Source organism: Plecotus auritus (genome assembly GCF_963455305.1).
Source record: "Plecotus auritus genome assembly, chromosome: 10".
NCBI classification, from domain to species: Eukaryota; Metazoa; Chordata; class Mammalia; order Chiroptera; family Vespertilionidae; genus Plecotus; species Plecotus auritus.
This window is the reverse complement of record NC_137785.1, coordinates 60,884,706-60,954,204: the sequence shown is the minus strand read 5'-3', so window position 1 is coordinate 60,954,204 and position 69,499 is coordinate 60,884,706. Positions and strand designations below refer to the sequence as shown.

The following is a 69,499-nucleotide window of genomic DNA, read 5'->3' as shown; positions in this document are numbered from 1 at the left end:
GAGGCAGGCAGGGAGGCAGGGAGGCAGGGAGGCAGGGAGGCAGGCAGGGAGGCAGGGAGGCAGGGAGGGAGGGAGGGAGGCAGGGAGGCAGGGAGGCAGGCAGGGAGGCAGGCAGGGAGGCAGGGAGGCAGGCAGGCAGGGAGGCAGGCAGGCAGGCAGGCAGGCAGGCAGGGAGGCAGGGAGGCAGGCAGGGAGGGAGGCAGGCAGGCAGGCAGGCAGGGAGGCAGGGAGGCAGGGAGGCAGGCAGGCAGGCAGGGAGGCAGGGAGGCAGGCAGGCAGGGAGGCAGGGAGGCAGGCAGGCAGGGAGGCAGGCAGGCAGGCAGGGAGGCAGGGAGGCAGGGAGGCAGGGAGGCAGGCAGGCAGGCAGGGAGGCAGGGAGGCAGGCAGGCAGGGAGGCAGGGAGGCAGGGAGGCAGGGAGGCAGGCAGGCAGGCAGGGAGGCAGGGAGGCAGGCAGGCAGGGAGGCAGGGAGGCAGGCAGGCAGGGAGGCAGGCAGGCAGGCAGGGAGGCAGGGAGGCAGGGAGGCAGGCAGGCAGGCAGGCAGGGAGGCAGGGAGGCAGGGAGGCAGGGAGGCAGGCAGGGAGGCAGGCAGGGAGGCAGGCAGGGAGGCAGGGAGGCAGGCAGGCAGGGAGGCAAGCAGGCAGGCAGGCAGGCAGGCAGGGAGGCAGGCAGGCAGGCAGGCAGGGAGGCAGGGAGGCAGGCAGGCAGGGAGGCAGGCAGGCAGGCAGGGAGGCAGGGAGGCAGGGAGGCAGGGAGGCAGGGAGGCAGGGAGGCAGGCAGGCAGGGAGGCAGGGAGGCAGGGAGGCAGGGAGGCAGGCAGGGAGGCAGGCAGGGAGGCAGGGAGGCAGGCAGGCAGGGAGGCAGGGAGGCAGGGAGGCAGGCAGGCAGGGAGGCAGGCAGGCAGGCAGGCAGGCAGGCAGGCAGGGAGGCAGGGAGGCAGGGAGGCAGGGAGGCAGGGAGGCAGGGAGGCAGGGAGGCAGGCAGGGAGGGAGGCAGGCAGGCAGGCAGGCAGGCAGGGAGGCAGGGAGGCAGGGAGGCAGGCAGGCAGGGAGGCAGGCAGGCAGGCAGGCAGGCAGGCAGGCAGGGAGGCAGGCAGGGAGGCAGGCAGGCAGGGAGGCAGGCAGGGAGGCAGGCAGGCAGGCAGGGAGGGAGGCAGGGAGGGAGGCAGGCAGGCAGGCAGGCAGGCAGGCAGGCAGGGAGGCAGGCAGGCAGGCAGGCAGGCAGGCAGGGAGGCAGGGAGGCAGGGAGGCAGGGAGGCAGGCAGGCCTGGTTCCACGTGGGTAAGGTCTCCACCCATTTCCCTTGTGCTATCGGCTGGCACCAGTCCACAGGGGCATCAGGTGGGCGTCCCCTTGTGAATACGAGCCACATCCCAAGTGGCCTGGACTAGAAGCCTGGAGGAAGGGGCAATGTGCCTCAGTCGCTGGAACTGCTTCCCTCCCCTCCCAACTGTCTCCCTGTATTGCGACTTGGGGTTCCTCCCGCAATGGCTGCGGGTGAAACAGCGGAGGACTGCTCCACGCACAGCTCCCCAGGGCTTGCTCCCGCGAGCCTGCCACCGGGCCACCTCCCACCACTCTGGCTTTCAGAGCCACCGAGTCAGAGGAAAGGACCTGGTGGCTAAGCTGGCTGAGACTGGGCACGCACCGCTACCCGACAGCTCCGCAGCGGCTGGACGTTTGTGAAGGACGTTCTGTGGGTTAATTGAGTGGGTGGACAAATGCCATCACCACAGCACCTAAGAAGGGCGCTTCACCCCATCAGTAACACACTGCCGGTCTGTCAGGGAGACTTCTTTGTAAAGAGGGAGGAACTGGCCACAGGTTCCCAACAGAAAAAAAATTCAATAAGCAGCACGAAACGGCAATGAACTGGGGCTTCTGTATAGAGCTTTTAAACAACTTCGCTTTCTAAATATCCTAAAAGGCAGAAACACCAAAGCTGCTACCAAACGTTCACTCCAATCATGCAGAGCCACTTGCTAAAGCACGTGGAGGTTCTTATTCAAAAACACAGCCAGGAAGCAATCAAAGCAATCCTCTCACCTCCCCTGGCCGCTCAGCCAGTCCCCCGCAGGCTTCCCGCACATTTCCCCCTTTCACACCCGGTCCCTCACACAAGGCTGGGCCACGTCGAACATGCCTGTGACTCCCTAAGAAAGGAACATCCATTGCACAGTTACCCTGATGAAAACCAAAGAAAAGAGACAAGTTCTGAGCAGCCGGGGCGGGAGCAGGGAGGACACACACTGCCTTCCAAGGAGCAACCCGAGTGAACTGGAGCTCCCGGCAACAAAAATAACGGAAAATGAAGAGAGTGACACCTCAGTGTCAGGAAGGGACCGGACATCCACGCGGATGCTCACAGCAAATGGAAGCCCGCGCACACAGCAGCACAACCCCCCGTAGGTGTTCCCTTCGCTCGGTGTAACCCCTGGCACTCACAGTGGCGCAGGTCAGCCACGTCTCAATAGCCCTGGGGGAGAATGAAGAGAAATGCTACCTGGACTGTTCGGAGCAATATAAATGCAGGAGGAACTAAAGAGCAACTGTACAGGCATTCTTTAAAAAGGAAATGATAAGTCAGTGGGTCCCCTAAAGTAATAAAATATCAGAGAGCTTAAAACACACAGAATTCAAACGCACAGAGCGGTAATGCAGGCGCTGGGACGGGTAAATGAGTACATGCTGCGATCTCTGGGGAAAACCTCTCGTGAGAAAAAAGAATAGTAAGTAAAGTGTAAATACATAGTATATTTAGTGCTAACAAATACATATATGAAGTATAGTACTAACGTACCACAGTAAAAGAGAATGTATCATGAACAAGTCGTCAGAGTGGAGAAAATACATCAGCAAAGTGTGTCTGCTTAAATCAAAGGAAGCCCCGAAAAAGGCAGAGGAAAAAGAACGTCCACGGAGGTGAAACAGAGCCACGGGGAGGTGTCGCGTCGCAGCCACGGAACAGCGATAAGAGTAATAACCACGCAAGTGCAACGTGGCAGAGCCGCTGTGGAAACAGATCGGTGGTTCCTACAAATCAGACACGGGGTACATGTGACCCAGCATACCACTTCTGGGTACATTCCCAAAGAAGTCCAAGCAGGGACAGCGAGATCTGCAGGTCAAGTTCACGGCAGCATTATTCATAACAGTCAAAAAACGGAAGCCACCCTGTCCATCGATGGATGGATGAATAACCACATGTGGCATCTCCAAACAACGGCATATTATTCAGCCTACAAAAGGGAACCCTGATATACGTAGTCTGTGCTATGAATAAACGCTGAGGATGTTTTAAGTGAAATAAGCCAGTCACAAAAGGACAAATTCTGTATGACGCCACTTATGTAAGACAGCTAGACCAGTGGTCGGCAAACTGCGGCTCGCGAGCCACATGCGGCTCTTTAGCCCCTTGAGTGTGTGGCTCTTCCACAAAATATCATGTGCGGGCACGCACATACAGTGCAATTGACACTTCGTGGCCCATGCACAGAAGTCGGTTTTCGGCTCTCCAAAGAAATTTCAATCGCTGTACTGTTGATATTTGGCTCTGCTGACTAATGAGTTTGCCCACCACTGGGCTAGACAGTGAGACTCAGAGAGACAGAGACAGAGTAAAATGGCAGCTGCCGGGGGGGGGGGGGGGGGGGGGGAGTGGGGATTGATTCACGGGTAGTTTCAGTTTCCCAAGATGAAAAAAAGTTCAGGAGATGGATAGTGGTAAAATCAATAAATGCATGTCCTTGGGTGAGGATTTTTTTTAATGTTTTTTAAAAAACCTATAAAAAAAAAAAAGATAGCTATATTTTGGGTCTCCTGTCCTGAGCAGACCCTTTCAAATACAGTCTAGCCCAAGCATGTCAAACTCACAGCCCACAATGAATATTTTTGCGGCCCAGCCAATGTAACTGTCTGCAAGAAACGTTTTAATAAAAATTTCGTAACTTAATTTTTACAATATCCTGTTATATATCATTAGTAGCGAACTACAACGTTCGCTAGTGACTGATGACTATCATCGGGTTGCATTCATTTCCCTTAGGCGCCTTACGCACAGGCGCACCATTTCTCCCCACTAATACCAGCAGCGAGTATTTTAGCAGCCACGTTGTTGGTCTTGGACTGACTTGTTTGGTGTGCTCAAGAGGAAATATTTTGCTTTCGGAGAACAAGAAAAATAGGTTTAACTTTGCAAAAAGTATCAGCTATTGGTCTTTTGGCTAGAGTAACCAAGGAAGGGGTGGCATTTTTAAGCTGGTACTTCAAGGGCGGCTAAGATTTCAAAGTCCCGAGTCTGGCTGAAGTGGGGGTTGAATGAAGAACTCCATACAGAGGGAATGAAATGAACAATGGCCCACACACTAACTAAAAACCTAGAATGTGCTAGCAGATTGAGATCCAAAGATGATTAAGACCTATCCTCGCCCTGGCTGGTTTGGCTCAGTGGATAGAGCGTCGGCCTGCGGACTGAAAGGTCCCAGGTTCGATTCCGGTCAAGGGCATGTACTTTGGTTGCGGGCACATCCCCAGTAGGGAGTGTGCAAGAGGCAGCGGATCGATGTTTCTCTCCCATCAGTGTTTCTGACTCTCTATCCCTCTCCCTTCCTCTCTGAAAGAAATCAATGAAACATATATATATTAAAAAAAAAAAAAGACCTATCCTCAAAGAGGACAATTGAGAACATTCCCATTTTAATGTGTCATGAGTTTATATAATAGGAAAGCAGTGAAATCTTGTATGGTAAGTTGACTCATTTGTGCCCCAAACATTTCTTGGGGATCCAACATGTGCCAGGTACCTGTGCCAGCAAACAGGTAAGAGGTTAAAAAATGGCAGCCCTAGCTGGTTTGGCTCAGTGGATAGATACAGCTTCGGCCTGCGGACTGAAGGGTCTCGGGTTCGATTCCCATCAACATGCCCAGGTTGCGGGCTCGATCCCCAGTGGGGGGTGTGCAGGAGGCAGCCGATCAATGATTCTCTCTCATCACTGATGTTTCTCTCTCCCTCTCCCTTCCTCTCTGAAGCCAATAAAAATATATTTTAAAAAATTAAAACTGAAAAATAGGTTTATTTGCATTATACTTATTAATTTTGTAGTTATTCAGTGGTAAGTTAATATTCAAGAAAAAATATTTTTATTAAAATGTCCTATTATTTTATGTTAACGATGACTCATTTATTTCAGCCCTTTGTATTCAGCATGCCTCTATTGAAATAAACCTACGTTCCTATGAAAATTGAAGCTTTTGTGTTTTTGCGGCCCACATACACTTAAAGCTTGTTGACTTGGCCCGTGTTAGCCTTTGAGTTTGACATGTGTGGGCTGGCCTATTTACATTTACAGAGACCTTAGCATGGCCTGGGAGTTACGGAACCTACAATGACAGACACGCACATGCTTACTGTATGTGCTTATTTATCAACAAAACACAGGGAGGAACTTGGGAGCGCAGAGTGGATGTCCACTGAAGGCAGTTACTGGGGTCCCAGGACTGGGCCTGAAAGGCAGTTTCCAAAGGTAACTGGACACCACACCCGAGGGCTGTTCTGAGCACCCCAATGCATCCCCCGCATTTCAGCCGCACTGGCATCGGAGTAAGACCAACATGCCCAAGGGGGGGAAACATGTCGGGGAGCACTGGGCACATCTCTGTGGCGGGGGCCAAGTGATTCTGGGAGGCCTGCCTCACATTTTCCAAAAGGACGAAAATGTAAACAGTTTTGTCAAAAATGAACAAACTGGTTTCAGAAAGCGCTGTCTCTTCGTTCTTCTTTTTCTCTTCAAAAAAAATTAAGATCCATGGACCTATAACTTAAACAATGCCCACCTTGTTGAATGTTTAAGCCCTCATCTCGAAAAAAGCCCCGTTTAAACCCTAACAGTTGTGTACAGCAGCGATTTTCAGCCTTTTTCATCTCACGGCACATAAATTACTGAAATTCTGCGTGCGGCACACCAAAAAGTATAGTACACTGTGTGCCGGCCTGCCCCCCAAAAAAGATATAATCTTGATTCATTCATTCCAGACAGCTACTGCTGTGCTGGCTGTTGTCATTTTCTTACTTGGCAATCTAAGTGCCCTGGCTAAATAGTCAGGAATGGCACGTTCTAAAACTTCTCGCAGCACACCCTTTCAAAATCGCTGGTATGAAGTATTAAAGGAAGGTGGCTCTCCGCAGCACGAATACCCGAGGCAGCCAGCACAGGGCAGGAAAGATTCCCAGGGCAGGTGGTGGCCAAGCACACCAGGGCTGTTCTCGGTCCTATGAGAACCTCCTGTTCATCTTTGTCCGCCTGTGACGGAGCGGTTTCCATGCAGGAATGCTCAACAGAAAAGGTGAGCGGCTCTCGTTGCTTTTGCAACGACTTCCCGACCCTTGGAACCATGGTGCTCTCTCCCAACATGACCCGGGACGCTGTCAGTAAAGTAAATGCTGCTTTTCCAAGTCAGGATTCCAAGTTTGCAGGAGAAGAGGGCGCGGTGCAGAGTTCAAAGGAAAAAACCCCGAGATGAAACACAGTAACGCTGGCCCCGCCGGTGGGGCTCCGTGGTTGAGATGCGACCTGTGACCCAGGTCCCGGTTCGATTCCCCATCAGGGCACTTGCTCCATCCCTAGCGTGGGGCGTGCAGGAGGCAGCCGGTGGATGAGTCTGCCTCATCATTGATGTTTCTCTCTGGCTCCCTTCCTCTCTCTAAAATTCAATTTTTAAAAAAACACATATAATTTAAAAAAAAAAAAACAGTCCCGCTTGTATGCCTTCCGTCGGGTGCACGTCTTCCCATCAATCCCATTAGGAGATGCAGCGCTTCCTTCCCTCTTCGCCGCGGCTCGGCTCCTTGGCGTGGCGGCTGCGGGGAGAACTGAGCCAGAGCGGCTCCTCGGACCCAGGCCACACCCCCGCGTGCACGCGGCGCCGTCACCAACCCGGTCGATGTGAGAGCCGGGACCCACTTTAACAACCACTTCCGCTGCCCGCGCCCCGCGCTCAGGCACCAGGGACACCGGAGCGGGGCAGCTGGGGACGACCTGTTCCCTTTCGCGGCCCCCGCCCCTCGGAGGTCAAAGGGCGGCGGACGAAAGACAACAAGGGCACGTGACAAAAGTTTCTCCCGGCACTTTCCGTCTCCCTCGGGGCCCGGAGGCCGCGCGCGGCCCGGGCGCGGGGGTGGCGGCGAGCCGGGCCCGGACGGTGGGGCTGGGCCGGGCCGGGGGTCGGGGTTCGGAGGTCAGGAGTCAGGGACGGAGGGAGGGGAGCGGGCGCCCCCACAGCCCGGCGGACGCGCGGGCCGGGCCGCGGCCTGTTACCTTTTCGTGCTCCTGGCGGAGCCGCGCTACCTCCGGGGCCCGCAGCGGGGCCGAGGCCGGGGCTGAGGCGGCGGCGAGGAGCGCGGGGTCCGGCGGGGCCTCCATGGCGGCGCCCGGGGCCTCAGCGAGGCGAACGAGTCCTAAACAAGTGTTTATGGAGGCGGCGTGGCCGGCGGCTGCCCGGCGCCCGCGTGCTCGGCCGCATGCACCGCGCGCCCCGCGCTGAGGAGGCCGCGCCCGCCCGCTGCTCCGCCGCCCGCGTCCCGGCTGCCCGCCGCCGCATCTCACACGCGCATGCCGCCGCCGCCGCCGCCGCCCGGAGCTGCAGGCCGACCGGGGGGAGGGACGCGCGGTGCTGTCCGGGGCCGCGCCGAGCGAACGGGCGTCCAGAGGCGGCGACTCCCGCTGGCCCCGCCCCCGACCCGCGCGGCACGCCGGGAAGTGCGCCGGCCCTCGCCCCGCCCCCAGGTCACGTGGTGCGCGGCGGGCTGGGCCGGGGCTGCGCGGATCCCTCGGAAAGCTTTCCGTTCTCATCGGTGTCCGCGCCCGGCGAGGGTTCCTGGAGCCGCGGCGCAGACCTAGCCTCGTGCCCACGTCCCGCCCCGGACCCAGGGCGTTGGGTGCTGCCTCTGGCGGTGGGAACTTAGCTCACGCGCTCGAGCAGCCAGCCATTCCATGGTAGCAAGTTCCAATCTTCCCTGTGCCTGTTCCATGCATTCAAAGGCGCAATTATATTTGCATGTGCATTGATGACTGCAGCACTTCTTCCAGGTCGTCCCCGTGGCCAACTCCTCTGCATCACTCAGGACTCAGTGGAAATAACCAGGCTTCTGCCGCACCAGCGTGGCTCAGGGGTGGAGAATCAACCTATGAACCAGGAGGTCACGGTTGGATTCCTGGTCAGGGTACACGCCCGGGTTGCAAGGCTCGATCCCCAGTGTGGAGCGTGCAACCCATGATTCTCTCTCATCATTGATGTTGCTATCTCTCCCTCTCCCTCCCTCTCTCTGAAATCAATAAAAATATGTTAATAACCAGGCTTCCCTGCTAGTCTACCCATAGAAGCCCCTCCCCTCTCCTCCAGCACCCACCAGCACCTCACTTTTCACATGTTCTTCACAGTAGAACCGCACAGTAACGAACACTACATTTCCATGGCTCAGCTTCAACAAGGATCCGCTCATGACCAATTTCTTCCATACAGCCTCCCCATCTCGTTAATTTGAAGCAAATGCTCTACTTTGTATCACTCCACTTGTAACTACTTCAGCATATGTCGCTAAAAGTAAATACTTTTCGTAAAAACGTAACCAGAATAGCATTAGCAAACCTAAGAAAAGTCGCTACAATTGTTCCTTTGGGATACTGCGGTAAGAATGTTTTAACACGAGACCTAAGGGCACCATGTTGTTAACTATGTTACATAACCCATCTCTAGAACTTAACTAGCGTAATTGAAACTTTGTACCTGCTGAGTAGCAGCTCCCCCCTCCCCACCCCTATCCCCACCCTCGCCCCTGGCATGTGTGACCACTAGGTGAACCTTGAGGACTTTACGCGATGTCACAGGAGGGCAAATACTGCATGAGTCTACTTACATGAGGAATCGGAAGTAGTAGACTCATAGGAGCAGAGATTAACAATAATAATTTTTTAAAAAGAAAAAAACAACAATAATAAATAATAAATCTTTAATATCATCCAATATCCAGTGACGTTTCAAATTTTGTGGAATTTTTTTTTTTTAAGTCCTGGGCCCGCCTCCAGACCTGCTGAACCATGATGTCTGTATTTCGACAGCTCGCGGGCGGTGATTCCGGGCTGGCCTGGAGAACCTGCCCTGTCCAGCAACCTCAGCTGGACCCATCGCCAGTGATGGGACTGCCAGGAGGACACAGCTGTCATTGTAGGAAATGCCTTCCTTGGTGACTGTTTTGCTCTCAGTGGAGGTAAAACTTGAATGTGTTTTCCACGGAAATTATTAAAACATTCACATAAGGCCCAGCCGGCGTGGCTCAGTGGTTGAGTGTCGACCTATGAAGCAGGAGGTCATGGTTCCATTCCCGGTCAGGGCACATGCCGGGGTTGCAGACTCGATCCCCAGGGTGGGGCGTGCAGGAGGCAGCCGATCAACGGTTCTCTCTCATCATTGATGTTTCTCTCTCTCCCTCTTCCTTCCTCTCTGAAACCAATAAAAAATATTTATTAAAAAATATATACACTGAGTGGCCAGATGATGATGATCTGTGAATGCATAATCATCTGGCCACTCGGTGTATATCCTACCTAATAAAACGCTAATATGCAAATTGTCCCCTCGACCACGAGTTCCACCAACAGGCAGGCCAGCCATCCACCCATGGCTGCTCCTCCTTGGCCAGGCTGGCCGGACCCCACCCATGCACGAATTCATGCACTGGGCCTCTAATATAAATATATATATATATATATATATATACCAAGTGGCCAGATTATTATGATCTCTGAACACATAATCATCTGGCCCCTCAGTGTATATCCTACCTAATAAAAGGCTAATATGCAAATTGTCCCCTCGACCAGGAGTTCCACCAACAGGCAGGCCGGCCACCCACCCATGGCTGCTCCCCCTTGGCCAGGCTGGCCGGACCCCACCCATGCACGAATTCATGCACCGGGCCTCTAATGTATATATACACACTGAGTGGCCAGATTATGCATTCAGAGATCTTAATAATCTGGCCACTCAGTGTATATATATAGCTGTGAACCTAAACCTGCTCTAAAAAATTATCTCAATAAAAAAGATGTGCAGGGGGAGGGGGAGAATCAATGGAGGGCGTGGTACGGGTCCAGCCCCAAGCGCAGCATGGGAGACAGGGCCCCAAGGAAGCGGTGTAAGAAGCAAGCAGGAGCTTTCCTGTTGCAGAGAGAGCAGCCTGCCTCCCAGCACCACCCTGGCCTCCTCCTGGTCCGTATCTGTGTGGCCAGGTCGCCTGGGGCGAGTGCCCAGCCCTGGGCCAGGTCTGACGGGCTCCGTAGCTGACCGAGTCTCCCTTCCCCTTGAGAACCGCAGTGTTCTTTTTCCATCGCCTGATCATAGTCACACACCCAAGATGTCTCTCTTTTCTAACATAGAAACGTGCCTGCCCCGGGCCCCTCTCCGGGGCAAGCGGCATGACCCTGACGGATTACAAGTCCCCGCGCGCATCGCCCAGCCGTGCCCTCACATTTTTCTAATTTGTCTTTCTTTTTTGTTGTTGTTGTTGTTGTTTTAAATATATTTTATTGATTTTTTACAAAGAGGAAGGGAGAGGGATAGAGAGTCAGAAACATCGATGAGAGAGAAACATCGATCAGCTGCCTCCTGCACACCCCCCACTGGGGATGTGCCCGCAACCAAGGTACATGCCCTTGACCGGAATCGAACCCGGGACCCTTCAGTCCGCAGGCCAACGCTCTATCCACTGAGCAACACCGGTCAGGGCTCTAATTTGTCTTTCTCGCTCCTGCTTCGCTCTCCTCAACAACACGCGTGGCCAGGCGGTACCGGGGCGCATCGCTTACATGCGAACCGGGGCTCCGAGGTCACAGCCGTCTGCTTCTCTGGAGGAAACCAGGCCGATGTCCGCCTGCCTGGCCAGCTGCGTGTCTTACAGACCTGGCGGCCCTCCCAGCCCTGAGGCTCTCCTGTCGCCCTCCCTGGGGGTGTCCTGGCCATCACGGCCGCCTGTACCGGAGATCATCATGATGTGGCCGCTCTCCCACTCCTCCCGCCTGGGCGGGGCCTGTGCTGAGGCCTGGGGCTCACAGGAGGCAAACGCAGGCGGGAAGAGTCCCATTTCACAGGGGGCACAACCAAGCCGCCCACGTTGGGATACCCAGGCACCCGGAGAGGTGAGTCACCGCCCGCCCTGGCCATTTCTTAGGGACCACCCATTTTTCCCTTTTTTATATATTGTTCCTCCTTTATTTAAAAAAAAAAATACGTTTTATTGATTTTAGAGAGAGGAAGGGAGAGGGATAGAGAAATAGAAACATCAATGAGAAAGAGACATCTATCGGCTGCCTCCTGCACGCCCCCTACTGGGGATGAAGCCCACAACCCAGGCATGAGCCCTGACTGGGAATTGAACCCTGACCTCCTGGCTCAACCACTGAGTCACACCAGCCGGGCCATTTCCCCTGCTTTTTTAATTGACCCATAATATATGAGCCACACCTTAAGGTACTCTTTCTTTCATTACGGCTTTCTCCTTTTTCCAAGTGAAAATCATCTTTTCTCTCTTCTTTTTTAAAGTACAAGATCATACATTTTCACAAAAATAAAAAAATAAAACACATATAGCAAAGCAGAAAGAGTGTAAGGGGGGTGGGTGCTGACTCACTGTTTCTAAGCCTCAGCCTTTCATTCTGTGAAATGTAAGAGTCATGCCTAACTTTGCAGTATGTGGGGGTGCATTAAAAAAAAAGAGTGGAAGGGAATCCATACTCCACTCACTCGGGAGGAGAGGGTTGTCCTCTCTGTGTAGGCCCTTCGATGTCACTTTATTTCATTCATTCATTCATTCATTCATTCATTCACTCACTCATTTTGCAAAGGCGTTGTGAGCTGTTCCCTATGAGCCCGATGTTAGACACAAAGTCATCAGACCAGGGCTCCGGCCCTAAAAGACAACAACCCGTGGAGACAGAGAACTAGACGGGCAATCATACTCAGAGATTTACGGCGTGCAGGGTACCACGCACGCAGATACGTTCTTTACAACCAATGCAGTCACATCACGAATGCTGCACACCTGGGTTTTGGCCTACTACCTCAAGGGGAGGGGGGATCATGTCAATAGATTCATTTCAGAACGACAAAACCAGAGTCTAGAACAGGGGTCCTCACACTTTTTATTTATTTTTTTAATATATTTTATTGATTTTTTACAAAGAGGAAGGGAGGGAGGGTTAGAGAGTTAGAAACATCGATGAGAGAGAAACATCGATTCAGCTGCCTCCTGCACACCCCCTACTGGGGATGTGCCTGCAACCAAGGTACATGCCCTTGACCAGAATCCAACCTGGGACCCTTCAGTCAGCAGGCCGACACTCTATCCACTGAGCCAAACCGATTTGGGCCTCAAACTTTTTAAACAGGGGGCCAGTTCACTGTCCCTCAGACCGCTGGAGGGCCGGACTATAGTTTAAAAAAAAAAAACTATGAACAAATTCCTATGCGCACTGCGGGCCCGGGACGCGTCGGCTGCTAAGCAGGACAGGCAGCGGCACCTGGCAGGCCGGATCGATGTCCTCAGCGGGCCGCATGTGGCCCGCGGGCCGCAGTTTGAGGACGCCTGGTCTAGAACGCAGCCACAAGAGCCTACGTGGGGAAGCCAAACGGTTCTCGCTGACGGCCCAGCAAGGATTTCTGAAAACCAAGACACAAACCACCTGTCATGACTCGGGGTGGCCAGACCGTGATTCTCTACAAACGAATCCCCGTCCTTGATGCAACCCCAAACAACGTCCACGCAGACCCGGTTATGAACTTGTTAATGTTCTCAAGTCCATCTGAAGTGTAAATGCCAAGAATAAAGCACGTGTATACAGAGCAGTCGGGAGCTCTCTGCCTGCAAACCCCTGGCTATGGCCGAGGACGCCGCTGGCAAACAGCACGGTGTTGACATAAGGCCGAGGGACCCGCGAGGTGGGACAGAAACCGCCTGAAATAAAATAAAGTGAAATGACGCAGCATTTGACAGGAAAGAGGGGGTGGTAATGGAGTGGTGGGTAAACGCCGTTGGAATAATTGCCCATTGTTTTGAAAAAGAATCGTATACCCAGCCGAAACCGGTGTGGCTCAGTGGATAGAGCGTCGGCCTGTGGACTGAAGGGTCCTGGGTTCGATTCCGGTCAAGGGCATGTACCTTGGTTGCGGGCACATCCTCAGTGGGAGGTGTACAGGAGGCAGCTGATCGATGTTTCTCTCTCATCGATGTTTCTAGCTCTCTATCCCTCTCTCTTCCTCTCTGTGAAATATCAATAAAATATATTTAAAAAAAAAAAAAAAGAAAAAGAATCGTATACCCAACTCCTAATAATCACCCAAACTAATGTCTGCCAGCGGGGCTCAGGGGTTGAGCATCGACCTATGAACCAGGAGGTCACTGTTTGACTCCGGGTCAGGGCACGTGCCCCGGCTGCAGCTCCATCCCTGGGTATGGGGTGTGCGGGGGGGGGGGGGGGGGGGGGGGGGAGGGAGGCCGTCCTCTCCCTTCCTCTCTCTGTAATCAATAAAAACATATTTTTTAAAAAGGCTCAAAACAATACAAAGTATTCTAAACACACCAGAAGAGCAAATTCTAGAGTTCTTACGTGCTTTGGGGATGGGAAAAGCATTCTTAGGCAAATCCTATATAATAAAGAGCTAATATGCAAATGGTCGTCACGCCCTCGCGCCCTCGTGGGGGACCTGAGGCCGGGTCGGGGGACCTGAGACCGCACCCCCTGCCCCGCGCTGGGCCTGGGGACCTGAGGCTGTGCCCCCCGCCCTGAAGGGCTTGACAGGGGATGAGGCCGGCCGGGTATGGGTCTCACGCGATTTTTGAGGTACACGCGGGTGGGCGGGGACTTGACTCTGGGTCCCACAGCGCTCTGACAGGAGGGAGATTTTCATATACATTTCTCTAATTTTCTTTCATCTCTGACACTTCTATTCTAGAGAAAGGGCAAATAGCAATATTAAAATCTTTCCTTGCATTAATTCCCTTTTAATGTGCACGAATTTTGTGCACCGGGCCACTAGTCTGGCCATACAGAAACAAGTGAGCAGATCCCACTGCACTCCGCTTCCCTCGGACCCTACCACGTTGTTTCTTAAGCCTCCGAATAAAACTACCTGCAATATGTTTAACGGGTAAACGCTGAACAGGTAGAATGTATGAGCATCGTCTGCAGACCATCAGGAAATGACAAAGGACTTATTCCCAAAGGGCACAGAGACCAGGCCAGCGCAATGCAGAGGAGCGGAGAGCTGAAGAAGCAGTGCACGTAGGGGAAATTACCCAACCTCTAAGGCTGGGAGACGCACCTTGAATCGGCCGTATATTTTACTCATCAGGTCGACGGAAATTAAATAGGCTGACGTCTCGCGTTGGAAACTGGGAAGAAAAACAGGTGCTTTTAGCCCAGCCTGAACTGTGGTGACTCGGTACAGCATCGGGGAGCGTGAACCAGGAATAGCATCCACAAAAAATTTTAAGGGCAACTCCTTTTGTTTGTTTGCTTGTTTATATAGCTAGTTCCTTCCTTCCTTCCTTCCTTCCTTCCTTCCTTCCTTCCTTCCTTTCTTCCTTCCTTCCTTCCTTCCTTTCCTTCCTTTCTTTTCCTTCCTTCCTTCCTTCCTTTCCTTTCCTTCCTTCCTTCCCTTCCTTCCTTCCCTTCCTTCCTTCCTTCCTTTCCTTCCTTCCTTCCTTTCCTTCCTTCCTTCCTTTCCTTCCTTCCTTCCTTTCCTTTCCTTCCTTCCCTTCCTTCCTTCCTTCCCTTCCTTCCTTCCTTCCCTTCCTTCCTTCCTTCCCTTCCTTTTTTTCCTTCCTTCCTTCCTTTCCTTCCTTCCTTCCTTCCCTTCCTTCCTTCCTTTCCTTCCTTCCTTCCTTTCCTTCCTTCCTTTCCTTCCTTCCTTCCTTCCCTTCCTTCCTTCCTTCCTTCCTTCCTTCTTTCCTTTCCTTCCTCCCTTCCTTCCTTCCTTCCTTCCTTTCCTTCCTTCCTTCTTTCCTTTCCTTCCTTCCTTCCTTCCTCCCTTTCCTTCCTTCCTTCCTTCCTTCCTTCCTTCCTTCCTTCTTTCCTTTCCTTCCTTCCTTCCCTTCCTTCCTTCCTTCCTTCCTTCCTTCCTTCCTTCCTTCCTTCCTTCCTTCCTTCTTTCTTTCTATAGCTAGTTATTTAGTTAGTTCTCACCCGAGGATATTTTTCCATTAATTTTCAGAGAGTGGAAGGGAGAGGAGACAAAGGGAAACACACCGATTGGCTGCCTCCTACACGCCCTCTATTGGGGATCGAGCCTGCAACCGAGGCATGTGCCTTTGACCGGAATCGAACCCAGGACCCTTCAGTCCGCAGGCCGAGGCTCTAGCCACTGAGCCACGCCGGCCAGGGCTCATCAGATTTTTTCGATGTACAAACCCTTTGACTCTATAGTTGTTCTGGAAATGAAATGTCTAGAAAACATAACGTTGTGACTCTTTCCAGTCAGTGAGCGAGAACTCTGCTGGCCCCGGGGAAACATGGGTGTTTGCCAGCCAGGCTTTTACGGGCACCTTTGCCCATCTGTGGGTGGCCTGGAAGTGGGCACGTGACTGATGGATGCCCGCTCTCCATTCGGACCGAGGCATCGTTCTGAAACGCCTTTTTCCTATCAAAACCATGAAACCAAGCATTAAGGCGAAATGAAAGTAGACCAGGCTTCTTAGATTGCTACATCACAACGTGTTAATCAAGATTTTCAGGAATAATGAAGCACATTTAATCACGCTGCCACTCACCGAGAATATCGTGATTAATATTTGGGTGAGAGCACAAAGATTGTGTTGTTAATAAATAAGTTATTTTAAATGTGCTTATTTTATCTCTACCTTATCCTCTTCAGATGTGTGTTTGCGTCTGTTTCTTACAAACACAGAGAAATGGCACCATAGTATCAGCTGGCCCTGGGGGCAGGGTCTGGGGAGCAGGGTGTCCAGCAGACCTAGGACTTGAACTTGGATGCCGATCATCTATTTGGGAGGTGATGGGGGAAGCTGGGGGAGGGATGGGGGAGCTGGGGGGAGAAATGGGGGAAGCTGAGGGGAGGGATGGGGGAAGCTGGGGGGAGGGATGGGGGAAGCTGGGGGAGGGATGGGGGAAGCTGAGGGGAGGGATGGGGGAAGCTGGGGGGAGGGATGGGGGAGCTGGGGGGAGGGATGGGGGAAGCTGGGGGGAGGGATGGGGGAAGCTGGGGGGAGGGATGGGGGAGCTGGGGGGGAGGGATGGGGGAAGCTGGGGGGAGGGATGGGGGAAGCTGAGGGGAGGGATGGGGGAAGCTGGGGGGAGGGATGGGGAAGCTGGGGGGAGGGATGGGGGAAGCTGGAGGGAGGGATGGGGAAGCTGGGGGAGGGATGGGGAAGCTGGAGGGAGGGATGGGGGAAGCTGGGGGGAGGGATGGGGAACCTGAGGGGAGGGATGGGGAAGCTGGAGGGAGGGATGGGGAAGCTGAGGGGAGGGATGGGGAAGCTGGAGGGAGGGATGGGGAAGCTGGGGGGAGGGATGGGGGAAGCTGGGGGAGGGATGGGGGAAGCTGGAGGGAGAGATGGGGGAAGCTGAGGGGAGGGATGGGGGAAGCTGGGGGGAGGGATGGGGGAATCTGGGGGGAGGGATGGGGGAATCTGGGGGGAGGGATGGGGGAAGCTGGAGGGAGGGATGGGGAAGCTGGGGGAGGGATGGGGAAGCTGGAGGGAGGGATGGGGGAAGCTGGGGGGAGGGATGGGAAGCTGAGGGGAGGGATGGGGAAGCTGGAGGGAGGGATGGGGAAGCTGGGGGGAGGGATGGGGGAAGCTGGGGGGGAGGGATGGGGGAAGCTGAGGGGAGGGATGGGGGAAGCTGAGGGGAGGGATGGGGGAAGCTGGGGGGAGGGATGGGGGAAGCTGAGGGGAGGGATGGGGGAAGCTGGGGGGAGGGGATGGGGGAAGCTGGGGGGAGGGATGGGGGAAGCTGGAGGGAGGTGATGGGGGAAGCTGGGGGGAGGGATGGGGAAGCTGGGGGGAGGGATGGGGGAAGCTGGGGGGAGAGATGAGGGAAGCTGGGGGGAGGGATGGGGAAGCTGGGGGGAGGGATGGGGGAAGCTGGGGGGAGGGATGGGGGAAGCTGGGGGGAGGGATGGGGGAATCTGGGGGGAGGGATGGGGGAAGCTGGAGGGAGGGATGGGGAAGCTGGGGGAGGGATGGGGAAGCTGGAGGGAGGGATGGGGGAAGCTGGGGGGAGGGATGGGGAACCTGAGGGGAGGGATGGGGAAGCTGGAGGGAGGGATGGGGAAGCTGAGGGGAGGGATGGGGAAGCTGGAGGGAGGGATGGGGAAGCTGGGGGGAGGGATGGGGGAAGCTGGGGGAGGGATGGGGGAAGCTGGAGGGAGAGATGGGGGAAGCTGAGGGGAGGGATGGGGGAAGCTGGGGGGGAGGGATGGGGGAATCTGGGGGGAGGGATGGGGGAATCTGGGGGGAGGGATGGGGGAAGCTGGGGGGAGGGATGGGGAAGCTGGGGGAGGGATGGGGAAGCTGGAGGGAGGGATGGGGAAGCTGGGGGAGGGATGGGGAAGCTGAGGGGAGGGATGGGGAAGCTGGAGGGAGGGATGGGGAAGCTGGGGGGAGGGATGGGGGAAGCTGGGGGGAGGGATGGGGGAAGCTGAGGGGAGGGATGGGGGAAGCTGGGGGGAGGGATGGGGGAAGCTGGGGGGAGGGATGGGGGAAGCTGAGGGGAGGGATGGGGGAAGCTGGGGGGAGGGATGGGGGAAGCTGGGGGGAGGGATGGGGGAAGCTGGAGGGAGGTGATGGGGGAAGCTGGGGGGAGGGATGGGGAAGCTGGGGGGGAGGGATGGGGGAAGCTGGGGGGAGAGATGAGGGAAGCTGGGGGGAGGGATGGGGGAAGCTGGGGGGAGGGATGGGGGAAGCTGAGGGGGAGGGATGGGGGAAGCTGGGGGGAGGGATGGGGGAAGCTGGGGGGAGGGATGGGGGAAGCTGAGGGGAGGGATGGGGGAAGCTGGGGGGAGGGATGGGGGAAGCTGGGGGGAGGGATGGGGGAAGCTGGGGGGAGGGATGGGGGAAGCTGAGGGGAGGGATGGGGGAAGCTGGGGGGAGGGATGGGGGAAGCTGGGGGGAGGGATGGGGGAAGCTGGAGGGAGGTGATGGGGGAAGCTGGGGGGAGGGATGGGGAAGCTGGGGGGAGGGATGGGGGAAGCTGGGGGGAGAGATGAGGGAAGCTGGGGGGAGGGATGGGGAAGCTGGGGGGAGGGATGGGGGCGGGAGACAGGAAGGATGGCCACCCCCTCTCTCAGAGGCCGGCAGAGATACGATGTAGAGTGCTGTGGCTCTGCAACTGCCCCTCAGGGACAGGAGAGGGGACAGAGGGCTCTGGATGGGACAACGAGCCAGCCAAGGGAACTGTGAGGTCTGCAGCCTCCTGGCCGAGGGGTGGGGCATGGCTGCAACCCACGCCGTGGTGCAACCACAGTCCAGGCAGGTGTGGCTGCTGGAGCCGGGCCATGCGGCCAGGCCTGAAGAGAAGGAAGCAGGGGCGCTGGCCGGTGTGGCTCAGTTGGTTGAGCATTGTCCCATGAACCAAAAGGTCACCGGTTTGATTCCCAGTCCTGATATCCAGGTCGTGGGTTCAATCCCTGGTAGGGGTACGTGCAGGAGACAGCTGATCGATGTTTCCCTCTCACATCAATGTTTCTCTCTCTCTCTCTCTCCTTTTCCCTTCCTCTCTAAAATCAATAAAAACATGTTTAAAAAAAAAAGGAAGGAAGGAAGGAAGGAAGGGGGGAAGGAAGGAAGGAAGGAAGGAAAGAAGGAAGGAAGGAAAGAAGGAAGGAAGGAGGAAGGAAGGAAGGAGGGAGGGAGGGAGGGAGGGAGAGAGGGAGGGAGGGAGGAGGAAGGAGGGAGGGAGGGAGGGAAGGAAGGAAGGAAGGAAGGAAGGGGGAAGGAGGGAAGGAAGGAAGGAAGGAAGGAAGGAAGGAAGGAAGGAAGGAAGGAAGGGGGAAGGAAGGGGGAAGGAAGGAAGGAAGGAAGGGGGAAGGAAGGAAGGGGGAAGAAAGGAAGGAAGGAAGGAAGGGGGAAGGAAGGAAGGAAGGAAGGAAGGAAGGAAGGAAGGGGGAAGGAAGGAAGGAAGGAAGGAAGGAAGGGGGAAGAAAGGAAGGAAGGAAGGAAGGGGGAAGGAAGGAAGGAAGGAAGGAAGGAAGGAAGGAAGGGGGAAGGAAGGAAGGGGGAAGGAAGGAAGGAAGGAAGGAAGGAAGGGGGAAGGAAGGAAGGAAGGGGGAAGGAAGGGGGAGGGAAGGAAGGAAGGAAGGAAGGAAGGGGGAAGGAAGGAAGGAAGGAAGGAAGGAAGGAAGGAAGGGGGAAGGAAGGAAGGAAGGAAGGGGGAAGGAAGGAAGGGAGGAAGGAAGGGGGAAGGAAGGAAGGGGGAAGGAAGGGGGAAGGAAGGAAGGGGGGGAGGGATGGGGGAAGCTGAGGGGAGGGATGGGGGAAGCTGGGGGGAGGAAGGAAGGAAGGAAGGGGGAAGGAAGGGGGAAGGAAGGAAGGAAGGAAGGAAGGAAGGAAGGAAGGGGGAAGGAAGGAAGGAAGGAAGGAAGGAAGGAAGGGGGAAGGAAGGGGGAAGGAAGGAAGGAAGGAAGGAAGGAAGGAAGGAAGGAAGGGGGAAGGAAGGGGGAAGGAAGGAAGGAAGGAAGGGGGAAGGAAGGAAGGAAGGGGGAAGGAAGGGGGAAGGAAGGAAGGGGGAAGGAAGGAAGGGGGAAGGAAGGAAGGAAGGAAGGAAGGGGGAAGGAAGGAAGGAAGGAAGGAAGGAAGGAAGGAAGGGGGAAGAAAGGAAGGAAGGGGGAAGGAAGGGGGAAGGAAGGAAGGAAGGAAGGAAGGAAGGAAGGAAGGGGGAAGGAAGGGGGAAGGAAGGAAGGAAGGAAGGAAGGAAGGAAGGGGGAAGGAAGGAAGGAAGAAGCGAAGTGAGGGAGTTCTGTGCGGGGGCACTCCCAGGACCTCTGCTTTGGCCTGGCTCTCTGACCTGAAATCTCCCACCAAGACCCTCAGAGGCCCGGCCAGTGTGGCTCAGGGGTTGGTTGAGTGTCGACCTATGAACCAGGAGGTCACAGTTCGATTCCCCAGTCAGGGCACATGCCCAGGTTGCAGGCTCGATCCCCAGTGTGAGATGTGCAAACATCTCTCATCATTAATGTTTCTCTCTCTCTCTTTCTCTCTCTCTCTCTCTCTCCCTTCCTCTCTAAAATCAATAAATATATATATATATATTTTTAAAAAGACCCCTCACAGGAAGGCTGAGACTTCCGGGGCCCTGAACCCCCTTTCCCGAAGCCTCAATCCGGCGGAGGGAGTCCAGCAGGTAGCCAGGACCCTGCCTGCTCTGCCCCGAGGGGGGAAGGAGACACGTGGACGACCGAGCCCCAGGTCCAGCAGGCAACCCACCGCCCTCCGCTCCTCAGAGCTGGCCCTCAGACCCGCATGGCCGCCAGGCCCCGCAAAAGTCCCCAAACAAAGGCAGGCAAAGGCTTCCGATACAAGAGTAACAGGCCGAGTCGTGAATGTGGTGAGCCCCCCTATTAGGGTTTGCTGATGGACCGCAGACTAACGTCCTGGATCTGAGTTCACCTGGAAAATAGGTGGAAGCTTGGGAATTCTTGTCACCCACCGCAGGGCACCGCCTGACTGGTGTCCGTTGAGGTGACTTAGCCAATCACCTTTGGCTTTAAATTCTACACCAAGGCTTCGTCAATACCCCACAGGTTCGCTATCTTCCCAGATCCCCCTCGCGGCCACAGGGCTCCGGGACCCGACTTGTATATTTATGTGGCTATTGTTAGAAGTGACTAATTGGGTTTGATTAGCTCCCCCATTAATATTCTGTCCATAATTTAACATGCTTCAATAAAATACCCTAAAGTCGTGTAATGATTAGATTTCAGGAATATGTGTTTTGCAATTAAGTTCTTCTTGATTTTGATATGCAGATGAAGAAAGGCTGGTCTCTTTTTTTTTATTATTTAAAAAAACGGCCCTTATTAACGCAGCGGTGCGCGCTGGGGATCAGGTGAGAGGCCGCGCTTGCTCTCTGTATAGCTGGTGAAATGTATCTCAATCACACCTATGTGGGCAAATCAGGTCTGATTAGTTTAAGTTCACAGCCATTCCATCTAAATGAATAATGTGTCACCTAACATTGCAAAAATTTGATTAATAGTTTATCAGTTAATTAAAAATGGGTTTAATTTTTCTTTTTTGGGAAAATGCAAGGTAGATGTTCCTTGGATTCATCATAAATGCAAATTATTCCGGTTTGAATCTATTGTTCCCTCTCGCTTCTTAGCCAAACTGGCAAGAAGAATAAAGCTTTGCCCGGCCTGGGTGGCTCAGTGGCTAGAGTGCCGGCCTGCGGACCAAAGGGTCCCGGGTTCGATTCCGGTCAAGGGTATCTACCTCGGTTGCAGGCTCCTCCCCCGCCCGGGCCCTGGTTGGGGCTTGTGCAGGAGGCAACCCATCGATGTGTTTCTCTCACATCGATGTTTCTCTCTTCCACTCTCTCTAAAATCAATGGGAAAATATCCTCGGGAGAGGATTAATGAAACAAAATAAAGACTGGGGTGTTCTTTTTAAATATATATATATATATATATATATATATATATATATATATATATATATAAATTTCAGAGAGGAAGGGGGAGGGAGAGAGAGACAGAAGCCTCCATGATGAGAGAATCATGGACCGGCTGCCTCCTGCACGCCCCCCACTGGGGATGGAGCCCACAAGCCGGACCTGTGCCCCGACCACAATCCAGGTGTGACCCCCTGGTTCCTAGGAGGATGCTCAGCCCCTGAGCCAGGCCGGGCGGGTAAGAATGGGGCGTTCTTGAGAAGAGCAACGCCCGCTGTTGGCTCCCCTGCGCTCCTCCCCGCAGGTGCCTGCTTCTGCATCACCCCAGAGGCAGGGGAAGTGGGTGCCACGATGATTCCTTTCGGCTCCAGGCCGGGCACCGGGAGCCCGCCGGGGGCGCCTTTCCTAACGAGGCGAGACAAACGTCAGAGCAGCGACCAGCTCGGTGCACCCACCGGGCTTCAAAACAAGCAACACGGACACTGCCTCTGCGTGCTGGCTGCCCGCTGACATCACCGTCAGACAGGTGTGTGAGGAGGACAGGTGTGTGAGGACAGGTGTGTGAGCTGCTCCATGCTAACATCACCCGTCAGACAGGTGTGTGAGAGGACAGGTGTGTGAGGAGGACAGGTGTGTGAGCTGCTCCACACTAACATCACCCGTCAGACAGGTGTGTGAGGAGGACAGGTGTGTGAGCTGCTGCCCGCTAACATCACCGTCAGACAGGTGTGTGAGGAGGACAGGTGTGTGAGGAGGACAGGTGTGTGAGCTGCTCCGCGTGCCCTCCCCCCTCCCCCCCCAAGGCCCCACCTGGGAGGCCCGCCTGCTTACCTTTCATGCCATGGAGGGGGCGGAAGTCCCTGCCACTTAACAACAAGCACCCCTAGGCCTGAGAGGTTGGGGCTGCCGCCTATGTAATAGGAGAGGGAGCTGAGGCTGAGTAGGGGGGGGACAGCCCTGGGAGGCGGCGGCAGCAGCAGCAGGAAGTCTGAGGGGCGCCCAGCCTCCTGCCCCCCACCCCGCTGTGTCCCAGGTGTGCCTCTGGCTCCCTGGCACCGTCCCCAGAGGATGGAGGGCCCACGTGGTAGGTGCCCACCTGGGGCCCTTGCTTAGCATGTAGGGCGCCTGCCGCCCAGAAGACCCGGGAGGCCGCTGGCCCGGGAGGAGCCGCAGCGATGAAGACGGCCGCCTCGCAGTGAGCCAGCCAGGAGCGTGTTGTTTGAAGAAATGTTGAACAGCTCGGCAAATATTTGATTCCTTGGGATTGGAGCCGCGTTTCCCGAGGTGGAGTGGCTGCGGCTGCCGGGGCAGTCCCCTCCCTCCGCGCTGGGGTACCCGGCGGTCACGTGGTTCCTGGGGGGCCCCCCCGCTCCCCCCGGCTGCTTGCTGAGAAGTCATTAAGGCGGAATGGCGTGTCAGACACGGTGTGCACAGTGCCCGGGGCATGAACGGATCCCAACAGTCTTTCCTTTTTTTTTTTAAATATATTGTCGCCCGGCCAGCGTGGCTCCGGGGTGAGCGCCAACCTGTGAGCCAGGAGGTCAAGGTTTGATTCCCCATCAGGGCACGTGCCTGGTTCCGGCCTCCATCCTCAGGAGGGGGCTCAGGAGGCAGCTGATCCAGGATTCTCTCTCATCGTGATGCTTCTCTCTCCCACTCCCTCTCCCTTCCTCTCTGAAATCAATCTTTAAAAAGGTTGTTACTGATTTGAGAGAGAGAGAGAGAGAGAGAGAGAGAGAGAGAGAGAGAGAGAGGGAGGGAGAGGGAGGGAGAGGAACATTGATGAGAGAATCACTGATCCGCTGGGGCTCCCCCTGCTGGGAGTCGAGCCCACAGAGCAGGCAGGTGCCCTCTTGGTTGGGGGGGGGAGGGGGAGGGGGAGGGGGAAGGGGAGGGGGAGGGGGCGGGGGGGTCAACCTCGCGGCCACAGCAGCCAGGGCAGCCTCTTCTTTCTTCGGGGAGGTTTCTTCTCCTTAAACGGGTTTTACAAGAGCAACAGCTACCAGCGCCTGGTTCCCCAGCTCTTACCGGGGCCTGGGCCTCCCCCCGCCTCTGCCCGGCGATCCGCGGCGTGCGCTCCGTCCGCCCCTGAACCGAGGAGAACACGGGGCTAGAGGGGGGCCTGCTGCGCGGCTCCCCACAGCCAGGCGCCGGCGACGGCACGGCCTGCCCCGCTCGGGACCCCACTCTGCTTGGGGGATGCGGAGCTGCGCGGGGCGTGGGCCGGGTGGCGCACGTGGGGGGCTTGTGGGAGGGGGACCTGCGAACCCCGCCCGCGACCCGACCTGACCTGCCCGCGCGGCGCCGCAGCGGCCCCGCGCCGCCGCCAGATGGCAGCAGACGCTGTGCGATCGCTCCGCCGGGAAGGAGGGCACCACGTGGCCGGAGCCGGGGCGCGGGGAGCCCACCCGCGGCGCGCCCCCCGGGGAGCCGGGCCGCCTCCTCCGGCCGCCCGCCCGGCCTGCGCCATTCCCGGCGGGTAGCTCCGGCCGTGGGGGAGTCGACCGGGACCCCAGGCCTGTCCTCCGCCTCCGGCGCGCGTGCCGATGGGCTTTGGCCGAGGCGGGGATGCTCGAACAGCCCTCAGCCCGCGGGGCGGGGCGGGCGGCGGCGGGAGGAGGGGCGGGCTCCCGGGGCCGCCGCTGCCCCGACAGTCGTCCCAGAAGCGCTCCCTGCAGCCAGCCGTTCTCACACCTCTGGCTTCGCTGCCGTCCGGACTCTACGAGAGGGCACTGTCCCCCAATGGACCTCCGAGGGCAGCGTGGCCCTGTCGGACAGGTCCAGGTGGCGCGTGGCCCAGCGGGACCCACACTCGACGACGCCCCGAGCCGGCTGGCGCGCGTGGCTGAGCGGGCGCAGCTCCGAGACGCTCCTGGGCACCTTCTGGGCCGGCGGGGGGTCGGGGGGCGACAGGACGGGGGAGGGCGCAGGTCCCCACGCCTGCCGCTGGGGGGAGTTCGGAGCGGCACCGGATGGGCCGGCAGCCAGCATCCTCGGCGCCCAGGGAGGGGGACGCGTCGGGGCGCCCGGGGCCCCCAGCCCGAGCCCGCACTCTGCAGACTGAAGCTAAAGCCTCCGAGGACCACGGGGACCGGGAGGGCGGGGCGAGCACGGGGGACGCCCGGGGCCTTTAAGGAGCTAGAAACCCGGTCTCGGGCCCACCTGGCCTGGCACACCTGGAGGCGCCCTCCGGGCCGGACAGCCAGCTGCGCGGGGGAGGGATGCCGGGCGGGGGAGGGAGGGATGCCCACGGCGGTGCCAGCTCAGGCCCCATCAGCAGGCCACGCTAGAGCAGGGACCGAACTGTTGAGGGCAGGGACCAGCCAAGGAGCGTCTCGGACCGTCTGTGTGCGCATGGGGGACCCACACATTCCCTCGGGGGTCCTTAGAAAAAGAAAGGCTACGCCCTAACTGGTTTGGCTCGAGCATCGGCCTGTCCCAGGCTGGATTCCGGTCAAGGACAGGTACCTTGGTTGCGGGCACATCCCCAATAGGGGGTGTGCGGGAGGCAGCGCCTCAATGTTTCTAACTCTCTATCCCTCTCCCTTCCTCTCTGTAAAAAAATCCATCAAAATATATTTAAAATGAAATAGTTAAATATTTAAGAAAAAGAAAGGCTAAAAGCAATGAAGTCAAACAAAATACACTGAAGAGAAATAAGAAAAAATCTTTAAGGGACAGCGATGCGGAGAGGGATCAATAGCCTCACGCCCCATTTCTGGCTCCACGGCCAGGTCCTCTGCCCTGGGGGGCTGCTGCTGCTCGCTGGGACCCCATCACCTTCCCCTGGGGATAAAGGCGCAGCCACTGGACTGCAGTGGGCGGGGCAAGAGGGGTGGGGAGAGGGTGGGCCCCCGCCAAGGGTCCGAGACCACCTTTACTCTCATTTCACTGGTATTCTGCTTTAGATTGTACTTTTTCTTACTTATCGCTTTTCCTCTTTATCTCAGGAGCCTGCCATCGTGCTGTGAGTGTTGTGGGGTGCGGGCGCTGGGCCCCCGGGTCATTCTCCGCCCTCCCGTCAGCCCCTGGGAAGAACCCATCAGCCCCGCCTCTGTGATGGGGCCTTGCACCCTGGCCCACCTCAGTCCCAGGCCTCCCGGACCTCTAAACGAAAGGCCCCTGCAAGTCACTAAGGAAAAAGGCCACCGTCCATAGAAAAATGGGCAAAGGCCCTCCACATGTCTAAGCATCAGAATAGTGAGAACAGCACCCAGGGGGGGTGACAGAAATTCAAAAGAAGGGGCGCATTTGCAGCTGGGGAGGTAGGAAGGCAACAGACGCCTGCAGAGGTCCTCAGAGGGCCAGTTGCTACATATTTTTAACTGTGCGTTGAGTATTACAATGTTCCAAGTGTTGCAGCCGTGGCTCAGTGCTTGAGCATTGACCTCTGAACCAGGAAGTCAGGGTTCAATTCCCGGTCAGGACAAGCGCCCAGGTTGCAGGCTCCATCCCCAGTGTGGGGCGTGCAGGAGGAAGCTGGTCAGTGATTCTCTCTCATCACTGATGTTTCTCTTTCTCTCTCTCTCTCTCTCTCCCTTCCTCTCTGAAATCAATAAAAATACATTTTAAAAAGTAAAGTCATCTTTACATCCAGATGCTAAAAACATTTCAAATGGAAAGATTTTGAAGGGTTCCTAGAATCCGGATTCCGGCCTGTCCCCCGAGGGGTTGACTATTTAAATTGAGAAATGGGTTTATTTCTTTAGTTCCTGACAGACCCTCCTCCGCAGGCCACCCAGCTCAGCTCCAGAACTCTCATGCTGTGGTGGAGGCCGCCTCGCTTCCCCAGAAGGCCCTCTGTCCACGTTTTCCCGGCTCCGCATGGCTGGGGTTCCCTGGACACTAAGCTGAGACCCCGTCCCCCACCAAACTCCACTCGGGCCCCCCCTGACCTCTTTTTCAGGCGACATTGCTTCTGGACTTCTGAGCTTGTCCCGCACTGTCCAGTTTTAGCAAAAATCCAGCTGTGTCGGCTTATCCAGAACCCCCATCCTCTGTATCTGATCACCCGGTATCTAATCGGTTCCTCATCTCACACACACACACACCACGGGCTGGTGTCTGTGTACTGCCTTCAGCAGGAATCCGGTCAGGTCGGTTCGGCCAGAATCTCCCTCACCCAGATGTCATGTTCCATCCCCTGACTGCCACCCACTTCTCTTGTGTTGGGAATGGAGGCCACCTCTCCCCTGCAGGTAAGACGCAGGGCGCTGGGCCCCACACCTGTCGCCATGCCCCCTGGAATAAGGTCTGCTTGCCATGGGCAGCAGTGGCGTGAATGGCTTTTCTGTGGCCACCATACCCTGGGGGCTGGGCTGCGGGCACCTGGGCGGTGTGGGCAGCTCTGGGGGAACTGGGCCATGTCCACCCTTCGCCCAGGGGATGGCAGTGCCCCCTGGGCACACAGGTACCAGCCCCCCCAGGTTTCTAGGGAGCAGAAAGGAGGCAGACCACCAGGTTCCCGGAGATGGAGAGACCGAGGGCCTGGGTGGCAGTGAGAGGCTCCCCACAGCGGGGGCTGCACCCCTGGTCCCTGCTCCCCCTTGGAAGGGGAGCGGTGCTTGGGAGGGGAGACCCAGGAGAAAGGGCAGGGCACTGCCTCTGTTGTTTTGATTGGGTGTTTTTTTAAATCCTCACCGGAGGATATTTGTTCCATTGATTTTTAGAGAGAGTGGGAAGGAGGGAGCGTGTGTGTGTGGGGGGGGGTGGGAGAGAGAGAGAGAGAGAGAGAGAGACATCGATGTGAGAGAGGCACATTGATTGACTGCCTCTTGCATGCACCTGAGTGGGGCTGGGGATCAAACCTGCAGTCCAGGTACGTGCTCTTGACAGGAATCGAACCTGTGACCCTTCAGCATGCAGGCTGATGCTCTAACCACCGTGCCCACCGGCCAAGGCTATCTAACACTTTTTAATACCAAAATAGATACAGCACAAGACAACGATGCTTTTCACAAGCACATTCAAGAATTTCTCTAAAACACGAACACTACAGGTGTGGGGTGGACGTCAGCACCTCCCCCTCCTCTGACTCAGGGGGGCCTCATTTGGAGGTGGCATTCCTTGGAGCCCCCGAGGCCTGGGTCCAGTGGCTAGAACGGGGAAGAGCGCCTCCTCCCCCAGCAGCTCCTTCCTCCGGGGTCCAGAGAGCTCTAGTCCAGGCTCCAGCCACCAGCCCAAGCCAGGCCCCTTCCCTTCAGGGTCCAGACACCCCCCTGCTCCCCCCACACACACACCTATCTAGCTAGCCTCCTCGGCCTTATTTCCATGCCCTGTATAAATATGCATTCCAAGAGACGGGGGCCTCTTTTCTGAAGGAAAATTAACCACAATGACAAACTTAGTTATTCATGCAGACCATCAGCCTGTTACTCCCGATTATGCGGGGCACAGACTGAGAATCGGAGCGGCCGAGCCCATCAAAGGCGCCAGCGGCCGCGGCCAGCCCACCTCGCTGGCCTGCGCGCCTCTGTACCCTCTCCCCGCCCTGTGCAGGCCAAGGGGCCGCCTCCCCGCCCGCCAGCCCACGCAGGGGGGCCCTACACCCTGCATGTGAAGGGATTAATCAACCGAGGGAGATTGGCGGGGAAGGCTCCACCTGGCTGCCTACGCCATGAAAGCCGCCGCTCGGCAGAGTATTCTAAGCTCACAGTGCAGACCATATGGCATTTCAAAGAACAGAAGTTGAAAGTACAGTACATATTTATCCCTTCCACAGACAGCATTCAACGGGTGGCAGTATTTTATTAAAGCCTATATGTGTGTGCGTGTGTGTGTGTGTGTGTGTGAAAAGCAAATGGAAATATACTCGATGCGCAGAAAAAAGAAATGACACAGATTTATTTCACCTCTCTGCCAACCCACCCCATAGCAACAGTGAAAACGTGGTCTATGTAAACTTGAGAAAACAAGAAATATTTTAGCAAGCCGTCTGCACTCAGGGCTCTTGCCAAGTCTCTCTCTTCTTCTTTTGAAACAAGAACCCTCTCCTCGGTCAGGCCTGCAGGCAGAGGGGAAGGCGTGGCCGGCGGCCTTGCCCAGTCCTGGATCTGGGATTTGGAGAACTTATTTTTATTTTTTTTTTAATATATTTTTATTGATTTTTACAGAGAGGAAGGGAGAGGGATAGAGAGTTAGAAACATCGATAAGAGAGAAACATCGATCAGCTGCCTCCTGCACACCCCCTACTGGGAATGTGCCTGCAACCAAGGTACATGCCCTTGACCGGAATCGAACCCGGGACCCTTCAGTCCCCAGGCCGACGCTCTATCCACTGAGCCAAACCGGCTAGGGCTGGAGAACTTATTGTAGAAGTCTGTTGATTATGTCCTTAGCTAGCATCCCGGCCCCCAGCTCTTGGGAATAGCCGCAACCTGTTCCTGCCAAGCCCCTTTCTGCCTCTCTGTCCAGGGTGGTCCGTGGCCAAGGCTGGCCAATCAGAGCCCGGCCACCTGCTCACTCGTCTTGTGACTGGTTCAGGGGTGGTCACATGACCCAAGACAGACCAATGAGGCTCGCTCCTGAGACTTTTGCTGGCATTTCTGGGAATGAGGCCCTCTTTTCCCAAAGTGCTTGCTGGGCTGGGAGCTTGGAGCACACGGCCAACCTAGTCCTGAGCAGAAACCTAGTAACAGGCGAGTCTAGGGCAGCTCCAGGTTATTCTAGGACACGTGGTGCCTTGGTCAGTGCCGTCAGACTTAAACTCTCAATTTGGATTTTCTTTTTTTTAAATATATATATTTTTTACTTTTTTACAGAGAGGAAGGGAGAGGGATAGAGAGTTAGAAACATCGATGAGAAACATCGATCAGCTGCTTCCTGCATACCCCCGACTGGGGATGTGCCCGCAACCAAGGTACATGCCCTTGGCCGGAATCGAACCCGGGACCCCCCCCCAGTCTGCAGGCCGACGCTCTACCCACTGAGCCACACCGGTCAGGGATTTTCCTCTGCACCCTCTTCCATCTGGGTTTCTGGGGCTAACAGAGTCATGTTGGTGGGGATACGGGCAGAAGAGAGTTCTTGGCTGTCCTGCCCAGTGTCATTCCTGAGGCTGTGCTCTGGTCCGGGCCAAATAACTCCTATCTGACCAGCCTTCCCACACGAACTGGACGCACTGGGGAGGGAGAAACGGCAGGCAGAGCGTAGGGGAGAGTGGATGCTGGGTGAGCGACTCATGGGTGTGGCTTTAAGCCTGCAGGCAGGTTCCAGTCTGCCCCACGTGGGGCGTTTAACACTTGGATAGAAAACGTTGCATAGAAGAAGAGTCCTACCGGCTTGGAGAACCAGGGGTCAGGGCAATCACAGCAAATAATCGTGACCGTGGAGATTCAAAAAGAGAGAGCCACAGAAGGTGCGTTTCAGACCGACATCCCTCCTGAACACTGATGCAAAACCCGTCTCAAAATGTTAGCACATCAAACCCCCACATATATCCAAGCGGGCTTTATCTCGGGAATTCTGGGTTTGTCTGAAATTCAAAAATCAGTGGATTCATCGTTATTATAACCCAATCAAGGAGAAATACCCCTGGGCATCTCCATGGGGAGCTGGAAGGAATCAGGAAGGCAGGGAGCGCAGGGGAGGGGTCTGGGCCGCGGACAGAGATCAGGGCGGAAGGAGTTCACACGGGTATCAGCCCAAGGTCACAGCTACTCGGAGAAAGGGCCGGGCGCACGTGGGTGCGCCACCGGTAGGCCGGCCGGGGCGACCCGCACAGGCGCGGGCGCTCAAAGGAGGGAGCGGGCCCTGCGCGACACCCACGCTGGAGGGGCGGGACGCCGAGGACACACGACAGGAAGAGCGGCCGAGGAAGCCGGGAGGGCGCGCCCGGAGGAAGGCGTGGCCCCGCCCACAAGGCAGAGGCACCAGGGCGCGAACGTGCCCTCGCGCGAACGAACGTCCGTGCTGAGTCCGGCTCCGGCTCCGGGGACGCCGACTAGCGCGGCCCGCCTACCTGGCTCCGGCGGCTCCACCGCACGCGGGACTGGCAGGCTGGACCACGCCGGCCACGCCCCCAGGCCGACCGGCCGCGGCGCGTGCGCAGGAAAGGCCCCGCCCACCGTTCAGGCCCCGCCCTTTCCGCGGGGCGCACGCGGCGGCGGGGCGGGGCCGGCGGGCGGGGCAGCGTCACGTGGGTAAACACGCGCACGTGGAGCCGAGGCCCAGCGCGGAGGGAGGGCGGCGCCGGCCCTGGAGCTGGCGGAGGAGGCTGCTGGCTGCACCGCGCGGCCCCGCAAGCCCGGGGAGAGCGGCTGGGAGGCGGCGGCCGGGCGAGGACCCCGTGCGCCCCGCGGAGTCTCAGCGCCCCCCCTTCTGTCTAAGCCACCCCTGAAAGGCAACCATGAGGTCGGGCCCAGCCCCGCGGGCCGTGCCCTAAGGCACGTTATAAACGGTGACCCTCCGTGACCCTCCAGTGCGGCGCACAGCCATCTCCCAGGTGCGGACAGCCGAGGCTGGGACGGCGAGGAAATGCGCCCAGAGCCACGTGGCCGGGAAGGGCGCGCTCTAGGTCCGAACCCCGGCTGCCTGGCTCCTCCCTGCGGGGGCTGGGGTCCTGCTCCGGCGTCCTGCCCCCGCCCCTTGGGGCTCTGCCTGCCCTGGGACACGCAGGAAGGGCCTAAATTGCCCGATTGTTCGGAGGGGTGACAGGGTGCCCGCCTCCAGCGGAGGCTTAGGGGCGGCGCTCTCCAAAGAGTCGCGACAGCTTCCGCCGGGCGTGACGGTCATGGAGCTGGAGAGGCCCCCGGTTCAGGGTCCCCGCTGACCGGGCGGCCCCTCCTCCGGGACCCACCTGTCTCTTCCCGGAGCCCGGGTTCGTCAGCGACCCCAGCGACCCCGCGGCACTCAGGCTCCTTCTCCCAGCAGACTTCTCCCCGGGCCGCCCGCCCTCCTCCACTTCCTCCTCTTCCTCCTCCTCCTCCTCCGTCCGTCCGCCGCGTGACCGGGAGGCGCCGCAGCGGGGGCAGCGGGGCGACCCGGGAGGATGGGGCGCGATGCGAGGCTCAGGAGTCGTGGGAAGAGGGGCCCTGGGCCCTGGGGCGGAGCTGCCCGGCTCCGGGGAAAGGCGCGCTCTTTCCGGGCCCATGTGGCCAGGCCGCCCTAGACACGCAGCCCCCGGAGAGCGATACCCCAGCCCCGACCCTCATTGGATTTGGGGGTCCGCACGAGCTGGTTAAAGGGGTTCATCAAGCTTGGGCGTCTCATGCAGTGTGCCATGGGCCATTCCCACCCACGTGACCTCGGGCCTGGTCCTGAACCTCCTCCGGCCTCAGTTCCCTCTTCTCTAAAATGGGGTGGTGGGGAATTGAAGGACCAGGCTGCCGCTGGACACCAGGGCCCGGAGCACTAAGCTGAGGGCGCAGGCGGGGTGGGGGGAACTGCCCTTCCTGCTGCCTGAGCCCAGCCCCAGCCCCTGACCCCACGTCCTCCCTCCGGCTACATTTTATGGACTTTCCAGCCAGCACCTTCCAACACGACCTCTCCTGATGCACTGTCAGGGCAGCGACAGGGGCCCGTGGTGGCCCCCACGCTGCTCTCGCCTCCTGTTAGCCTCCTCCCAGCTCACCTTCCTGCTGGCCAGCCTCAGCCCCCTCTCCCACTAGCGGCCCCCCCTGTTGGAAGCCTCAGCACCCTAGTTTCCCTGAAGAGGACAAGATGCTCAGAGGGGTCTCTGGGTGGCAAGTAGAGGCTTTGTGTGTGAGGAGCCTCCTGACCTGGCCTCCCCCAGAGCAGGCTGGGAGCTGCCAGGCCGTCTTGGGAGAGAGAGGTGGCAGCTGGCACTCAGGGAGACCTGGGAGAGGACAGAGAGGGAACTTGGGGGCTACGGCTGAGGCAGACCTCATGGGGACCTGATCCCACACTGGGGCTCCAGGTCCTGTGCTCCTGGGGGGACCCAGCCTACAGGTGTCTGCGTGGCCGCACAGCCCACAGATGCATGTTCTCTGGACCTGACTTGTCCTTAACTGTATCCCAAGGGCTTGGCATAGAGGCTCTGGGCAAACGTGGGGGGTAGAAATGAATGGGCCACCCGGACCAGCATGGCTTGGTGCTGGTGGTTGAGCATCGACCTTTGAACCAGGACGTCACAGTTCGGTTCCCGGTCAGGGCACGTGCCCGGGTTGCGGGCCAATCCCCAGTGTGGGGCGTGCAGGAGGCGGCCGATCGGTGATTCTCTCTCATCGTTGATGTCTCTCCCTCTCCCTCCCTGAAATCAATAATGACATTTTTAAAAAGAAAGAAAAAGAAATGAATGGCCTCTCAGAGCCCCTGGGGCTGATTGGGGTTTGGGGGTTTCAAAAACCAGGAGTCCCCCCCCCCCCACCCCCGCCGAGCTTCCTCCCACCACCTGCCCTGGGCATGCAGGCAGCCTCTCTCACCCCCCACTTCTGTGGGTCATGCTACCCGAGGCCTCGCCCCAACCCCTCCACCATTGCATGCGTGACAGCATGGCCATGGCACCCCGAAACACTTCCAGAGACACCCTGCGCGCCATGGCTGCTCCCACCAGCACAACAGAAGGGGTGCGAACGCTCAGGAGGGGAGCGCGCAGGCCCAACGCGCCCCAAACGCAGCGCAACATCTGCCCAGGGAACGAGGGAGGCCGGGCATCGCCGGCTCTGTTATTTTTACCCCGCGGTGCGAGGGCCATCTGCGCAGGTGCCAGCTCGCCTGCAGGAAACCGGGGTTTGCAGATGAAATTCCAAACGCGGGGCTGCCTCGCAGGCCGGGGCTGAGGCTTCTCCGGGAGGGAGTCGGGGGCGGCGCTGGTGTGTTCCGGCAGCGAGCGCGCCAGGGTCCCGCAGCTGTTCGGACAAGTGAGCCCCGGGGCCTCCCATGGGCCAGGGTCTCTGCCAAGTCTCCTCGGCCGGCTCACCAGGGCTGCCAGCAGGGGCCTGGCCCACCCGCTGCGCCACAGTCGCAGATCCGCCCCCAGGATGTGCCCGTGGCCCCCGCTGCCAGCTGCAGGAAATTCCAGAACGGCCCTCTGAGGGCTGCGGTGGCAATGGCCACGCGGGGGCCCCTCTAGAATCCTCCCCCCGACCGCGGGCTGGTGGGGGCGCATGTTGGTGCGAAGTAGGGCAGCGAGGTCATCGAAACCCCGTCTGAAGGCCCTTTCTGGGGTGCGCGTCCTGGTGCACACACACCAGCTCGGGGGCCTCCCCACAGGCCGCCGACGAACGAGGTTCACGTCCCAGCAGCTCCTGACAAGGCCCCCGTGTTGAGGGGCGGGAGGCGGTGACAGGTGTGGGCAAATGGCCCGTGACTGTTTCCGTCATCGCCGTGTCCCCGACGCACAGACCCTGGTCTACCTTCTGCCCAGTGACAACCCAACAGCAATGGACGGGGTGTGGGGGGGCCATCGCCTCTTTCTTTCTTTCTCCAAGGAGAACCCAGGTGAGGAGTGTGACTGAGGTGCACCGAGAGGGGTCCCTGGCTCTGAAACACTGCTGGACGGACACACATACACACACACCACACACCACACAACACACACACACACACCACACACATCACATACACACCCCCCCACACACACCCCCCCACACATCACATACACCACACACATCACACACACATCACACACACATCACATTCACACACATATCACATACACACCACACATCACATTCACACAACCACATGCACACGCGTCACATACATACACGTATCACACATCACATGCATACACATCACATACATATATACATCACATACATACACATCATACACACCACACACACACACACACACACACACACACACGGCTGTGACTCCACCCACACGGGACACGGCACAGGCCCGAGTGCCGGGCTGGGACTGTTGGAAAGAGAGGGGAGGAGGCTGGGGCCTGGGCCTGGCGACCCAGCGACTGGCCACTGTCCGCTGCTGGCATTGTCGGGCAGCCGGGCACAGGAATGCCAGGCCGCGGCCCAGACTCGGGCTCCTGGGCCTTGCGGGCTGCTGGCTGCCACGGGGCCCGGCAGCTGGGGCACAGAGACCCTGTCTTTCTCTCTCTCATTTGTAACAGAAACAAGGCTGGCGTCCAGAGCACCCCGGCACATTCCGCGCCCACCCGGAGGCGCCTGGTGAGGAGGCACAGCCATGTCATTAGTAACGCCCTCCCCCCCGCCCGCCTTGGTGCGGCCGTGAACCCTTCATTGGGGACGGCATCGGTCCAGCCGCGACGAGCCATCGCTCCGGTGCCCCGACGGACGGACGGACGGACAGGCGGACTTAAGGAGCAGCACAGAATCACCCGCCTGGGCACTCCTCCTGCCCACAACTTGCCTCCCTCCTGCCTCGGCGTCCTGGGTCCCGGGCAGAACTGGGGAGGCGGTGTTCCGGCCGCTCAGCCCAGGGGCCCACCCCACCCCACGGAGAACGCGGCCATCCCAGGCTACAGCTCCGAGGGAGCCCAGCGCCCCTCCGCCAGGGCCACTGGGGGCCAGGCTGCAGCCTTGGTGGGGGGGGACCATTTGGGGGGCAGAGCAGCCCTAGAATTCTGGAACCACATCTGCCCCACCTCTGGCCTTGCCATGCCCTAGCCGGGCGGAGGGTCAGAGGTCACCGCCCCCAGGGGGTCCCTGGAGAACCAGGGGGAGGTGGGGCAGCCGCCCAACCCCCCCCAGGCTTGCAGGCCCCCTGCCTGCCAGTCTCATGTGCGCCATCCCTCCCGCCATCTAGAGAAACGAAACCTCCTTCTCGTGACAGGAAGCAGGGGCGTTCCTAGAGTGTGGCTGCCACCCCACAACACCCCGAACCTGTCTCTCCTCACCACCTGGAGCGGGGTTTGCAGAGAAACAGAAAGCGGCCCTGCATCCGGGAGGCGGGGCTCCCCCGGGGCGCGCTGACTCCACGCAGCGGCCGCCCTGCCCCCGGGGCTGACGGGGAAACTGAGGCTCAGGGTCCCTGCCCCCGGGGCTGACGGGGAAACTGAGGCTCAGGGTCCCTGCCCCCGGGGCTGACGGGGAAACTGAGGCTCAGGGTCCCTGCCCCCGGGGCTGACGGGGAAACTGAGGCTCAGGGTCCCTGCCCCCGGGGCTGACGGGGAAACTGAGGCTCACGCCTTACTTTTCTTCTTTTTTTATAGATTTCATTGATTTCAGAGAGGAAGGGAGAGAGAGAGAGAGAGAGAGAGAGAGAGAGAGAGAGAGAGAGAGAGAGAGAAGCGTCTGTGATGAGAGAGAATCCTGGATGGGCTGCCTCCTGCACGCCCCCCACTGGGGATGGAGCCCACAGCCCAGGCATGCGCTCTGTCCGGGAATCGAACCCTGACCTCCTGGGTCACAGGTCAGCGCTCAACCCCTGAGCCAGGCCGGCCGGTCAACACCTTCCTTTTCTCGATCCCACCTGTGTTTCCGGGGACAGGGAACGTGCGTCTCTGAAGAAGCTGGGCACACCTGCGCCCCATCCTCGCGGGCCCTGGGCAGAGCCGGGACCTGGTGGGGACGCTGGGGCTCTGCCCGGGGTGGGCCCTGCCCGCCTGCGGCCCGAGCTGGGAGCCCTGTCCCTGCGTGAGCACCCCCGCGTGGTAAAGGTGGGAGCCAGGGGCTAAGTCCCCTCTGCCTGGCCGGTGTGGCTCAGTTGGCTGTGCGTCATCCCCCCCCCCCCCCCCCCCCCCCCCCCCCGCACCGAAAGGTCGCTGGTTCGATTCGTGGTCGGCGCACAGACCCCGGTGGCGGGTTCGGTCCCCGGTGCTGGAGGCAACTGCCCCGTTTTCTCTCTCACGTGGATGTTTCTCTCTTCCTCTCCCGCTCTGAAAAAAATAAATGAAATTAAAAATAAATAAGTGAAACCACTTTGCAGCCCTGGCAGCGCCGACCCGCAGCCCCACGGGCAGCCTTTGCTCCGCCCTGCATGGACCCCGCTCCGCACAGCGGACAGGCTCGGAGACAGACAGACAGACAGACAGACAGACAGGGCCAGAGGGCACAACCTCCGGGACCGCTCCTCAGACCCAGTCATCATCGCACGCAGAGAGGCACGGAACCTTCTGGAAGACTCCGGGAGCTGGAATACGTTAACTTGGGGTTTCTGGGGCTTTTCCTTGGGAGGCGGCGAGGGCCTTGCCGCGGGCTCAGCCGTCCTGGCGCGTGGACTGCGCACCCAGCTCTGCCTGGCGTCGCATCGGAGCCCCGGGCTCGCGGCAGCCCGCCCCCCTCGCGGTCCTCCCGGGAGTGGGAGTGCCAGGGTGGGTGGCAACTTCCCTCCCAAAAGGGGGCCCTGGCCGTTCCTGTTCATGGCTGGCCTCCCCACCTTCACCCTCCTGTTGCCTTTGAGAGCCTGCACTCTTCGGGGAGAATGAGAAGTTTCATGGAAGTGACTCCCACGGAGGAATCGATCCAGCCGCCCCCCCCCCCCCCCCCCCCCGTTCACGGAGCGCATCTTTCACGAGCACCTGCTACATGCCAGGCCCTGGAATTCGGAGCGGAGCGAGGAGACCCACGGGCGGGCACTCAAAAATAAAAGGCGCCGGAGGAGTGGGTTCGTGTGCCGCCCACAGCGCGGAGGAGGCGGTGGCTGCAGCGGGCCCCCCGCGCCTCCGGGTCAGTGTGCGCAGCGCGGGACCGGAGCGCCCACCCTGCCCCCCACCAACACGGAGGGCGGTCCCCGGGGACTCTCCGTTTCTGTGCTGTGTTCCTCCCCGCTGTCTAACGCCTCGTAACAAACGGGGGCTTCGCTTTCATGATCAGAGAAACGCCAATCAAGCTACACCGCGGCCATGTTCCCGGGGAGAGGGGGGGCCTGCCCAGGGTCAGAGCAGGGGCGGGGGCCGCACGGTCCCTCCCCCGCTGGGAGCGGAAATCGGCAGGTTTGGGGAAGTGGCTGACCACAGGTGGCAAAGTGGCGGGGCAGCTGCCGCTGATGGGGGGGGGGGGAGGGGGGGATGAACCACACCTGCGCACACAGGTGCACGTGTCGGTGGCAGCCCCCAGTCGGCCAGTGTGGAGAGATTATAGACGTTGGGGTTCATCCCCCCCCCCCCCCCCCGAGAAAACTCCACAGCAATCAGAGAGGACACCCCGCCCCCACAGGGCACCAACAGGGGGAGATATATATTTTAATTGATTTCAGAGAGGAAGGGAGAAGGAGAGAGAGAGAAACATCAATGATGAGAGAAAATCAGGGATCGGCTGCCTCCTGCACGCCTCACACTGGGGATCGAGCCCCAAACCGAGTCATGTGCCCTTGACCAGAATCGAACCCAGGACTCTTCTGATTGCAGGCGATGCTCTATCCACGGAGCCAAACCAGCTAGGGCAGTGGTCGGCAAACTCATTCGTCCACAGAGCCAAATATCAACAGTACAACGATTGAAATTTCTTTTGAGAGCCACATTTTTTAAACTTAAACTTCTTCTAACGCCACGTCTTCAAAATAGACTCGCCCAGGCCGTGGTATTTTGTGGAAGAGCCACACTCAAGGGGGCAAAGAGTTGCATGTGGCTCGCGAGCCGCGGTTTGCCGACCACAGAGCTAGGGCATCAGGGGGAAATCTTGAAAACAATGTTGAAAGAGAAGAACAAGTGGAGGGAGGATGGGCCAGGTTTGAGTGCATTCATGTGAATTTTTAAAACGCCCTGGCAATCCGTAGCTTGTGGATCCAATGAGAAGTGATGAAAGTCTAGGAATGCGTCCGGGAGCCGCACCCTGACCTGGGGGCGGGGGTCTCTGAGGAGCTTCCCTGGGGTCTGTAACATTGTATCTCTTCTCAAAAGGGCCTGGAGCCACGTGCCATCACTCCCCTCCTCGCAACCCCTGGGACCTCAGACCCAGCTTCTGCTTGACAGCGAATGCCCCTGGGACGGGGTCTCTGTGTCCCCTTCCGCCTGGGGTCCCCCCTCCTCCACCCATTGTGACCGCCTTCTCCGGCCGCTCGCCCTTCCACGCCAGCACCCTCATGGCCTCCAGCTCCGTGCCCAGGCCCACCTGCGCTCTCCCCCCGCACCCCGCCTACGGAGCAGGTGGAGGCCTGGGGAGGCGGGGCATGCGAGCACGAGGGAAGCCGACCTCGGACTTGACCCTCACGGCAGTCAGATGCTGCACAAGTTTGGGGGTGGATGAGGGAAATGATTTAAAATCGGGCAGACCTCAGGAGACGCGTGGGTGAAAAGCTGTGGCACGTGGACTCCCCGGAGCGCTGTGCAGCGTTAAAAGGAGCATCTCCTACCTTCGAGGCAGCATGGAGGGACCTGGAGAGCGTCGTGCTGCGGGAACTAAGCCCGTCAGGGGAAGTCGAGTGTCCCATGATCGCACTCCTACGTGGAACCTAAGGAACAAAATACACGGATGCGCCGAGTGGATCCAGAGACGCAGAGGCAGGGAGCAGAGTGCGGGACCTCAGAGGGAAGGGGGCGGGGATGTTGTGGGGGCGGGAGTCATTAACCAAAGACCTTGCGTGCATATATGCATGGCCCATGGCACAGACAGTGGGGTGCTGAGGGCCTGAGGGGGGCGGGGGGCAGGGGGGCGGGAGGGAGCCAATGGGGGGAAAAGGGAGACATATGTAATACTTTTAACAACAAAGATTTTTTTTAAAAACACCCCCCTAAATAAATTAAATAAATAAAATAAAATAAAAGCAGGTGGAGGGAGTGTGTATTCACTAAAGCAGCGGTCGGCAAACTCCTTCGTCCACAGAGCCAACTATCAACAGCACAACGATTGAAATTTCTTTGGAGAGCCACATTTTTTAAACTTAACCTTCTTCTAACGCCACTTCTTCAAAATAGACTCGAGCCGCGTGTGGCTCGCGAGCCCCAGTTTGCCGACCACTGCACTAAAGGATGCCATTGCCCCATCTGAGGCTCGGGGAACAGTCCGGAAGCCTGGGAACCTGAGCACCTTCGAGGCTCTGGAGTCCCACGTGGAACCAGGACGAGGCAGGGAAAATCGATGCTCGCTGCCCACAAAAGGCAATTGGCTGCCTGCGCAGGCCTGGACTGTCTGCACAAATGGTATTTAAGACTCCGCTGTCACCGGCGCATTAGCTACCGCGCGGTCTGGCGTGCGTGCTCCTAATGCTGTTACTCCTGGTCCGCCCTGCTGGCAGCTCACCTCTCGGGACAGAGGACCGCGTGGCCTGGATGGCGCGTGCGATCAAACAGGATAATTCTTCCCGAAACTGAGTCCTCGGTGGCAATCTGAGACCCGTAACCAGCGAATTGGAGGGCTGTGGCGGGGATGGAAACGGTCTTCCAACAACGAACAAGGTAGAAACGTGACTTGGGTTTCAAACGGCGGTGGGCGAACCCGCCGTCGGGTGAACCTGCCTCGACGCGATCCGATGTGCTTGTCTCTTCCCGTCGCCGCGCTGAGCCGCGGCCCAGTTGTGCCGGAATAAACCCCGACCTGGTTTGTGTGGGGGGTCAGAGCACAGACGTGACCTCGGGAGCCCCAGAGCGGAAAGGGTCCCCCGGCTTGGGGTGTCGGCCCCCAGACCGAGTCCACATGAGCCTCAGCAGCATGTTACCCACCTGGTATGAGGCCCTCCCCGGACCAGGGAGGGGTCCGCACGGGAAGACGACATTGGTAACCTTCGATGTCAACGCAGACACCGAGGCAGGCGTCTCCTCGGGCACGGGCCACAGACAGACGTGAGCGCGGCTCTGGTGGGGTCCAGGGGTGGCTCCCCCGCGCTGGGGCCCGCGATGAGGGCGGTGCGTCGTCATGGCTGGACCATACGTTGTCTGTTTCTCCGTCTCTAACACAGGAAGACACACGAGGGGCCACGTGGCCTCCTCCTGCCGTCCTTCCGCTTCGGTCCGCCCAGGAGGACCCGACCTGCCCTTTCCCCCGGTGTCTGTCCCGGGAACCTGGCCGCAGCCGGGTCTAGTGGAATCACAGACAGAAATGACGTGGCAGATGGGCAGAGAGCCGGCCGGCGGGGGCCCGGGTCTGTGCTGACCACGAGCCATGGAGGGAGTTCCCTGGGGAGCGGAGACCCTGCTTACCGTGGCCCGCGGGTTTCTGGCCGAGCCACAGAAAATATTTCTTCCTTTCTTTAGTCCTCACCCGAGGATATTTTTCTATTGGTTTTTAGAGAGTGAAAGGGAGTGGGGAGAGAGAGAAATGTCAATGTGAGAGAGACATGGATTGGTTGCCTTTCGCACGCGCCCCTACCGGGCCGAGGATGGAGCCTGTAGCTGAGGTGCGTGCCCTTGACCAAAATGGAACCCACGACCCTTCAGTCCGTGGGCCGACGCGCTAACCATTGAGCGACCGGCCAGGGCGAGCCACAGGCAGTATTGATTACTCCAAACTCACTTACCCACCAGGACGTACCTTCCCTAGCAGATTCAGAGGCGCCCGTGGCAACGCTGTCGTTTAGAAAAAGACGGACTTCCAGAAACGCAGCATTCCAGCCACTTTACGCACACGGCGGTCTCAGCTCGTCACGCTCAGCGAGACCCACAACCTGACGGCTGCCAGCAACCTGGAAATTAACGTTCACCTCAAACCTGCTTTCCGACCTGTGTGACCTCCCCGGTGTCAAGCTCCCAAACTCTTAGGAAAACCTTGAAAATAGGAATGGTTTCGTTGCCATCCTTTTGCATAGAAAGTGCCCAGGGGAAATGAACCACTTTTTTTTTTTTTTAATATTTTATTGATTTTTTACAGAGAGGAAAAGAGAGGAGAGTTAGAAACATCGACGAGAAAGAAACATCGATCAGCTGCCTCCTGCACACCCCCTACTGGGGATGTGCCCGCAACCAAGGTACATGCCCTTGACCGGAATTGAACCTGGGACCTTTGAGTCTGCAGGCCGACGCTCTATCCACTGAGCCAAACCAGTCAGGGCGGAAATGAACCACTTTTAAGATATTTTGCAAATCACCTGCAAACGATCACGCTAAAAATTCAGCTGAAACGGCCCGGCCAGCGTGGCTCAGCGGTTGAGCGTCGACTTGTGAACCAGGAGATCACGGTTGGATTCCCGATCAGGGCACAGGCCTGGGTTGCGGGCTCCATCCCCAGTGGGGGGCGTGCAGGAGGCAGCCGATCCATGATTCTCTCTCATCATGGATGTTTTTATCCCTCTCCCTTCCTCTCTGAAATCAATAAAAATTAAAAACAGTTTTTTCAGCTGAAATGGGAGAATTGCTGTCATGGTGTCATTTGCTGTTGCACAGCGCTGCCTGGAGCTTTAGGACAGTTTTATCAGGAAATGGTATTAAACTTGTCAGAACGTAAGTCTGGCCACTCTCCAACTTCCTATAAACAGGACACATTGGAAATGGCTGTTTTTCCTTCGACATCAGGCAGATTTTGTACAAAATGAGATAAAAATGCCAAGTTGGAAACAAGTTGATTTATTTGCTCATTCACCCTCCCTTTTACGAGCCCATTCACACGCCAAAGCCTTGTGAGAAAGGAAGACGGTTGTTGAGGCCGCCACGTCGAGAACGGTCAACACGCGTGACGTGAACCGCGCCCGCCAGGCCTCCTCCGTGAGCCGACCCGTGGTGCCTCCATCGGTGGCCGGGGTCAGAGGGCAGATGACATCAGGGCCTTGGGCTGCGTGTAACTTTACTTCGCATTTTCTTCTCCCAAGCAGAGTTCAGGCCACTCTGCTGAGATCTCCAGACAGCACTCCTGCAGGCGGGGCAGGCGCGAGCCGGGCACCGTGGGAGCGGAGCCTCGCTCTATCCGGGCCGCGGGCGGCTGCCCCCGAAGCTCTTCCAGCGGGAAGCCTTGAGCTTCAAGAAGCGTGAAGTTAGAACCGGGAACGACGCAGCCGCGTTCACCGTTGGCTTCTAAGGCCAATGAGAGACACAGCGCATCGAGCCAGCTGTCTCAAAGACAGTGTGACCTTTATTAAAACGGGCAGACGTAGCAGCACTTAGAACAACAGTTCATAAAAGGCATTGTACATTGTCAACTGATAGATAGCGTGGAGGGCGGCCCCCAGCGAGGCTGCCGTGGCCCCGTCACGGCGCTCGCCCCGCCCGCCCCTCAGCACCGAGCACCCCGACCGGAGGCCGCGCCCCTCAGCTTCGCGCTCTGTGGTCTGGGAGTCAATCAAGTCAAGCAGCACCCTCCTAGCAGCATCGAGACGCGTCGTGTCTGGAGGTGGCTGGTGTACTTGACCCACTTATGACACCATCGAGGCCTCGGGCGACACTCCCGTCCAGTGCCATCCACAGGAACACTGCTCAGCGCCTGGAGCTGAGGTGGCCTCCGGCGGGCGCGGGGCAGGCAGGCACTTGGGCACCACTGTCTTTGGCGAGGAGGCTGGTGGGTCACTCCGTCTCCGGCTCGCCGCTCTGCTTCTTGCCGCTCGGCGGGGGGGTGAGGAGCCCGGACGGGAGGGGAGAGACCCTATTCTGTTCCAACAATATGGCTTTCTTGGCGTGCGCTTTGTCCTGCAGACAAGGACAGTGTTACCACGGGAGAAAGTGTCCTTCGGGCATAAGCTACTGTGTGCTGCTTCCTAGGGGTGCGCGAGGGGAGGACAGCAAAGAACAGCCTAGAAGCCTGCACTGCACAGTGCTCAGCGCAGCACCTGCCGAGCGACTGTCCCTCCTCAGGGGGAAGGGCGGGGCGACTGACCAGCAGGTCCAGGCTGTTCAGGTGGGTCTGGATGTTGTGGGCGTCCTCGGGGGGAACGCCCCGGAACTGCTTCAGCTTCGAGCTCCCTGCCTCCCTGATGACCATGGCGAAGGGGACCATCCACTTGACGCACTTCTCGATGTCGCACCACTGGTACCCTGCGGAGGACACGCGGCCCGTCAGGCGCCGAGGCAGCGGCTGGCCCGTCAGCCCCGCGAGCGCCCCGGGAGAGGCGCACCTGAGACCTTCTGCATCAGCTCGGAGGAGGAGAAGTGGTACAGGGCGGACGCGGCCAGGACGCCGTAGGGGAACTCTAAGCAGCCCACGTCCAGCACGCAGAGGTCCAGGAGCTGCGGGAGACAGACGCTGAGTAGGCGGCCACACGCCTCCGCGGGCCACGGCCGGCCGGGGGGCGGGGGCGGGGACGGGGGCAGGCACCCCAGGCTGCGGCACCGACCTCTGCGATCTGGACGAAGACGTGCTGGGGATACTGAGGCAGGAGCACTTCGTACATGTCGTTCAGGTAGGCCACCTGCATGTACACGTTCAGCCAGGACACAATGGTCAGGGGGCTGAGCTGCCACTTCAGAGCCTGAGGGAAGAGGGAGGGAGGCCTGCGGCTGAGGAAGGGAGACATTTCTGCCCCTGCTTGGCCTCCAAGGAGCTGACTGCAGCCGACCCAGCCACTGTCCCGCGTGAAGGGCACCGGCGCGGAGGGAGGCGCCCACCTTCATGATGATCAGCTCCATGGTGAGGATGTCGTCTCCCGAGCAGGCCCCGTCCGTGACGTACGCGAACTGGTGCAGCTTCGGCGGGTAGATTTCCTGCAGGAAGCAGAAGCTACTAGCCAAAGCCCTCGCTGCCGGCTCACCGATTACAGAGCTATTCGCCGAACTCATTCTCAGTGTGCCGGCAGCGAAAGAGGGGGTGCATGGCAGGGAAAGGGGGTGCATGGCCAGGAAAGAAGGGGTGCACGGCAGGGAAGGAAGGGGGTGCACTGCTGGGATAAATGCGGAGCCACTCCAGGGGTTCACACTGCGTTAAAGGGAAAGAAATGAAACACCCACCCTCACCAACCAGTCTATCCATCAGTCAAACTTCTCCTCGCTGGGAAGAGCCTGAAAGTTTCACCTTTCCCAGTACTTGGAGAGCATCTCTGGAAGCTGGGCCAGTCCGCTCTCGTCCTCACCCGGCAACTGCAATCCTCTTAGGTCAGGGCTTAACTTTCCATTTAACGGACTACGTGACCCTGAGCAGTTCATGCACGCACTGCTTCTGGCCCTGCTCGGTTCGTTGTTAGGGTGTGTGTGTCTCAGCTTTAGAGGCCTCACTTGGGAAATTGCAGGGTGTGCGTTGTAGACAAACAGTGGACCTCGCCCCAACCTCGGTGGCACTCAGGGGCGGCGTGAGCCCCGCCCCGGCACCCGCAGGCCACGCACCTCCAGCTTGGCGGCGATGAATAAGGACGAGATGCCGATGAGCTGCAGGAGCGTCTTGACGATGTCGTGCTGCGTGGCCATGTAGCGGTCGAAGAAGTCCTGCGCCAGGTAGAACGTCTCCCTGTGCAGCTTGTACACCTCGCACACCTGCCGGAACAGAGGGCGCTTACGGCGGCTGCTTGGGGGAGCAGCGAAGGCAGAGGCCGCCTGAGCTGAGGAAGGACAGGCCGAGGGAGAAGTGTGCTTTCCTGCCAGGACCCCCTGCTCGGCCTCAGCACAGGCACAGGAAGTGGACGCGGAGGAGCGAGCTGCGATCTGCAACAAGCTCGGGGCGCGTGCATGCCGGCGCCAGCAGCGTCGTCACAAATGCGAGGACTGCTGAGGGCCGCCCCCTCGTGAGTTTCATTCCGACGTGAAAGCACCAGCCACTTCCTCACCGCTGGGCGAGCCTGCGTTTGGCTAAAGCCGACAGGTCCCGCCTTGGTTGGTGCATCAGCCCCATACGCCAAGGCTGCAGGCCAGATCCCCGGTCAGGGCGCATACAAGAACCAACCAGGGAATGTGTAAATCAGCGGAACAATGTATCATGTCTCTCTCTCTTGAAATCAGTGATACATTTAAAGGAAGAAAATAAAATGAATAAAAAAGACTACAAGTGTCAAACGCTCCTTCAGAGGAGGCAGAGCTCTGGAAAGGAGAGTGAAGACTCCAGGCTGCGGGTTAGACTCTCGCGCAGACACAGACGGTCTCAACCACAAACTCGGGACTGCCAGCCTCACCTCCTCCCACAGCCGCGGACACTCGGACCGTGCCGGTGGGACGAAGCCACGGGCGGGGAGCACAGAGGCCCCGCCGGCCGGGCCGCGGCGGGCGAGCAGCTCACCTCCATCAGCCAGTCCAGGAGGATGGCGCGCATCTTCGGCTGCAGGAGAGGGTGCCGCTGCAGCAGGTGCTGGTCCCGGAGGTACGTCTTCTCCTTGTTTAACATGATTCTCCAAACCTCCTCTCGGTTCGCCCAGCTACAGGAGACACCACAGCAAGGACACAGACCGGGGTCAGCGTGCACCCGCCGAGCCGCGCGGGCCGTGGGGCGCGGGGCAGGCACTCACTTCAGCAGAGGCAGGGGTGAGGCTCTGGGGGGCCTGGCGCCGGGGGGCTTGTGTGCGGAGGTGGGGTACACCAGCTCATTGTCGTCCTTGTCCGGCGTGGGGATCAGGGAGCACGGGTTCTCACAGGCTGCGCTGCCGGCCCACGGCTGGGAAGGAAAGGCACGTCTGTAAGCGCTGGCTGGCACGCTACCTCCACAGGCAGGGCGCCGCGGGAGGGCAGGGGTCCCGCACGTCTCCCCCGCGACAGCAAGCTCAGGGCGCAGGGACACGCCCGCCAGGGCCCCAGCGCCTGTTCCCTCCGGCACAGCCTAGGAGCCTACGAACATGAGTCCATGTCTAGGATCGGAGCTGACCCTCGGATCACCCTGCTCACACGAGGTGTCTGAGCAGTGACATGATGCCGGAGGCGTAAGACACAACAAGCGCTCTCACGCCATCACCAGGGAAAAGCACACGGACCCACGTGCGGCCGCCAGGCGCCGGGCAGGCCCCCGCAGGGCATCGGGGTCCCTCAGTCCGGAGGCAGAGATCTGTTTTCTTAACAAGCACAACTCACCTACGAGAGTTTCTCCCAAGTGGAAGGTAGTTTCCAACAAATATTCTGACATAAGCACTCCCATTCAAAGGATAAAGACAGAAAGTGTCCATTGCCATCTATAAATTGCCACTTTCAAACACAACGTCGCCTCAGATGTGACCTCTCCTGGGGCTGCAGGGCCCACCAAGTACATGACGTCAGGGGGACCTCGTTTTCCTCAATTCAAAACAGAACAAAAAAGCTACCTGGCCAGTGAGACCCAAGTCGAGCCGCAGTCACAGGTTAGTTACACTGAGAAGCCCGCGGAGGTGGGTGAGGCCCCGAGACCCCCGCAGACCCAACTCCTGCCCGGGGCTGTGCACTGGGGAGCGAGACCCAAATCAGGGGTAAGGGAAGACTCCACCATTAGACCCCAAACAACAGGCGTTGCTTTTAAAGGTGCCAGACATTGAATTTTACCCGGCTTTCAATATCTGGAGAATACTCAGGTCATTTTGCCATTTAGGGAATTTTCTCCTTAAAGCTATCATCCTATTCTCAAAAAGCCTAGGACCGCTTAAACATTTTTGTTAAACACACTGGGGTAACATTGGTTAGTGACATTACGTAAATTTCAGGCGTACAACGTTCTGACCCCTGCATGCCCATGGTCTAGATCCTCCCACTGCCCCTCACACGTGTCCTTCTCCCCACCCCTCCCCCCTGGCAGCCCCCATTCTGCTGTCTGTACACGACTGATTTCTTCAGTCATAAAGGGGTGATTCTGGTGGAGACCGGCAGGTGACGATGCGGTGGCACGGGCCTAGGAAGTCTGACACGCCTGGCGTTAAAGCCAAGACTGTTACCGCCGACCAGAGGGAGAGACCCGAGGTGCCTGTCAGTGCACGCGGGAGCCTGCGTGCCCGTCTCCGTCACAGCCCCCCGCCGCGGCTTTCGCAGGAAGCCAGAGCCCTTCCAGGGCCAGAGCCACGCCGGGCAGGGCCCTTCTCCCCCAGGAGCACAGACGGCACGCCGATGCACCGGCAGCCCGGCCACAGCTGCCGGAGGCCACCCTCTCCCGCCCTGGCCGAGGGGGCTGGCGGCCTTCCCTCCGCTCAGAGAGGGTTTGGCTGCTCTTCCTTCAGGAATGAGTTTCAGGTCGGAAGGCAGGCGTGGGGAGCCGCCCCCACAGCTGGTGCTGGAGCGGCCGCGAGCTGGCCTTCGGACAGTTTCCGACCTGCAGCTCAAACTCGTGAGGACAAGCGGACGACGGCTCCCAAAGGTGGCCTCTGTGGGAAGCAGTCCGTCCGTACCTTCCGCACCTGCCGGGCCGCGGAGGCGGCTAGCCCCGTCTGACCGCAGGAAGAGAAGGGGCTGCGCACGGGCCCGCTCCTGCCGGCTCTAACCCCGTCTCTTTGGGCCCTTTTAATTAAGAACAGAGCTCCCTGGTGCAAAGTCATGCTCTGAGAACAGCCAGAAAGCCCGGGGTTCCACTTCTGTACCAAAGTCGCATCACGTGCAAGAAATCACCCATCAGAATGGACACGGTAAGGGGGCCTCAGATAAAGCCCGCGGTCATTAAGGCCACGGCGGGAGTGGGAGGTACCCGTGGCCCGAGGAAGTGGTTGCGCGGAGTTTAACGTGACGGCACAAGTAGCTCGAGGCTGTTGTCCTGGGATGACCTAGGACACCCTGAGATTCTGTGTAATTCACGGGCACAAAGGGGTCCATGTTACCCAAAAACTCCAGCTTCGTAAATGGACCCCGAGAAATAGCGAGACATCGGTTGCTCCATCAGTAGCCGGATAATTTTTCAGCTATCTACTCTCCAAAATGTGCACAACTCGTCGTCAATCTCTGGACAAGCATGAAAATGCCTTCTGGTGTGAAACATGGCGATTCAGAGCACAGCTCAGCTCTCCGCAGCGGGGGACGGGCCACGGCTCCGCCTCGGCACCCCGGCGCCGCCCGGGCCGGCCCTCAGAGCAGGAACCCTCTGCGCTCCAGGCAGCCGGGGCGCAGCCTCAGCTGAAAATCCCAATCCGAGCACAGCACCATCCTGAACCCCACCAAGCAGAGACCCCACGTCAGAAAGCCACACGAGTCCACGCGCTTGCCCTGGCGGGCGTGGCTCCGTGCTTAGAGGGTCGGCGTGGGCACCGGAGGGTCTCGGGCTCCATTGAGGATTAACCAAAAAAGAACCCAAACAAAACACACACACACACACACGCCGACTTGCTTGAAGATTTAAGGGGAGAAAAGGAAAAAGGGAAGAACATGGGATGCATTGTATTACTTCCTGTCCTAAAGTGAACTATTTCTCCTTCTAACAGAGAAGGACGTCTTCAACCCCTGGCTCACTATTCAGTGGAGCCGGCCCAGATATGCTCGCTCCCGGGCCTCCCGGGCAGGGCACCGTGAGGGCGCAGTGTGGCCCTCGCTCTCCCACGCCCAGCTGCCGGGCCCGCAGAGCGATGCGCTGCCCACGGCTCACCTGGCCCGCCCCCCGCCCCCGGCACAGGTCGGGTTCTCCCGCTCAGCTTCTACCTGCAGGAGGGTGTCAGAGGCCTGACAGGCTCGTTTGGAGATAGGCAGTTCCCCTGTGCAGCTATAACTTCAGTCTGCAGCCATCTCTGAGGCAGAGAGATAATGCACGCTTGTTCTGCCAGGAACGTCTGATATTATAATGATATCATGAGCATGCAGGCAATTTGGCGGGAAGTCCATGAAGGAGGGGCGAGAGACACGGGCCAGTCAATAAAAAATATGTGTTGAGACACACTTATTACACACAATGTTCCACTAACCCGCCGGCCAGGCCAAGCCCGGGACTGCAGGGACCACGACAGGCGATTGCTGGATGGGCTGGAAGACCTTCCAGAGGAAGGTCACAGTTTAAACCTGACCTACAGACAGCAGGAGGGGCCGGGGGGGGGGGGGGGACCTCAAGCCCCCGGAGGCGCAAGCACAGGTGTGAGTGGGGGAGAAGCCGTGGATGAACCCACGCAGACCATCATCTCAGCTACCTAAAGAGCCGAGTCAGGAGCCCTCCCCCTGGGCCCGGCCCCGCCCCGCCCCTGGCTGCACAGGACCCTGGGGGAGGCTGCCTGAGGCTCAGTTTCCTCAAGGGCAGAAAGGGGAGGACTGGGTCACTCCACGTCCATCCTGGTTCTTCCACACGCGGCATCATGAGGAACACAAGCCCTTCCTGGAAACTGAGGCGGGCAGAGGCCGGGGCCAGGAGGCGGCCCCCCCCACCCCCCGAGAAAGCCTCGGCCAGCGGCAGGACAGCAGGAGACCCAGTGACCCCCCAGTGGGTCAGACCTCGCCCCTGGGGACCTACCTGATCGCCACACTGGCTCCGCACAGTCCTGTCGATTTTGGCAATTTCTTCATCTGGATCCTGCAGAAACTAACCCGGGACAACGCCACCCCCAAGGAAACACGCCGAACAGCCCCCAAGACAACACACACACAGAGAGAAGGGAGAGAAAGTCGGTCAGGTTGTGAACAGCTTTTCTGCACATGCCGGCCGCCCCTTGGGGTACCCCCTCCCCATACATACATGGCCAGAGCCCAGACTGGTACCCAGGTGAGATGGGGGGGCCATCCGCCCCCACCTGTCTCCTTTGTACTCACAACGGCCACATTTGCCTTCCTCTTCCTGGAGTGAGCCGAGGCGTCCGAGCCGCTCTCCTCTTTCATGGTGTCCGGCTCCTTGGCATCCCTGCAAAGCCGGGTGGCAGAGGTGAGGGCCAGCTTCCCCCCAATGCGGGCCACCCCTCCCCCACCGCTGCACGCCCTCCCTCTCCACAGTGGCCGGGCCACTCACCTCTCCCTGCTCTCCCTCGGCATGGTCGGGACTCGGAGTCAGACCTCAGGCCTGGGGGGCACGAAGCGGGCAATGGGGTGAGGACGGCCCGCGGAGGGGACCAGGGCCCGGCGGCGTGCCCCGGACACCCCTCCCCCTCCCGCGCGGCAGAGACGGCGGCGGGAGCCTCCCGGGCCGGTCGGGAAAATGGCCGATGGGCCGGGGTGGCTTGTCACCCGTGGCGCCCCCAACAGCCCGCGATACCGGGTCCGAACTCGGGGTGGGGGGGCCCCGATGCCCCCCGAAAGCTCTGCCGGCCCATCGCCGCCCTTGGGGCCTGGGCTGCCTCAGTCTCCCCCTGAACACCTCCCCCGGCCCTCCCTGAGCCACCCTGCCCGGGCACCCCGCGCTGACGCCCCCCGGGACCCCGGGACCCGGCGACCCGGCCGCGCCCCACCCCCACCCCACCCCGCCAGGCGCGGCCGGCCGGACCTGGGAGCCCTCGCCCGCCGCGCCCTCCACAGCCGCTCGGGGCCTCACCCGAAGCGGGTCCGCGACAGGCCGGCGGCACGCGCCGAGGCCGCAGGCGGCGGGCGGAGGGCGGGCAGGAGGCCGGCAGCGGGGCGGCGGCGGGCGAGCGCGCGGCGGTGGCGGGATCCGCGCCTGCCCCCTACACCGCGCTGGCGGTCGAGCCGGCTGCTCCTGCGCCCGGCGAAGAGCGGGACATTTAAAAATCTCTGCGCGCGGAACCGGCCCCCGGCCCGCCCTCGCGCCCTCCCGCCACCCTCCGCCCCGCCCCGCGGGCTCCGGGCCGGCCCAGCGCCGCCGTCCGGACCGCCCTCCGCGGCGCAGACTGGCCGAGCCGCCCGACCGTGGGGGGCGTGGCCGGCGCGAGGCGGGGCCTAGGGCGGGGCCAGCGCCGAAGGGGCGGGGCCAGGTGGGTGGGCCCGTGCGCCGGGGGCGGGGCCTGCGCGGGAGGGGCGGGGCCCCGTGACAGGGCCTGCGCACCGGAGGGGCGGGGCCCAGTGACAGGGCCTGCGCGGGGCGGGACGCGGGAGGCCGACTGGCGCGCGCGGCGGAGGGCGGAGCCCCGCCGGGTGGACGCGGCCAAAAGCCGCGTGGCCGGCACGGGGGTAATGTAAACACGGCGGGTGGCCGGGGTTGGGGCCCGGCCGCAGTCCCGCCGGGTCGGCCCGTGGTTCGGGCCCGGGGCCGGTCCGCGAACGACCCGCCGTCCGTCCATCCGCCGGCCCTGCGCGCGCACTGTCCCTCCTTGCACGTCCTCCCCGCCCCCGAGACGCAGGGTTCCGGGCCCGGAATTGGGGCGGGGATGTGCCCAAGGTCACAGCGCCAGGTCTCTGGGCCTAGAGCCAAGGCCTCCCGCAGGAGACAGACCTCCGCCCATCTCCCTGCACGCGTGCATCCATCCATTCATTCATTGGACTGATAGTCCCGCACCTTCCACGTGGGCCCCTGTCCCACCAACTGAGCATCAGGAGACCTCGCTACCCTGGGTGGGATTCCACGTGGCCCACTCTAGCGTAAAGCATTGTGAGCGTTTCCATTAGCCTTCGGAGCCGATGCACACTCCCTGCCTGGGCCTCCAGGAATCCCCGGGAGCTGGCACTCAGCCCCTGAGCCCCCCTCCCCCCCTCCTCTCTCAGCTTTCCCACCCTCTGCCCTTTCTCAGCTCATGGCCCTGGAGCTTGTTGTCCCCAACTCTGGCCCCCTTGGGCTCCCCCTCCTTCCCGAGAACTAGGAGGTTTCAGGGACCATTGACTCTCCAGCACCCCGCTCGCCAGGAGTTCTCTCCCCCTCATGGTCCTGCTGCGGTTCCCCCACACCCTATGTCTCTTGCTCCTTGGCTGTAGCCTTGTTGGGTGACCCCCTCTCCCTACCTGGTCTGTCTCGTTCACTGTGGTATATCCCCAGATCTTGGCATAGTGCCTGGAGGAAGGGAGACGCTTAAATCCTATTTGTGAGAGAATGCCTGAAAAAATATACGCGGATCAAGCTTTTGAGGAGCTTACAAGTGAGCCAGAGAAGTAGTCTAGAACATTCGTAGCTGGAAAGGACCTTCTGCACTCGGCTTCTAGAAGAAGCTAGCAGAGGGCTCCTGAACCCGCCCAAGGCCCTTCCTGAGAGTCTCAGTCCTGTGTCGCTCAACCCCCTGCAGTCTTCTTGAATTTGAGCCTGGGTCTTTTTTAAAAAAATATATATATATATATTTTTAATTGATTTCATAGAGGAAGGGAGAGGGAGAGAGAGATAGAAACATCAATGATGAGAGAGAACCATTGATCGGCTGCCTCCTGCACGCCCCCTACTGGGGATGGAGCCCTCAACCCAGGCACCTGCCCTTGGCTGGAATCGAACCCGGGACCCTTCAGTCCACAGACCAACGCTCTATCCACTGAGCCACACCAGCTAGGGCGAGCCTGGGTCTTGTTGAAGACTAACTTGCGCCACCTCCAGGAGTCCCCTGCTAGCAGGTTGCTGACCTTTCAGAGGTCAAGGCTGCTGAGGTGACTTGCTCAGGTTGGCTTGGGCAGGCATGGGACCCAGGTTCCCGACCTCCCAGCCCTGTGTCCTTTAATAATAACGGTAACAGAGTATCATAAACCAGAATTCCAAAACGGCAGCTTTGGACTAAGCCTTCGCAGCGTTATCTCAGTTACATAACCCTATAACGCTGAGACCATGATTGCCCTATTTCGAGAAGGCAGTCACCTTCCGAAGGCAAGGGAACCAAGTGAGGCAAAGCAGATGGACCACTTAGGACACAGAGTAAAGGCTCGGTACATGGCAGTTCTTAGAACAATGGTAGACAAGCGTTTTCCGTAGTGATGGTGGCCGCGGACACTCGCACCAGCAAAGAATGAGAGTTCCAGGGGTTTCATATCCCGGCCGATTAGTTCATCCCGGCCTGACGGAGAAATGGATTTGGAATATTCATTCAATGGAATGCTGTGCGAGAACAAAAAGAAAAACCACAGAAACAGGCAGGAATGGGGATGAATCTCACAGACAGCATGTGGAGGGGTAAGCCGGACACAAAAGCGTATTACTGTGTGATCCCACGTAAAGGAAGCTTCATACAAGGCGAAACTGTGGCCACAGCGGTCAGACCGTAGAGCCCTCTGGGGGTGGGGATAATGACTGGGAGGGGACCAGGGGACTTCTGGGTACAGCACATGCTTGCTTGCTTTTTTTAGATATGTATTTTTATTGACTTCAGAGAGGAAAGGAGAGAGAGAGAGAGAGAGAGAGAGAGAAACATCCATGATGAGAGAGAATCACGGATCGGCTGCCTCCTGCGCGCCCCACACTGGGGATCAAGCCCACAACCTGGGCATGTGCCCCGACCTGGATTTGAACTGTGACCTCCTGGTTCATAGATCGATGCTCAACCGCTGAGCCACGCTGGCCGGGCCTGCTTTATTTCTTGATCTGAGCGGGGGTGACAAGGCTGTGTAGATGCATAAAAATTCATTGAGAGACCCGCGCCAGCTTCGTGCACTTTCCCTAGGGTATGTTAGACTTCAATACGCAATGGGGTTTTCTTCCCAAAAATATAATTAAAGCAAAGTAAAGCAAGACTTCAATAATCCCCACCCACTTGGGAGCTGCCAGTCAGTTGCAGTACAGAGTGATAAGGGCCGAGATGGGAAAATACTGGGGGACGTGACTTCACGTGGAGTTTGGGCATTCACCCTCCTCCTGGATGCCAAGAAGGCTGCCTGGAGGAAGGAAGGCTGGAAGGATGAGCCGGTTTGGTAGAGGCAAGAGAAAAGGTATGTCTGAGGCAGCAGAAACAGCCTCCTCAAAGGCTTGGAGTAGCCTGGCCGGTGTAGCTCAGTGGTTGAGCGTTGACCCAGGAACCAAGAGGTCACCGGTATGATTTCTCGGTCAGGACACACGCCCGGGTTGCTGGCTTGATCCCTGGTGGGGGGCGTGCAGGAGGCAGCTGATGGATGTTTCTCATCTTTGATGTTTCTCTCTCTCCCTCTCCCTTCCTCTCTGAAATAAATTTATATATATATATATATATATATATATATATATATATATATATATATATATTAAAAGACTTGGAGTATTCAGAAGTTACTAATGGCCACTCATCCGGGCAGCTCAGAGTGCCCAGGCACTGGTCAGCGTGGAGGGGACGTGGACTGGACTCGAGGTGGCAAACCCGCTGCTGGAGGGAGGGCAGCACCTTGGCCATGAGATGTTGGGGAGGTTCCTTAACCTCTCGGTACCCCAATTTCCTCTTCTGTAAAACAGGGTGATCCTACCATTCCCACCCTCCAGGGTGGCTCTGTGAACACCCATAATGCATTTGCCATAGTCTCTAGCACAGAGTACGTGCTCAGTATGTATTAACAATTATTCATAAGGAAATTCGAGGGCATTTGCTTAGCTTTATACGTGACTCAGGCCCCGAGGATGGTGGGAGAGTCGGGATGGGAGCCAGGATACCAGACGTAAGGAGAAGTCAGCTCATCAGAGAACGCTTCCCAGATAGGATTCCTTAACAAGGGACCCCAGACAGACCTAACCACTCTAACACCTGAGCCAAAACAGCCAGGGCCAGTCCATACTTTAGAGCAGGGGTCCTCAAACTACGGCCCGCAGGCCACATGCGGCCCGCCGAGGACATTTATCTGGCCCGCCGGGTGCCGCTGCCTGTCCTGCTTAGCAGCTGACGTGTCCCAGGCCCGCAGTGCGCATAGGAATTTGTTCATAGTTTTTTTTTCAAACTATAGTCCGGCCCTCCAATGGTCTGAGGCCCCTGTTTAAAAAGTTTGAGGACCCCTGCTTTAGAGGCTCTGATCAACTTAAAAAGCTCCAGTGAAGCCCTAGCCCAGTGGTGGGCAAACTCATGAGTCCACAGAGCCAAATATCAACAGTACAACGATTGAAATTTCTTTGGAGAGCCACATGTTTTAAACTTAAACTTCTTCGAACGCCACTTCTTCAAAATAGACTCGCCCAGGCCGTGGTATTTTGTGGAAGAGCCACACTCAAGGGGCCAAAGAGCCGCATGTGGCTCGCGAGCCGCGGTTTGCCAACCACGGCCCTCGCCGGTGTGGCTCAGTGGATAGAGCGTAGGCCTGCAGACTGAAGGGTCCTGGGTTCGATTTCGGTCAAGGGCCCTTGGTTGCAGGCTCCTCCCCGGTCCAGACCCTGATCGGGGCTCGTGCAGGAGGCAACCCATCACATCGATGTTTCTCTCTGTCTCTCCCTCTCTCTTCCGCTCTCCCTAAAAACCAATGGAAAAACATCCTCAGGTGAGGATTAACAAAGAACCACAAAAACTCCAGTGAAGCCGGCTGGCGTGGCTCAGGGGTTGAGCGTCCACCTAGGAACCAGGAGGTCCCGGTTGGATTCCTGGTCAGGGCACAGGCCCGGGTGGTGGGCTGCATCCCCCGTGGGGGGCATGCAGGAGGCAGCTGATCCGTGATTCTCTGTCATCATTTATGTTTCTCTCTCTCTCTCCCACTCTGACATCAATAGAAATATAATTTTTTTTAAAACTCCAGTGAACATTGGAATTGACCTTTACACTCAGCAGATGGTAGAGCAATGGCTGACATTTGCGGATTCTGTGCTGAGCTCGGGGTTGCCAGGAGCAGAGGCTAATTTGGAGACACGGCAAGGAGCTGGGGGGGTGTCACCCGGTTGCGGGGCAGCTGTGCACCAACAAGCTACCCCTGCAGCCTGGGCTCAGACCTTTCACTGAATTGTCCCTGTTCTGGGTTTTCTGAAAACAGACACAGCTAGGAGACATGGCGGGGCGGGGGTCTGAGAGAGGAGACCTGGGCACCGCCCTGCTGTCAGGGACTTACGGTTCCCTTTAGGCACCTTGATGGGCAGGGGGTCTTGGCCAATCGGAGCACCAGATTTCTGACCTTGCAATTGGTTCAGGGACAGACACGTGACCCGAGCTGGGCCAATAAACTCCCCGGTGCTGCTAAGCCGACAGAGACGTGGGCCTGGTACCAGGACGCCATCTTGCCGCGCAGAGTGATGGGAAGCCGGCTTCTGATTGGTTGAGTTCCACTCATGCTCAGGACTGGGAGTCCTGCGAACAAGTTCCCGGATGCTGGAGCCAGTGAATGACCGCCTCGTGTTTACTGGTCCTGCTAGGGCTGCGTTTCTCATGACTTGCAACCAAGAGGGTCATGAGTGAGTGACAGCGTGATGACCCTCCACCTTGGACCCGCAGGCCCACGTGGGGGCAGCGGAAACAGCCTCCTCAGCAGCGTGGAGTAGCCTGGCCGGTCTAGCTCCATGCCCCAGACTCCCCGCCTCCACCCGCGACAGCCTCCATCACCTGGGGGTGCGCCCGTCCAGCAGCCTGCAGCCTGCTCCGTGCTGGACCCAGGAGCCCCCACGGCCCTCACGCCCTCGGGACAAGTGGGCGCAGCAGGACTGAGAATGCAGACCTGGCACTGGGGCCTGGAGGCTGACGGGGCCGGGCAGGGAGGCCGGCAGCGCAGGACGTGGAAACACAGCTCCCTGTCTGCAGGCGAGGTGCCCGGCTGCGTCTCTCCCCGGGGGAGGCCAGCTTCCTGTGCCCTCACCTCCTGGGGAAGGCCAGCTTCCTGTGCTCTCCCCTCCCCGGGGGAGGCCAGCTTCCTGTGCCCTCACCTCCCCGGGAAGGCCAGCTTCCTGTGCCCTCACCTCCCGGGGAACGCCAGCTTCCTGTGCCCTCACCTCCCGGGGAAGGCCAGCTTCCTGTGCCCTCACCTCCCGGGGGAGGCCAGCTTCCTGTGCCCTCACCTCCCGCGGGAGGCCAGCTTCCTGTGCCCTCACCTCCCGGGGGAGGCCAGCTTCCTGTGCCCTCACCTCCCCGGGGAAGGCCAGCTTCCTGTGCCCTCACCTCCCGGGGGAGGCCAGCTTCCTGTGCCCTCACCTCCCGGGGGAGGCCAGCTTCCTGTGCCCTCACCTCCCCGGGGAAGGCCAGCTTCCTGTGCCCTCACCTCCCCGGGGAAGGCCAGCTTCCTGTGCCCTCACCTCCTGGGGAAGGCCAGCTTCCTGTGCTCTCCCGTCCCCGGGGAAGGCCAGCTTCCTGTGCCCTCACCTCCTGGGGAAGGCCAGCTTCCTGTGCCCTCACCTCCTCGGTCATGAGCGCAGCGACAGGTCACGTCACAGACGCACTTCTGCTGCCCGGGGAAGTCTGGAGAGGGATGGTCACAGCCCGAGGCCACCCAGAGACCGACCCCGGAGGGCCCTTCTGCAGAGCCCACCGTGCCCTGGGGTGTCAGCCACCCCGTCCCCGGCAGCCTGGTGGTCTGGGCCAGGGCTCAGGCTGGGGTGCAGGAGGCCATCAGGGTGCGTCTGGGAAAGAGGCCTCCTGCGGCCTGCCCTGTGGAGCACGGGCTTCGGGGAGCCGGGGCTGGAGGGAGGGGATGGCGGGGGTGAGGGTCGGGGGGACGCGGGGCCTGGTGGGAGCCCCGGATGGGCTGTTGGGAGTAAGGTGAACTTGGCCATGGGGAGCGAGGGTCTGGGTGGCATGCAGAGGCCCAGTCTCTGACTCTTATGTCACCCTCAGCGGGTGAGATCCTAGGGACAACCGAGGTCTTAAGGAGCAATGCTAGGGCAGGTGACACTCTTCTCTGACTCCCTCTCTAGCGACTGCATCAAACATCCAGGGGGGCTCATGGGCACCTGGCATCACCAGGTGCTGAGATTTTGCTGTTTGCTTTTTCTTGCTCTTCACACACACACACACTCACACACACACTCACACTCTCTCACATTCATACACACACACAATGCTCTCACTTTCACACACACACTCACACTCACACACACACTTTCTCACATTCCTACACTCACACACACAATGCTCTCACTTTCACACACACACACACACTCACACACACACAATGCTCTCACTTTCACACACACACACACACACACAATGCTCTCACTTTCACACACACACACACACAATGCTCTCACTTTCACACACACACACTCACACTCATACACATTCTCTCACACTCAGTCACACACAATACTCACTTTCACACACACACACACACACACTCTCTCACACTCATACACATTCTCTCACACTCAGTCACACAATGCTCACTTTCACACACACCCACTCACTTTCACACACTCACACACATACTATCTCACACTCATGCACATTCTCTCACACACACACTCACCCACTCACACACTTTCACACACTCTCACACTCACAGTCTCATTCACACACACTCTCACACTCACATACTCTCTCAAACACACACTTTTTGCTGTGCACTTGCAGACATCAGGACACGTCACCCCCAAATTCTCCTACGTGCGCTCCCTAAGAGGAAAGGCGTTCTCCTCGATACATAGTGCGTTTGCCCGCAAGGACATTCATGTTGATCCCATAACACCACTTGATGTCTCACCCACATCCAGTCGCCCCGCTGTCCCCAGGTTGTTGTTACAAGATGCAATTAAGTCCCTGCTTTTTGGTCTCTTTCAAATGGAGCAGCCCCTCCCCCACCCCGCCGGTGGCTTTGGACAAGTCCAGCCCAGTTATCTTCCAGGACATCGTTCGCTCTGGATTTGCCTGGTAGTTGCAATTCTTTTGCTTTCTTCTTCTTCTTGTTGTTTAAAAAACAGCTTTATTGCCCTGACCGGTTTGGCTCAGTGGATGGAGCGTCGGCCTGCGGACTGAAGGGTCCCAGGTTTGATTCCAGTCAAGGGCATGTACCTTGGTTGCGGGCACATCCCCTGTGGGGGGTGTGCAGGAGGCAGCTGATCGATGTTTCTCTCTCATCGATGTTTCTGGCTCTCTATCCCTCTCTCTTCCTCTCTGTAAAAAAATCAATAAAATATATTTTAAAAAAACACACAAAAAACAGCTTTATTGAGATATGATATGCATACCAGATAGTTCACCCATTTAAAGTGAGCAATTCAGCCCGGCCAGTGGTGCTAAGTGGTTAGAGCATCGGCCCATGCATGAAGGGTCTTGGGTTCGATTCCCAGTCAAGGGCACATACCTGGGTCACAGTTTCAATCCGTAGACCCGGTTGGGGCACTTGCAGGAGGCTACTGATCAATCTCTCTCTTGGTCTCTCTGTCTCCCATTTCTCCTTCCCTTTCACTCTCTCTAAAAATCAATGGAGAAATTATCCTCGGGTAAAAATCAACAAAAAGGAAAGTAATACTAAAACGAGCAATTCAATGGCTTTCGGTAAATTCACAGATAAGCACACTCTCGGCCCGATGCCTTTACAACACGCCCGTGGCCTGGGAAGGAGAGCTGTTAACTCTCACCCACTGAGCCTCCCTCCCAGCCCGAAGCCACCGCTAATCTCCCTTCCCGTCTCCCCAGCTCGTCCTGACCTGGGTTATCAGACGCCGGGGATCACATGGCACCGGCTGCCTTCGCTCGAGCCCAGGCCGCGTTCCTGCCTGTGACTGAGTGATACCCCAGGGTCCCCTGCGCCACAGTGTGCTCATCCACGTGTCCAGCGGTGGGCACTTGTGTGTTCCCACCGTCTGGTGACTGCTGTGCACGCGTGGGCACACGTGTCAGGGACATATGCCTTCATTGCTCTCAGGCCCATGCCTAGGCGTGGAATGCGGGGTCAGATGGGAGTTCTATGGTTAATCCTCTCCCTGCTTGTAACTTACTGTCTCTCTCCCAACCCCGCCCCCCACCACAACCACCACCCATGACTTGCTCAGCTGCAGGAGAGATTTCTTCCTTAAAAATATATGTTTTTATTGATTTCAGAGAGGGAGATGGAGAGGGAGAGAGAGAGAAACATCAATGACGAGAGAGAAGCATGGATCAACTGCCTCCTGCACGCCACCACTGGGGATGGAATCTGCAACCCGGGCCCTGACTGAGAACTGAACCGTGACCTTCTTGTTCATAGGTCGATGCTCAACCACTGAGCCACGCCGGCTGGGCAAGAGAGCAGACTTCAGTGCCTGCCCTGCCCGGGTTGGCACAGCGCCCATACCAAAGGAGCCCCATACATGTTCGTTAGATGGATGGGCTCTAGGCCCTTTCCCATTTGACCATCCATCCATCCTTCCATCCATCCTTCCATCTATCCTTCCTTTCATCCATCCATCCATCCATCCATCCACCCGTCCTTCCATCCACCCATCCTTCCTTCCATCCTTCCATCCATCCATCCTTCCATTCATCCATCCATCCATCCATCCATCCATCCTTCCATCCATCCATCTATCCTCCCATCCATCCTTCCATCTATCCTCCCATCCATCCTTCCTTTCATCCATCCATCCATCCATCCACCCATCCTTCCATTCATCCATCCATTCTTCCATCCATCCATCCATCCTTCCATCCATCCATCCATCCATCCATCCATCCATCCATCCATCCACCCATCCTTCCTTCCATCCTTCCATCCATCCATCCTTCCATCCATCCATCCTTCCATCCATCCATCCATCCTTCCATCCATCCATCTATCCTCCCATCCATCCTTCCATCTATCCTCCCATCCATCCTTCCTTCATCCATCCATCCATCCATCCACCCATCCTTCCATTCATCCATCCATTCTTCCATCCATCCATCCTTCCTTCCATCCATCCATCCATCCATCCATCCATCCATCCTTCCATCCATCCTCCCATCCATCCTTCCTTCCATCCATCCTTCCATCCATCCTTCCATCCATCCTCCCATCCATCCTCCCATCCATCCTTCCTTTCATCCATCCATCCATCCATCCATCCACCCATCCTTCCATCCATCCTTCCATTCATCCATCCATCCTTCCATCCATCCTTCCATCCACCCTTCCTTCCATCCATCCATCCATCCATCCACCCATCCTTCCATCCTTCCATCCACCCATCCTTCCATCCACCCATCCTTCCATTCATCCTTCCTTCCATCCTTCCATCCATCCACCCATTCATCCATCCATCCATTCATCCTTCCATCCATCCATCCATCCATCCACCCACCCATCCACCCATCCTTCCATCCATCCTCCCATCCATCCTTCCTTTCATCCATCCATCCATCCTTTCATCCATCTATCCTTCCATCTATCCAGCCATCCATCCTTCCATCCATCCATCTACCCATCCATCCTTCCATCCATCCATTCATCCTTCCATCCATCCATCCTTCCATCCATCCATCCTTCCATCCATCCATTCTTCCTTCCTTCTTTCCATCCATCCTTCCATCCATCCATCCTTCCATCCTCCCATCCTTCCTTCCATCCATCCATCCATACATCCATCCTTCCTTCTATCCTTCCTTCATTCTTTCCATCCTTCCTTCTATCCTTCCTTCCTTCCTTCTTTCCATTCTTCCTTCCATCCATCCATCCTTCCATCCAATGGGCATGGGCTGGCCCTGGATGGATGACTCAGTAGGCAGGGCCATGGCTGGAGGAATGAGACAATGCACCCCAGATGTACTGTGACATGGAGACCACAGATTCAGGCACTGACAGGAAGTGAAGAGTATAGGACAACTAGGCATAGTATCAGCACAGGCATGGAACCTCTTAACCCACTCAGCTACCATAGCAAAACACCTCCTCAGCCTGCTTACCGTGTGCCGGCTGCCAGTCTGTGAGTCCAGCCTGGAGCTACCAGCAGGAAGCTCAGCCAAGACAGTGAGATCGTGTGGTTGGGGTGGGGAGGGAGGGCACTACGTAGGGTTTCCAAGAAGAGGAGACGTTTGAATGGGTCCTGAGGCCGGAGTAAAGTACACAGCCCAGGGCAGGGGGCTTGGCGAGGAGATGGAGCTGACACATGGTGAGGTTTGTACGCTCTGGGGTGCTTTATTTCCTGTCCCCCCCTCCCCGTCCTTCAACTCAAGGCTGAAGGACAGCAACTGCCATTCCTCTCCCCTCTCTCTAGGTGCCCAGTGGGACTGTGGAGGAGACACACACATGTGCACACGTGAGCACAGATACACACGCATGAATGGAAACCCTGGGCATGGGTCTCATCTGTATGTTCACTACTGCAGCCTGGCACCCAGAGTGGGTGCTCAGTAAATACTGGTTGAATGAACAAAGGACAGGAGAATGGTGCCTATTGAATGATTGAGTGAGTGAATGAGTAGTGAGTGAAAGAATGAGTGAATGAATAAATGAGTGAATAAGTGAGTAGATGAATTAATAAGTGAATGATTGAGTGATTGAGTGAGTGAATGAGTAGTGAATGAAAGAATGAGTGAGTGAATAAGTGAGTAGATGAATTAATGAATTATTAAGTGAATGAATGAGTGAATGAATGAGTGAGTGAATGAGTGAGTGAGTGAGTGAGTGAGTGAATGAGTGAGTGAATGAGTGAGTGAGTGAATGAATGAGCGAGTGAGTGAATGAATGAGCGAGTGAATGAATGAGCGAGTGAGTGAGTGAGTGAGTGAATGAATGAGCGAGTGAGTGAATGAATGAGCGAGTGAGTGAATGAGTGAGTGAATGAATGAGTGAGTGAATGAATGAGTGAGTGAGTGAATGAATGAGTGAGTGAATGAATGAATGAGTGAGTGAATGAATGAGTGAGTGAATGAGTGAATGAATGAGTGAGTGAGTGAATGAATGAGTGAATGAATGAGTGAGTGAGTGAATGAATGAGTGAGTGAGTGAATGAATGAGTGAGTGAATGAATGAGTGAGTGAATGAATGAGTGAATGAGTGAGTGAGTGAATGAATGAGTGAGTGAGTGAATGAGTGAGTGAGTGAGTGAATGAATGAGTGAGTGAGTGAATGAGTGAGTGAGTGAATGAGTGAGTGAGTGAGTGAATGAATGAGTGAATGAGAGGGACAAATGAGCCCGGCTTCAGCATGGTCGGGTTGGGTGGACTGCCATCAGGATGGCGGGAGCAAACTCCAGCTTATGCTGCTTTTCCTTTCTTTTAAAATAATTATTAATTTTTAATTACAGACGCATGCGCGATGCATCCTGCGGGTGAGAAGAATGCGGACCTCACTGATAAGGCGAACGTCCCCTTCTCTCCAGCTCCAGACCCCTCATTCCAGAGGTGACGTGGCTGCCGGTGAGGAGTGCTCCTGTCCACGGCTTTCTCTGCATATTTCACATACTTGTGCATGTGTGTGTGCGTGCCCCTGTGTGTGCCTGGTCACAGTATACAGCCTAGTTCCGTAAGGTTAAAAACATATGTAAGTGGTAGAACGTTGTGTGTGTTGTTCCTTCCTTAACTTATTTTAACTTTTTTTAAAAAAAACAAACAAACATATCTTTATTGATTTCAGAGAGGAAGGGAGAGGGAGAGAGAGAGAAACATCCATGATGAGAGAGAATCACTGATTGGCTGCCTCCTGCACGCCCCACACTGGGGGTCGAGCCCGCATCCTGGGCCTGCGCCCTGGCCGGGAATCGAACTGTGACCTCCTGGTTCCTAGGTCGACGCTCAGCCCCTGAGCCCCGCCGGCCGGGCTGTACTTGCTTTCTTTTTCAGGAATAACGTTTCCTGGAGCCCCCCTCCCCGCCATGCTAGAGCTCCCCGACACCTCTCCCTGGCCGCTCTGTAGCCCCACGTGCAGGGCCCCTTTGAGCCATGCCCCTGCCCCGTCCCTTCGTGGTGTTCCTGTGTGTTCCCACAGGGAAGGCCTCAGCGAGCGCCCCTGTGTCCACTCCTGCGCCCCGTGCCATTGCCGGTTCAGAGAGGGGGTGATGGTGCCGTCCCCATGATCCTCGGGGGAGAAGCACGTCCCTGCTGCCTCACCTACCACCCGCCTGTCCTGGGCGCCTCGTGTCCTGAGACCGGGGAACAGGCCCTGGAGACCCAGGAGGCTGCCCACGATGGGCGTCAGCGCGAAGGGCCCTCTCCCCAGAGGAGGGGTTCCCCTACCTGGGCCTGGACTCAGCCTGGGGGCACCTGGCCTGCAGCAAGGCCTGGAGAAATGCTGGCAGCCTGGTCCTGCTCCCGGGCTCCCCGGCCACCCGGCATTTGCACAGGTGCTGGGCTGGTCCCAGGGGAGGACCGGAGGGGGGAGGGATGCCTTCTGGAAGGACCAACTCTAGGACCACAGAGACTGGGGGCACGGCCGGCGGGGTGGATGGTCACCTGGCCCTCCTGCCAGCACCCGGGCAGCCTGAGGGCCGGCTGCCCCCTCCCCCCCGCATGGTCCAGCAGCCGCCAGCCCAAGCCCTGCACGCCTCCCGTCTCCTGCCCTCGCGCCCCCAGCGCGGGGAGGCGCCTCTGACTCCTGCGGGTGCGCCATGCGCTGCTCCTCCTCCGGCAAGCGGCAAGCTGGGCACAGTTGCCGACCGTCATTCCACCCTCCCGGCCTGTCTCCACCGCCCGCACCTGCAAGGCCCCCATCAGAGGCCCGCGGATGCCAGGGCTGGGCTGCCCTGCGCGAGCCACCTGCATGCGGGTGCCGGAGGGGCCACGGGGGACAGTCCCAGCACAAAGACCGAGCGGGGAGAGCGAGGAGAATCACACCGCAAACGTCAGAAGTGATCCAAACGCCCTTCCCATGCAGCCGGCTTACCAAGGCGAGCAGGTGCGCGCACAATGGCGAGTCCGCCGGGAGGGCCACCATGGCACTCTGCTCCCGCGCCTTCCAGGGACAATTCAGAGCAGCATTTTCTGGGAATTGTCGTTCTTGTCGGGCAAGGAAAGCTCATTTATCCCGAATATAGAGAACAGCAACCACAGCAACCACCCTGTCCTGGTCACCGATCCCCAGACCCGGTCTGCGGGGTCCTTGGCGCCCTCGGGGACGCCCGGGTGGGCTGAGGTCAGTGCAGCAGGAGGCGTTTAATTCCCGGGGACCGGGGGGCCAGCGGCTGCCCCGGTGCTGGCAGGAGGGCCAGGTGAGAGGGCTCTGGGCAAGGACAGACCCTGATCTTCTCTGGGAGGAGTGGGGTGGGTGGCTGCAGTGACATGTGTGTGGTGAGGGTGAGGTGCAGGTAACCAGCAGGGGGAAGGTGGTCAGCAAGGCCTTGGAGGCTGTGCTCTTCATTCGTCCATTCATTCATCCATCCATCCATCCATCCACCCATTCATTCATTCATTCATTCACTCATTCATTTGTTCATTCATCCATTCATCCATCCATCCACCCATTCATTCCTCCATTCATTCATGCATCCATCCACCCGTTCATTCATTCATTCATTCGTTCATTCATCCATTCATCCATCCATCCACCCATTCATTCTTCCATTCATTCATCCATCCATCCACCCGTTCATTCATTCATTCGTTCGTTCGTTCATTCATTCATTCGTTCGTTCGTTCATTCGTTCATCCATCCACCCCTTCATTCATTCATTCATTCGTCCATTCATTCATCCGTCCACCCATTCATTCATTCATCCATCCATTCATCCATCCATTCACCCATTCATTCATTCGTCCATTCATGCATTCATCCATCCACCCATCATCCACCCATTCATTCATCCACCCATTCATTCATCCACCCATTCATTCATTCATCTATCCATCCATTCATCCATCCATCCACCCATTCATTTATTCATTCATCCATCCATTCATTCATCCATCCACCCACCCATTCATTCATCCATTCATTCATTCATCCATTCGTCCATCCATTCATCCATCCATTCATCCACCCATCCACCCATCCATTCATTCACTCATTCATTCGATGTGTAGGGCCCGTCTCCCCCAGGCCCCGTGGGCACAGCCACACTGAAATCTGTTCCCGTTGGGGAGAAGCAAGCAATCAACAAGGGGCAGAGGGAAGGAGGGGATCACAGTGTCTGAAGGGGCAATGGGAAGGCCCAGGGGAGGTGAGTGGGGTGCTGAGCAGCTCCCAAGAGGAGCAGCTCCCAAGAGGAGCAGCGGGGAGGGGCCAGCCATGGGGGTAAGTGCATTCCTGCTGAGCTAAGTGGGAGGCCTGGAGGTGAACCAGCCGGCTTGTTTCCAGATAAGAGCACAGGCCAGTGCGGCTGCGCCCAGCGAGGAGGGGAGAGAGCAGAGGCCGAGCTGGGCCACCAAGGCGCCAGCCTGGGGCAACCGAAGGGCATAGGAGGCACCGGATGGGTGCTTTTTGTTTTTTGTTTTTAATATATTTTATTGATTTTTTACAGAGAGGAAGGGAGAGGGATAGAGAGTTAGAAACATCGATGAGAGAGAAACATCCATCAGCTGCCTCCTGCAGCCCCCGACTGGGGAATCGAGCCCGCAACTAAGGTACATGCCCTTGACAGGAATCGAACCCGGGACCCTTCAGTCCACAGCCCAACGCTCTATCCACTGAGCCAAACCGGTCAGGGCAAGGATGGGTGTTTTTTAAAATCTGTTTTTATTGATGTCAGAGAGGAAGGGAGAGGGAGAGAGATAGAAACATCCATGATGAGAGAGAACCATGGACCGGCTGCCTCCTGCACACCACCCCCCACTGGGGATGGAGCCCGCAACCCGGGCCCGTGCCCTGACCGGGAATCGAACCCTGACCTCCTGGTTCACAGGTCAACCACTGAGCCACGCCGTCCGGACTAAAAATGATTTAAACATCATTTTGCCAGCTCTGCTCAGCTCACACTGGCTGCGCGTGGTGAGGTGCAGGGACCACTGGTGAGCAAGCCCTGGGCCTGGCCCTCAGTCCCACCCCCCTGCCAGGGCGAGAAGCCCCTCCCGGCACCGACAGAAGCCCACACAGGCGACACAGGCGTGGGGACAAGGCCAGCAGCAGGCCTGCCTGCCACAAGGAAGGAGGCCGGCAGCGCCCACCTTTTTCCTGGAATGTCAGGAATCTGGGGCAGAAGGCACCGAGGCGGTCCCTTCAGCTAGGCCTCCTCCTTCCCATCTGCAAAATGGGGACATGCCCTCCCGCCTCGCCTCGGCGCCCTGAGGCTGCGCAGACCCCACGCCGCCACGTGTGCCCAGCGGAACTGGAAGAGGCCGGGGCGGCCGAGCTGCTGCCCCCGTTATCAGGACACAGAACTCGGGGGAACGCGTGGGGCTGCAGCCCCCGAGCGCGGCCCTGCCCGGGGGGTGGGGGTGGGGGGGGGAGGCCAGGGCCGGGAGCAGCGCTGTGCGGGCCAGGAAGTCTTTGATTACCTACATCTGTTTTTATGGAAACTTCTGGGAGGCTCAGGGGGAGAGGAAGTGTCAACAGCAGCGTGTTGGTGGGGAACGGCGGCTCCCGCGTGCCCGCCACCCGGCCCCTGCGGCAGGAAGGGACGCGAGCGGGCGGGACGGGCACAGAGCGGGTCGGCTTTATGCCCCTCGGTCCTGCCGCAGAGAAAATGCCCCCTGAAGTGCCCATCCACTGGCTCTGTCACTGGTGCTGGGCGCTGCCTCGGCCTCGGGCGGGGGAGGGGAGCCGAGGCCCGTCCGCGGGCGGCAGGAGCTGGAGGCCCACGAGCAGGGTGGGGGTCCCCGCAGGCCCCCTCCGCTGACGGGTGGCTTCCTGCGGCCCGCGCCAGGCCTCGTGCGGGGCCTGGGCAGTGCCCGCTGGCTCTCAGCTGGGGCTGCCACCTCCCTCCCGCCGGCCCCCTGCTGCAGGAGGCTGGTCCTCGCCAGGCACTGGGGTGGGGGCACCCACTCTTTTCATATATATATATATCTCAGAGAGGAAGGGGGAGGGAGGGAGAGAGAGACGTCAGTGATGAGAGAGAATCAGGGATCGGCTGCCTCCTGCACGCCCCCCACTGGGGATGGAGCCCGCAACCCGGGCATGTGCCCTTGACCGGGAATCGAGCCGTGACCTCCTGGTTCATGGCTGAGGCTCAACCACTGAGCCACCCAGCCGGCGGGGCACCCACTCCAGCTCCAGAGGGGAGGCCTGTGTGTGGGCTGCGGGGTCTGCCTGGTGGGCGCTGAGCAGCTGCCTGAGCCACCCCCGCTCCAGGCACCATGCCCTGCGCCCCGGGCTGTGCCAGCCAGCTGAGGCCTGTCCTGGGTTCTGACCCCCATGCTGCTGCCACCCCCACCTGCCCTGTCCCTGCACAGCCCGCCAGCCCCACGCCCCACCTCCCCCCGCGATGGCCCCGGGGTGAGCAGGCGGCGCCCACAGAGCCCGCTGAGGGGTCCAGGCCCCGGGCTGCAGGGAGGCGTGTGGCGGGGCTGCTGTGGCCACGGTCTGTGCGGGCGGCCCAGGGAGGTGGGTGTCTCCCCTCCTGACACAGGGCCCCCGGGCCACTGGGCCCTCACCCCCGCTCCCCAGTCCGTGTCCCCGAGGCGAGGCAAGGGCAGTGCTCCGGGCCCGGGGCGTGCCGATGCCCGTGCTGCGGGGCCCAGGGAATGGCGAGGAACCCCGGTGCCAGGCTCGGCCTCCAGAGCAGGCCCAGGCGGCCTTACCGCTGAGCGAGCTCATGTCATCCCCTCCTCCCCCCAACCTCCAGGTCCCCATGATGACAGCCGCCAGGCACTGAGGGAGAATGGCAGCCCTCCCCCTCCTCCCTCCCCTTCCCCCTCCCCCTCCTTCTCCCCCCTCCTCCCTCCCCCTCCCCCTCCCCCTCCTCCCCCCTCCTCCCCCACACACCTCCCCTCACCCTCCTCCCTCCCCTCCCCCTCCCCCTCCTCCCCCACCCTCCTCCCCCACACACCTCCCCTCACCCTCCTCCCCCACCCTCCTCCCCCACCCTCCTCCCCCACCCTCCTCCCCCACCCTCCTCCCCTCACCCTCCTCCCCTAACCCTCCTCCCCCACCCTCCTCCCCCACCCTCCTCCCCTCACCCTCCTCCCCCACCCTCCTCCCCTCACCCTCCTCCCCCACCCTCCTCCCCTCATCCTCCTCCCCTAACCCTCCTCCCCCACCCTCCTCCCCTCACCCTCCTCCCCTCACACACCTGTGCCCTCACACACCTGTGCCCTCACCCTCCTCCCCTCACCCTCCTCCCCTCACACACCTGTGCCCTCACCCTCCTCCCCTCATCCTCCTCCCCCACCCTCCTCCATCCCCCTCCTCCCCTCACCCTCCTCCCCTCACCCTCCTCCCTCACCCTCCTCCCCTCTCACACCTGTGCCCTCACCCTCCTCCCTCACCCTCCTCCCCACCCTCCTCCCCTCACCCTCCTCCCTCACCCTCCTCCCCCACCCTCCTCCCCTCCCCCTCCTCCCCTCCCCCTCCTCCCTCACCCTCCTCCCCCACCCTCCTCCCCTCACCCTCCTCCCCTCACACACCTGTGCCCTCACACTCCTGTGCCCTCCGCTGGAGGCAGGGGCTCTTATAGCTTTCAGCCTGTTCACGTCCGATGACCCCTCGTCTCTACCAACGCAGCACCCCAAGGCTCAGAGGTGGGGCCTGAGTTGCTGGCCAGAAAGCCGTCAGCTGCCCCGAGACTGGGCCCCTGCCCAGGACCTGGGAGCCACAGGAGGACATGGCGACAGCCCCGCGCCCCCACCCTCCACCCCCCGACCCCACGGGCGGAACTGGACGGAGCCCAGGAGGTCACAGGC

General features: G+C 58.6%; 2 protein-coding genes across 5 annotated transcripts in view; both read right to left on the bottom strand.

The window, feature by feature from the left end:
* URI1 (URI1 prefoldin like chaperone) overlaps positions 1-7,718 on the bottom strand; it is a 33,941-nt gene extending 26,223 nt beyond the window's left edge. Inside the window, exons 1-2 of one of the 3 annotated variants that reach the window (XM_080645866.1) lie at positions 7,602-7,618; positions 7,312-7,451 (exon numbers count right to left, since the gene is read on the bottom strand). In XM_080645866.1, coding sequence (XP_080501992.1) covers positions 7,312-7,416 — 105 coding nt within the window. In that variant the 5' untranslated portion in view covers positions 7,417-7,451; positions 7,602-7,618. Of the gene's footprint in view, positions 1-7,311 lie in introns of all 3 variants that reach the window. The other 2 variants (XM_080645867.1, XM_080645868.1) reach the window with 2 other exon arrangements.
* A 34,746-nt stretch (positions 7,719-42,464) lies between these two features.
* On the bottom strand, positions 42,465-50,852 carry CCNE1 (cyclin E1). Of its 2 annotated transcripts, none has more exons than XM_080644433.1 (12): positions 50,650-50,852; positions 50,131-50,181; positions 49,938-50,025; positions 49,642-49,710; positions 45,782-45,927; positions 45,556-45,691; positions 44,673-44,819; positions 43,962-44,057; positions 43,691-43,825; positions 43,472-43,583; positions 43,234-43,391; positions 42,465-43,046 (listed from the first exon to the last, which is right to left on the bottom strand). In XM_080644433.1, the coding sequence occupies exons 2-12, from the start codon at positions 50,151-50,153 to the stop codon at positions 42,924-42,926; spliced, it is 1,233 nt and encodes a 410-aa protein (XP_080500559.1). In that variant the 5' UTR covers positions 50,154-50,181; positions 50,650-50,852; the 3' UTR covers positions 42,465-42,923. The 2 variants fall into 2 exon arrangements, with proteins under 2 accessions (XP_080500559.1, XP_080500560.1); XM_080644434.1 differs by having other exon boundaries at positions 50,602-50,661.
* Between the last annotated feature and the right edge of the window lie 18,647 nt (positions 50,853-69,499).

What these genes read in the sequence shown, in the direction of transcription:
- CCNE1 (XM_080644433.1), bottom strand. Translation starts at nt 50,153, where the DNA reads ATGCCGAGGGAGAGCAGGGAGAG. An exon ending in CCGAGGGAGAGCAGGGAGAG is followed by an intron (nt 50,026 to 50,130) that starts GTGAGTGGCCCG and finishes CCGGCTTTGCAG; the next exon opens with GGATGCCAAGGAGCCGGACA. An exon ending in TGAACAGCCTGGACCTGCTG is followed by an intron (nt 43,047 to 43,233) that starts GTCAGTCGCCCC and finishes CCTTGTCTGCAG; the next exon opens with GACAAAGCGCACGCCAAGAA.